Source organism: Musca autumnalis, unplaced genomic scaffold, assembly GCF_047663935.1.
Source record: "Musca autumnalis isolate F117 unplaced genomic scaffold, ASM4766393v1 scaffold_3, whole genome shotgun sequence".
Lineage (NCBI taxonomy): Eukaryota > Metazoa > Arthropoda > Insecta > Diptera > Muscidae > Musca > Musca autumnalis.
The window spans coordinates 162,482,625-162,554,713 of record NW_027411866.1 but is presented as its reverse complement, the minus strand read 5'-3'; positions in this window follow the sequence as shown (position 1 = coordinate 162,554,713).

The following is a 72,089-nucleotide window of genomic DNA, read 5'->3' as shown; positions in this document are numbered from 1 at the left end:
GATATACATTAAACGACGTAAAATCACGAGTTCTATAATCCTATAATGAGTTTTCAATATTATCTTGCTGCGCGTCGGGATTATTAAAAAAAAAAAATCAAAAAACTCCGAAATTTATTTTGTACATTTTTTGCTTATTTCGTTTTTTACGCCTAATCTTTTTTTCGTTAGGCATAATCGACAAGCACGCTACATATTTAGCAGTCGGCTGACCATTTGTCGGAGCGATATAGCCACAGAGTGTGTTTTTTATGACTAGGGTTGCCAACGCAGTAATAAAAAAGGTGTCATTTAATGTCAAAATTCCCCCATCATATGGTAGAACCTAAAGAATACTAATTATTATTGTTTAAAAATTAAAAAATATATTTTGAACGGCTTCACCAAAAATTTACATGTCCTTTGAACGAAAAAGTGGAATTAATTATATCGTGATTTTAAATGCATTACACTGGTAACCCTGATCTCAGAAACAATTGTTTGCTGAAAACATGGCTAAGCCGTTGAAACTTTGTTGCTTATTCTCTTTTCTGATATGTGTTGATCATGGGTGCTGCAAAATATGAGTATGCGTGTGCGACGCTTCTTTATTATAGAAACGATATCAAATAGCATCAGCATCGCTAGCAATATTTTTGTGAAATTTGTTGCTACATGTTGCCGTTGTTCATTGTTGCTGAACATATTTCGAAGAAATTTTAGCAGGCAAAGCTGCAAATATTCGGTGCTTTTGCTAATATGGCGTTAGCATTTTAAACCCTGCATTTTACCCATTTTCTACACTGATGCCAGCACAGTTTCCACGTTAATTAATTTTAATGGTCGACATTATGGGATCCCTACTAAAACACATAATTTTAAAGAATGTCAGTCATGCTAACATTTCGCGAATTATGAAAGGGTGAAACTCGGATTCATAGATTGTAAAACATTTTTGGTTGTTACCATATGTTTTTTGGCAAAAAAGGGTTTCAATTCACACATGCTGAGGGTATATCTCTGTCAAAAAGAATCGAATTTTGAGTTTGAAGGACCGTTCCTAGAATCTTGTTATGTCCTAGAAAGTTGTTTATTGAAATCTTAGTTACATTTTTGTAGTTGACTGTATCCTTAAATTTTGTGCGGTTCGGTATCTGTGGACCGGAATCGGAGAAAAAAGTATAAAGATCGAATATTTTCAAAAGTTTTTGGCTATTTTCACATTTAAGAACCGGTCATAGATATTTGGTATGTTCCAGAAAATCGTTTGCTGATATCTTTGACACATTATTGTGGTCCATTGTTTTCTTGAATTTTGAACGGTTTAGTATCTATGGAGCAGGAACCGAGAAAAGAGGATAAAAATCAAATTTGATTTGCTATTTTGACCATTACGAACCGTTTCTATAAAGTTCGAATGTTCTAGAAAGTTGTTTACTAAGATCTAAGGTACATTTTGCTAGTTGGTTGTTTGCTTCAATTTTAATTGGTTTGATATCTGCAGACTAAAATCCGAGAAAAAATTAAAAGGGAAATTTGACCTTGATGATTTTGACCTTGAAGGTGAGGTTGAATGGATTTTATGTGTTCACAATTATTATTCTTTAAGACGAAAACTTTTCCTCTACGAGTAAACTCAAATTCTTAGCGGTTTGGAAGATATGTGCTTGACAATATGATCCATTTTGACATGAAGGCCTTAGGTTGCCCATAACCGCGAAAGTTGAAGTGATAGGGAAAAACGTCGGAACACGTATCTTCTTATTTTTCATCTTCTATAACACTGCGGTGTCAGGGTTAATAATTTTCGTGTTGCACGGATATAAGATCTAAACATATTGAATCCTTTGCTAAGAGTTGAGTCATTCTCGATATACGAGTACATGTCCATTACAGTGGCTCTTTGTTTAGTTTTCAATAACATTCCCAATTTCTTATGTAATATCTTACATTGTAACTTGCCTATGAATATTCACTTCCTCCCCAACTAAAAATATGACAAAACGGAAAGATATGGCATTACATATGGCAGTGTAAATAATGATCGATAATGCATTTTATTGCTATTGAAAGACATCATTTTCTTTTATTGGAAAAGCCTAAGGGAGGAGACTGAAATTTCGTTTATTGGAATTCAACAGTTTTCAATTGTGTCAGCTGAGTATGTGCCACAGCAGCATCTTTTGATTTGTTGTCGATTGTAGGCCGTTTACAGCACAGTTAACAAAGTAAATGCATGTCTATTCATGGGCATGTTGCCAAGTTATTGTTTCGTTGTCTTTCATGACTTATCATGCATACAAGTTGCTTTTTCTTTTTATATGGCAAGACAAGTTACATTCTTTGCCAAATTCTTTTTTCTGCCTTAACACTTTTTGCCGTTTTGAAGACTTTTTTCTTTAAATCTTATAATCAAAATTGCTTTTATTGAATCCAGTAGTAGAGGCAACAGAAAAAGAAGAAGGCGGTAGGTTAGAAATCAAATTTATTCATATTGCTGTTTGTCATTGGAGAGAGTCAACGTTATGAGAGCTACTCATGGTCGTTTTACGAACTCAAGGGTAATGATGATTTCCTACAGATTATTGTTCATCTCATGGAAATATTATCGTAAGATTATTTTATGAATTGTAGCTGTTATTTAAATGATGTAATGGATTACGAGGTTGTTGTTCCATTATTATCTATATAAAGATAAATCAAATGTCGTTCGTTGGTAATGGCATCAGTTGAGAACGGCTGGACCGATTTGAATATCGGTTTGGAAATTAGTTTGCGAGACAATTGTGGTTTTGTCTCCGACCTTACCTACTTGTTTAGGACCCAAAGACTTGACCACGCCCACTTTTTATACCCTCTACCATAATATGGAGGGTATAATTAAATTTGTCATTCCGTTTGTAATCAAGATACAGCAATTTTTAAGATAGAGCTTTGTAATTTGGTATAGGAGTTTCTGTTACTCCTAGGCTGTTTGGTATTGCAAATAGAACGGTACCACTCTATTTTTGGTATTTTGAAGGTTTTGGCCTCATTATCACAATGAAATGGTACTTAGGCTTCATTTGGGATATTAAACTTTCCACACGAAATTTGTCGGTATATTCCACCGAAATGGCTGCAATTTGGTATTTGGTCTTCATTTAGGGTATTTATTCATCGTTCCACATGAAATATGTCGGTATAGGTCCATGCCTTAGCATAGCCCTCATAGAACGGTACACCTATTTCCGGTATTATGAATGTTGTGGCCTCAATATTCCACCGAAATTTCTGAAATTTTGTATTTAGTCTTCCATGGGGTTATCAAATGTTCCAGAAGAGAATTTTCGGTATTTTTAAGTTTTTACCGAAATATCGGAAATTTGGTACTTAGTCCTCATTGAGTCTAAAAACACGACGTTTTACTATAGTCCCAAGGAACGGTACCTCCCGAATTTTGGTATTTTGACGTTTTTCCACATTGTTTTACCGGACTTCCTAAAATTTGGTATTAAGTCTGCTTCATAAACGAAAGGAAACTAATTGTTCCCCTTTACTTCAATACAACTCGTGGTATAATTTGTTCCGCCTGGCCGAACTTAACGCCGTTCTTGCTTGTTTAAAATATGTTACATCTTCAAAACTACTGAACCGATTTTCCTGAAATTTTCAGAGAATGTCCTCCGGTGGAAATAGGATCCATATTTTCTTGAATTTCGAAGAGGGCGGGGTACTTTTCTTTGTCATATACAAACGCCATATCTTTATGAATAAAAATCAAATGCCCTCATAACACTATGCAACATTTTTAAGCCAATCGCGTGCAAACAACTTCTGTCCAGAATTTTATGAAAGTAGAGGACCATTGGGCGAAAACCATATTTGGGTTTTGTTTTCTTAGATCGGGTTCGGTTTTTATGGCCTCATCTAAAAATGGTTAAAGATCGAATTTTTAAAACAAATCGGGGCTGTATCTCTGAAACCAATAGGAATATTGTTTTGACATCTGCAGCAAACTTGTAGATAAGAGCAAGAAGAAAATATTTGGAGGAATAGTGAACTCGAAAAACTGCATTTATTGCCTCAAATTTTATAATACATCTAAAAATTCTATAATTTGTATATATTTCGCAGCGTATCTCCCAAAATGTTAAATTCATCTTAATGTTACCTTTTGGGAATATATTCTCTGAAATGTAATTTACAACTCTTCAGAACATTATTTTGTTGTAAAATGCCTCTATCGCCTTGTTTATAGCAAATTTTTGAATTTGGTAAGTATTTCAATAATTCATTGAAATCCCCAACATGAGAATAAACAGCCTGTGTGAACATTGTTTGAAATAAGTTTTGTAAAAGGTATATTATGAAATGCCCCATAAACAACGTGAAATAACAATTTTAGAGGTTCAGAATGTTCCGAAGAATTGATGGTCACATTATTTGGAAGATTTTTAGAATGGTAACTTGTTTCAACTTCCAACAGTTTAGTTGTTACTGACCCTAATTTCGGAAATTATGTAAACTTTTCTATATTTTAACGAGTTTGATGCGCTAGATGCAGCTTTTCCTAGTTCATCTGTTTGACACATAAATTCTACTACTTTAGGGCTACAATATTGATGAAGACTGCAAAGCAAAATTCTTATTAGTTTCGGAAATAAAGGTCCGATCACTGGAAAAAAGGCTCAATTTAGGTCGGCTTAGATGAGTCCATAAAATCTAAACCCGATATAAGAACACAAAACCCACTTAAGGTTTTTGTAGTCTCAATATGTACTTTCAGAAAATTCCCATTAGAAGTTGTTTGCATTTCCAGTGTTGCACAGTGTAACCCAACTGGGGTTTTTATGGAAAGAAAATTTAATTTTTTTTCAATTTAAATTTTAAAAATTTAGAGTTTTTCTGCAAAAACTACTGACCGATTTTCCTAAAATTGTCAGGGAATGTACAGGGATGACCCCCGAAAACTGGCTACATATTTTATTTAATTCCAGAGTAGAGGCGGTACCTCTCCTCTGCGATATTAAAAAACGCTATATTTGCGAAATTACGCAGTCATAGGTTTAAAAATTTACAGATTAATCTATAATCTAGGTACTTTTTTGGGGCCTAAAAGCCCGACCTCGTCTGTTTTTTAAATGTTATATCTCCAATGCTACTGAACCGCTTTCCATCAAATGAGCAAAAGCTCAATGTTTGACGTTGTTATGTATATTTTATAAATTTCGGAGGAGGTGGAGTACCTTCCCCACGCCTTTCTTTTAAACGCTATATGTATAAGCCAAACTTATGATTATATCGGTTACAGCATAAATTTTGGGAGGCAATGGCGTTGTGTGTACGCTAGGTACATATTTGGAGCCAAAATACCGGACCACGCCCACTTCTTTAAATATGTTATAAATTGAAAACTGATGACAACGCCCTTTCCTTTCAATACATTATTTTTCCAAAACTGGCGAGAATCGAAACTATAGTATTCCCTGCCTTACCCCTTGGCGAACAATGCCAAATCTTTTCCACTAATAAACTAGTTGTTTTAAAATATTAAAACAACAACAACGGGATTAAGCCACACTATTTTGAAAAAACAAAATTGCAAACGCTATCCCAAAAAAACGCCACAATATTTCTAATTGAAGACACTGGCACGACGCGTCGTGTGTTGTTTTTGCTATACTAGTGGAAAAGGTTTGAATTGTTTTCGCAGACACTTTCGTCGGAGTTGTGTGAGGTTGCCAAGGAAAAACTTCTCATTCAACTTTTTTCTTTGCTTACCTTTATACTTCGAGCTGACGATTGATGTTTGGGTATAACAAGTTTTTTGTTGAAGAAGTTATTGAAAAATAACTTCGGTGGAGAATACCACAAACAAAAAACAAGGGAACTGATAAGATTCTGTGGCGAGAATCGAAACTATAGTATTCCCTGCCTTACGCCTTGGCGAACAATGCCAAATATTTTCCACTAATAAACTAGTTGTTTTAAAATATTAAAACAACAACAATGGGATTAAGCCAGGCTATTTTGAAAAAAACAAAATTGCAAAACTACTGAACCTAATTTCATGCAATTTTCAGAAAATGTTCAGGAATATCCCGTGGTCCAAAATATGGCAAAAACCAAAAATGTTTTACAATCGATGAATCCGAGTTTTACCCTTACAGAATTCGCGAACTATTAATATATTCTATATATATAGGGATCCCATAATGTCATTTTCCGTGCAGCTGTGTTGGCATCAATGTAGAAAAATGGGTAAAAATGGGTTGAAACCAACAAGTTTTTTTATGCTCGATTTATGGCTTAACCTTACATTTCATAGATCTACAGTGCCGCTCAAAACATTTGCAACGGGAATGACTACTTCACTTTTTATATAGTTCTGAGGTAATTTATGGATTTGAAATGCAAATATTTTTGTAGGTTGATTGTTTATTGACCCCTTTTTAAAGATTTAAGAAAGAATTGTTAATAATTGCACTTATTTTATAAAAATACACAAAACAAAGCTCGGACTCACTTTTGGTCCTGCTCAAAACATTTGCAACTTAAAAATTTTGATTCAAAATCCGAAGATATGATTTGTGTTTTGATAATATATTGTGAGCTTAACCATTTATTTATTATCTGGACACATCATAAAGGTAACCAGGTAACTAAATAAATTAATATATCCTTTTGAATCCTGTCTCTAAGGATAATTATTAAATACAAAAGTTTTATTAGATATTTAATAGTGTAGAGTCCAATTTAGGGTCCCTGAGCCTTTTATATGAATTCAGATCACTTAAAAAATATTTGAAACAAATTGATAGTTTTACGTGGTTATACATACGTTTGGTGGCGGTATTATGCCAAAAACCCTCTTATAAGTCATCTGTGGTGTGTACGTGGCGCGATTTCGACATATTATATGTCTGGTTAGTTTTTAAATCCAATAAATATCTCGACCTCATGCCTCTAGTACCATCTCTGTCCATAAAAATACCTCCACGTCAATATAAAATACCATCTTCGTTTTGGGTCAACTTTTTTGTATAAGGGGACAAATTCGATTATCATTCGACTTGGTGAACAAGTACATTTTTTCAAGTCATATAACTCAAATATTGATTTAAGTCGACGAAAAATACTCGATTTTATAACTCTAAAATCAATTCCAAACATTTTTGGCAACATTTATATGAAAAATTGAACTTTTCCTGGAAATTACTGTTTTCCTAAAATTTGCCCATATTGGTACACCGGTATCTATGGTATGTATCAGAGGGTTTTGTATAGATTTATCGATGTAAAGCGTTTTTTTAACGTCTGTTGATGACCTCTAAGGGATCTGATTAATAATTCGCATCATTATTTGATTATCCCCTGCAGTGGATCTAGTTATACATTCACCTCCTCCCCATCTTATCGCAATTTTAGTACTTGTTACGCGGTATACAGCTCAATTTTAAATATTGTCATGTTCTTATATTTATTTCAGGACTGCTTTGGATCCACATATTTCAGAAATAAAAATTTTTCATATCTTTGATAAAAAATTTCGGACCATAACTTTCTTGTTTTTATTAAAAGATTAGAACTGTCTTGTTTTCGGCATACTTTCCTCTCAAAATTAAACATAGGCGGCATAAAATGTATTCCTCATGAACGATTTTTGCCCCCTTCTTCTGACTACAAACCATCTTATGCCAATCAATACAAAAAACTCAACAAAAATTAGCTAATAAATATTCGAACCACGGAGTTGCATATGTTTTGAGCAGGCTAAAACACGTAATCCTCCGACATTTCACACATTTCTGTAACATAAGTGTTAAGAACTGAATAATCATTTTAAAATCTTGAATATAGGGTCAATAAAGAATCAAATTGCAAAAATAAATATATTTCAAAACATAAAATGTCCTTAAAAATAGTCTAAATGTGATATAGACATCTGAGTTGCAAATGTTTTGAGCAGCACTGTATGTCCAAAGAAAGACTCGATGAATACTCCATGGGCAACATGATACTAGTACATGATTTTCCGATATATCCACTGCGTCCACCTAAAATTGATGCTGACATTTTGAAGCCGGAATTTCGGTGTTTTTTGATAATAGGATTATAGAACTCGTGATTTTAGATCGTTTGATGTATATCTCATGAGTGTACTCCATACAGCAATCCTAGTAATTGGAGTCTAAAGACAAACATTTTATGCGTGAATATTTTTAAAAAAACATATTTTTTGCGTTTAAGATTTACAAGTGTTATTCAATTTCCTTTGAACCCCCTCGTGCATTTAGTGTTTTACGCGCCGGATTTAATAAGCCCTTCCGCGATCGAATCCATCCACTAAAAGCGCAGATCAGCAAAAATATATTTGGACAAATCCGAGAACTAAACCGCGATTTTCTTGTCGACATCTACTTGGTACTGATTGAAAGCTTTGCTGGTCTTCTTGATTAGCATTTTACATGTCTTTAACACACCAAATAGCTTAGCGCCGTTTACAATAATTCTGATATTTTACCATAAATACCATAATTTGTATTAATTTAAAGCTCAAATGGTTTAGTTTCATTATCAAGCTCTCTCCTTGGAATATGTCCCACAGAAGCAGACATATCTGACATGGAAAAAAAATTCCATAAATTGGGATATCCCAGCGACTTTTTCAACATCACAAGCATTTCACCAATTTTGGTAACGCAACTGGGAACATTTGAAATATCGGAATGTCTTCATTGTTGAAACGCATCTATCCAAAGCTGAGATACTCGCCAGTAAATTCAAATAAAAAAATGGGAAAGTGGGATGTGCGCCAACTTATTTTGCATCATAATAAAGGCGATATTTTCGTCATCCATTGACGGGCTTTCCTTTTGGAATACAACTACTAAAAACGGAGATATTCGCATAAGAATAAAACTACTAACAACCAAACATTCGTGACGATTTTATTTTTTATTTTGGGACCATGGGATGCATTACAGACTTCCTTTTGGAATACGCCAATTAGAAGCGGAGATATTCACATACATATGAATAAAACTTTGATTGTTCTCCACATAAGTTTTTGCCCATTCCGAAATATTATCCAACCATCACCAAAATCAATAGGCTTCTTCCTCTATGGGGGTCCCATTAACCCTCAAAATTTCTTGACGATCCGATCAAATCGCGAACTGTAGCGTGTTTGAAAATATGGAAAAATGGGATGTAATACCGACTGTTTCGATATCTCCGTTTTATTCAACGCGCCGCATGTTAGCTCACTTCCTTTAACGGGTATTAAAGGCAGCTCCCCGGGTGATACCACGGCATGGTGAGTGTCCACTTGAGATGAAAGAGGGACGAAGATTAGTCTTGGGGTTTGTCACGATAAAGCTGGTGAGGACCGTTGTTTGGTTTCTTTCAAACCCTACGTCATATTTGAGAATAGTACTTTGAATACGAACCTACCGGTGGTTCACAGATGAGGAAAGTCAATGCTGCAATAAAAAACTTGAGTAGAGCACAGTATCACTAACTTCATGTAGGTTTCAACCAGGGTTTCGGAGTCAGAGCCGGAGTTTACGAGTCGGAGTCGAGCAATTTTGCTAGGGCAATTTTTTTCTACATTATAGAAATATAACACTAAATTCGGCACACCAATTTTTTTACAAAACATTATTTATTTGAAAAGAAGTCTATAAGAAAACATATAAGCGAACGCTAGTTAGAGGACGATTCACAGGATATTTACTATCCTTTGAAGCCTAGACTTTTACAACTCTATTTTGATTACAAAATTCATGTGGAAAATATTTTTTGGTCAAATTGATCCTTTATTTTTTTGGAAGCAAAAGTAAAGTTCTATAACAATCGAGTTACAATTGAACAATTTACGTCTTCTATATAAGTCATACAAGTCTTCTGTCAGAAGACCTACTGGTCTTCTTACAAAGGTATACTGGTTTTTTCATCTTGTCTTTTGTGAGAAATAATCCTTGTCTTCTATTAAAGGACCTATTGGACTCCGTGGAAAGACATTGTGGTCTCTTCGGATATCCTACTGATTACACTGTGATACCAGATGGAAGTCAAGGTCTAGGGGTGGAAATTCCCTTTGTTAATAAAGGCCAATATTACCTATGTATTATGGTTATGATTTTTTTACAAACTGGTATTCCTGTGTCATATTTTGTAGAGCTCTTACATATGATTAGATAAAATCTTTATAGTGGAACAATTGAATTACAACAAAATATGGACTAAAGCTGAAATAAACACAAAGATGTAAAATTCTGCAGTCCAACAATAAAAAACGCCAACAACAATAAAATCTTTATTATAAGATGATTCCATAAAAATCTAGTAAGGACATCAACGTCTAGAACCTCGTCGATCAAGCTTATTTTAAATTTTGCATTTTGCCCGCTTTATGATCAAAAACGTCAGCTTTTTAAACCAAAAAATCTAAAACTTGTTACAAGATAGATCGGCTTAAAGATTTTCGCACGGGGAAATTCCTTCCAGAATATAGTCGGGAAAAAAGTAAAACTGACAAAGGCTTTCTAAGTTGTATTTTGTTGCTATTTTTCAATATAAGATTCAGTAGAAATAATATATATATGACTGTTACTTCATATTTATGTTCTGTAGTTGAGTATTCATGACATTCTAAAGAATATGTTAGGAAAAACAAACAAACAAATATAGGAAAAAGTTAAACATTTGCCCACATTTTGTTCATTTTTAGTGGTATAGGTATTTACCCTCGAAGTCGACTCGGAGATGGTGTCGTGAAAAAAACTGGCCTGAAGTCGGAGTAGAGCCAAAAATACCTCGACTCCGAAACCCTGGTTTCAACAACAAATGTTCGGTTATAGCCACCTATGTTATTGTGTATTAAAAAGTATAATAGAAACATCCTAATAAAGAAAAAGATTTCTTAACTTCAACATGATTTTGTAATAAGTTCCACTCCGAATCAACTTCCTAATCAAACTCATTCACAACAGCATGGAGGTACTCCATGTTCCATGAAAACTCTGGTGACGATGATAATGTTTACATTGATGAGAACTTCATCATTATATTTGGTTTTTTTTTTTTTTTGAGTTGGTAGAGCCATTCAAGTATGTTTGTTTAGCATTTGCATTTTAACTCTCTTGACAATTTCACTTGCTGCGGATTTCTAAAACCAAACGAAAAGTATATTGTCACACAGTCTTCCTTTTACTCACATACTTACATATCGTCACCATAAATGTCCGAAGACGTAACCCACAAAACCAAAACTTTACAGGAAAAGCAAAAAACGTTATAAAACAAGTGAGAAAAGGCTATAGTCGGTACGGGTCCGACTATGTGATACCCTACACCACTACCTCAGTGCATAATCTTTTCACTCGAAAACATTTCTTTTATGGAGGTACGAAAGTTTTCACCTATCTAGTCAAATGACTTAAGGCGAATTGAACCAAAATAATTAATATTTAATTTTATATTTGACTACTATCGACATCACCAACATCAATAGGCTTCTATCTCTGTGAGAAAATTTCGTCATGATCCGATCAAAATTCCGACCTGTAGCATGATTTCCAAAAAAAAAAAAAGAAAATTGTTTGCATCATTGTAAAGATGGGATCTTCTACTTTCATAGTCAGGCTTTGCTTTTGGAAAGTCCCCAACCAAAGCTGTCATATTCGTCATTATAACTAAAATGGCAAAAATGAAAATTTGGGTTTTATTTTGCGACTATAGTGATATCGTTGTTGTTTGATCACCTACGAGAACCTACAGGTGATATTTTCTACTTTTATCGTCAGGTTTTGCGTATACCAAAAGCCTTATAGAAGCTGAGATACTCGCTTTGGAAAAAAACGTTGTCTTTTTATTCAAATAAGTTGTTTGCCCATTTCGACCCCTAAATATCACCAACATCAATATGCTTCTTCCTCATTGAGACCCCCATTAACCCTCAAAATTTCGTGAAAAAAAAAAATGGAAAAATGGGATGAATTGCCGACTATTGCGATATCTCCGCTATTTGGTCACCTACGCCGACCTAGTTTGCATCATTGTAAAGGTGGAATCTTCTACTTTCATAGTCAGGCTTTGCTTTTGGAAAGTCCCCAACCAAAGATGTGATATTCGTCATTATAATTAAAATCGCAAAAATTAAAATTTGGGGTATATTTGCGACTATTGTGATATCTTCGTGGTTTGATCACCTACGAGAGCCTACTTTACATCATTAGAAAGGTGATATTTTCTACTTTCATCGTCCGGTTTTGCTTTTGTAATACCCCATATAGAAGCTGAGATATTCGCTTTGGAAAAAAAACGTATTTTTATCCACATAAGTTTTTTGCCCATTCCGACCCCTAAGTATTATCCGACCATCACCAAAATCAATAGGCTTCTTCCCCTCCAAAATTTCATGACGATCCGATCAAAATTGCGACCTGTAGCGTGATTACAAGGTTTAGATGGACAGATGGACAGACGGACAGACGGACGGACGGACGGACACACATAGTCAGATCGACTCAGCTCGTCGAGACATTCATTTTGGTATATATAAGTATGGGTCTACGACCATTATTTCGATGCGTTACAAACTTTTTGGCCAAAACCAACTTATAATACCCTCCCCACATAGTAGTGTAGGGTATAATTAAAAATTGTTTTACGGAATATTAATCTTGTGCATGCGAGTATATGGGACATTATCGATCATACACGAAGGGGAATAAGTAGTGAAACCAAAATCGCTGAATTGCTTAGTTTTGAGATCCTCCATTACAACAAAATCTGCAATATTATCCCATTTTTCGAAATGCCATTTTTTGAATAGGATCGTTGTTTTTGAACTTAGAAGCTTGACAATTTGCCAGAGCATGTATTTTAGCTTTATGTATCAAAAAACGTCAAAAAACTAATTTCGATTTTCATGTCGGTTACGTCTTCTGGCATTTATGGTGACGATATGTATCTACTTCCCATTAGTACAAACATATCTTCTTAGATGGGAAATTTACTTAAAACGATGAGGCGAGCTACGGCATATCTTCTAAGGTATGCATGCAGCTTGCATTGAAGTTGTACAATGTATTTATGTACATTAGGGTGATCCAAAAACAAAATTTTTTTTTTTCGATTTCCTATCCTATCGGTTAACGTTAACCTGTGCCAACCTAGCGATCATTATATCAAAATCCGATCCGATTTTCAAATTTTTTGCAGAAATCGTTTTTTAATGCATCTTTGCACTATAGGTAATTTCCCTATTTTTGAGACAAAAATGAGTAACAGCGGAATTAACTTTTTAAATTATTATATTTATGTAAAAGTGAGATAAAACAAAGATTTCTACAGATAAATTCGGATATAACGAACAATGGTTTTAAGCAACTACGTATATAACGAACAAAGCTATTTCTTCCAATGCAATTTTCATTAGTTTTCTTATACACAACAAACTGTTGAAAACGATCGCGGTAGTAAGCAACAAAAATTTTGTCCCCGCGAGTAGATTTTCAAACGAATTGTTATTACAATTTTGTATATTTTTTGAACATACTTTAATAAAAACGAGTTTAGTACTCCTTTAAACCGTATTAATGATTAATATGTAAAAGAGAGATAAAAAAGCTTACTACTGCAGCACCGTTTATAAATTTTTCAATGCCAACTAAAAAAATATTTTTATTAAAAGTTGCAAAATCGACTTTTTGTCTCAAAAACCGGACAAATTACCTATAGTGTTTTGGCCCCATACATGTTACTATGGAAACAAAGATCGCCGGGTTGGCACGGATTAACGTTAACCAATCGCCACAAAATTTCAAATATAAGGTTTTTGGATCAAATGGATAAAATGTAGGTGGTAGGAAATCCAAAAAAAGATTGGGTCTCCCTAATGTACATAATGCTTTGCATATCACAACACGGAAATCATGATGATGATGATCGTTATTGGCGGTGACTCTAGAGATGAGCAATTTAACAATGTATGTATGCATGTAGATAAAGTCTCATACGAGTGGCCTAATGTTATTCAAGATTTTATCATGGGCGTATTTTCCTACGTTTATCTGTTAAATCGGAAGTTTTCTTATTCCATGTGCAGGTTTTCGAAATACTTATATCTCGGGATTCCTTATTGAAATCGGACACTTTTTTAAAAGAGGTTTTTGATTTCCATTATTATACCCTACACCAAACCGTGGTAATTGTCTTTGTGCATTTGTATGTAACATGCAAAAGGATGGGAGATAGACCCATTGTTCCTTTTAGGCATATACATGGAATCACTTTCTGAGTCGATTTATGCATGTCCATCCGTATGTCGGTGAGTCCATGTATTTTTGTAATCAAAGTACATTCAGGTCGCATTTATTGTCCTATATGAATAAAACTTGGCGAAAATCATTTTTTGGTCAAAGGACGCTTTTTATTTTGGAAAAAAATCGGTTCAGATTTGGATATAGCTCCCATATATATTTTCTGCTGATTTCACGTATTTAATGCACCAAAACGCTATATACATACCCTCCACATCAGTAAAATAGACCACCTAAATTTTTGTTAATGTTAGCTTATTTATTCCAAAACGTATGAATCATCGTTTTTCATCTTGTAGGGATTTAAAGTCTATGATGTTCCGAATCAAAAACGGAAAAATACGTTTCTAGCTTTTCGCGAAATGATTTGCGGATTATTTTTCCGATAGTACTATGAAAAACAGACATTTATGTTTGGTCATCAGCATAGAACAGTCACTTTATTTTCGCGAACTGTTGAGATATTAACACCGAATTTTCTTTTAGATGATAAAGCAGTGCTTTCTAATCATTTTTCAGAAAAAAATCTGAATATTTCCGCGGACACCGAAATAACAGCGTAAGAGGGCTTAAATTGACAGATAACACTGTACAACAAAATTGAACTTTTTTTAAAATTACAAGAACCCCGCACAGATTATGAAAGAGTACAGAAAAAAGACACATGTATCGGCGTTTTGAAAGTTTACGTCGGGAAGTACCCTAAAAAGGTGTGGCAAGTTCCGCCAATTTTTACAGGTTTTGAAATATTCCACATCAGATTCCTTGGAATCCTTGCATTTTAGGTATAAAATGTCTTTGGCAATATTACTGACAACAATGCGGGGTATCTTTTGTTAACCCTCATACGAGTCACTAAATGGGTCTTTTTGCTCCCTCTTTTTCAAAAACGTTTAAAAACTCCTTTAAAATGTTATCGTATCAGATCAATATATTCTACAAAATTATTTGGCATACAATTTTACTATAGGTTCCCGAATACACCAAAACTCTAAATCGTACCTAAAAGCCAGGAATATGCAAAAAGTAAAATTACGTTTTAAGGTTAATGTTGTACTTTATCTGAGTTTATTAACTCAGCAAAATAAATTGGAAGGAGTGCAATATGGACTAGTTCTTTCACGGCATGTTTTGATGCAGTTCAAACGGAGTCGTGAAAAAGGCACTCCTTTCTTTACATTTTAACTGCACTTGAATGCAATCCAAAGAATCACATCCACTTGTCACATTTTAACAACATCCGGATGCAGTTCAACAGAGTCGTGAAAAAGGCACTCCAATTCCTCACAATTTAACTGTATCCGCATGCAGTCCAACCGGAGTAGTGAAAAAGGAACTCCGTTCGCTACATTTTATTAGCAGTTATTAGAGATCCCTACAAGTACATAAATCAGTTTGTACATCTCTACAGGCAGCGGCATACATTTTCCAAAAAGAGAGTGTAGGAAACACGCATTGTGCAATTGAATTCAATGGAGAATTTTCATAATTTGTGTTAATGTAATAAAGTTCTTAATATTTTTGTTTTACACAAATAATAAATGCATTTTATTTGGTCTGGTCAATTTTATCAGAGCAGGAGTAGCTGCCATCATTAGAATATTTAGGACCATGCCAAAACCATGGATGTTAGGACTCGTATGTCACATATATATTCACTGGACAATAGCCGTAGACTATCCACGCATTTTCACATACAATATCAGGAACCTATGACTTATCCTGATGACGTTATTTTAGTTTATAGTACTAAAATACGTAATTTTTCAAAGTCCGATCTGGGTTATCAATATTTTCCCTTTATATATTCACCATAGATATTTCAAAAACAGTTTGGATCGGGCACACATAATCTTCTGAAAGAATTTATTATAAAAAAACTTCAATAAAATATATTTTGTTACCGCAGATAACGAAAATGTGAATAAAAACGGTAGAATATGGTCCTAAATCATATATAAAAAGCAAAAGCTTCTGGAGATGTTAAATATTATAGCTACAAATTTCTTTTGTTCAGAGACTCATTTGATTTGGAACATTTCTTCTTTTGACACAATGCCCAAAAAGTGAGGTAGTTTAGGAGATTTTGCCTCACTATGGAATAAATTTTAATTAAGAGTCTAAAAGTTTAACAAATATTTTGTACCTATAATATCTAATTTTGTAACGTCATTTTCTTAACAAAGTATTTTACTCAGATATCTAATTTGTTCTGGGACTTACAGTCAAATTTTGTGTAGAATATTTCTTTTTTTAACACCTTTCGTCTATATATATAAAAGAGTAGTGAGGTGAGTGACTGACTGACTGCCTGACTGACTGATTGACTGACTGATTCATCAGCGCCCAGACGAAACCGCTGAAGCTAGAAAGTTGAAATTTTGGGTGTAGGTTGCTGTTGGTGTGTAGGGGTAAGATAAGGCTGGGTTTTTGGAAATTTGACCTAGAAGTGTACGAAAAGTACTAAAAGGTACTAAATATGATACCCTTTGTATTAGGCAAACGGTAAGAGCTAGAATTCTGAAATTTGGAATGAGGATAACTGATGGAGAGCTAGAAAGATGTACCAAAAGGTTTTTGGAAATTCGAACTATAAGTGTACGAAAAGTACAAAAGGGTACTAAATTTAGTACAATTGAGATTTGGGTGAACAGATAGAGCAGGAATCCTGAAATTTGGAATGAAGGTCACTAATGAAGAGTAACAATGAAAGGTTTTTGGAAATTCGAACTATAAGGGTACGAAAAGTACTTAATGGTACTAAATTTAGTACAATTTGGATTTGGGTGAACGGATTGAGCTGGAACCATGTAATTTGCAATGAGGGTCACTGATGGAGAGTAACAAAGAAAGGTTTTTGAAAATTCGAACTATAAGTGCACGAAAAGTACTAAATGGTACTAAATTTAGTACAATTTGGATTTGGGTGAACGGGTAGAGCTGGAATCGTGAAATTTGGAATGAGGGTCACTGATGAAGAGTAACAATGAAAGGTTATTGGGATTCGAACTATAAGTGCACGAAAAGTACTAAATGGTACTAAATTTAGTACAATTTGGATTTGGGTGAACGCATTGAGCTGTAACCCTGTAGTTTGCAATGAGGGCCACTGATGGAGAGTAATAAAGACAAGTTTTTAGAAATTCGAACTATAAGTGCACGAAAAGTACTAAATGGTACGAAATTTAGTACAATTTGGATTTGGGTGAACGGATAGAGCTGGAATCCTGAAATTTGGAATGAGGGTCACTGATGAAGAATAACAATGAAAAGTTATGGGGATTCGAACTATAAGTGTACGAAAAGTAATAAATGGTACTAAATTTAGTACAATTTGGGTTTGGGTAAACGAATAGAATTTGAATCCTGAAATTTGGAATGAAGGTCACAGATGGAGAGTAACAAAGAAAGGTTTTTGGAAATTCGGACAATAAAAGTACGAAAAGTACTAAATGGTACTCAATTTTGTACAATTTGGATTTGGGTAAACGGATTGAGCTGGAATCGTGAAATTTGGAATGAGGGTCACTGATGAAGAGTAACAATGAAAGGTTATTGGGATTCGAACTATAAGTGCACGAAAAGTACTAAATGGTACTAAATTTAGTACAATTTGGAATTGGGTGAACCGATAGAGCTGGAATCCTGTAATTTGGAATGAGGGTCACTGATGAAGAGTAACAATGAAAAGTTATTGGGATTCGAACTATAAGTGCACGAAAAGTACTAAATGGTACTAAATTTAGTACAATTTGGATTTGGTTGAACGGATTGAGCTGGAATCGTGAAATTTGGAATGAGGGTCACTGATGAAGAGTAACAATGAAAGGTTATTGGGATTCGAACTATAAGTTCACGAAAAGTACTAAATGGTACTAAATTTAGTACAATTTGGATTTGGGTGAACGGATAGGACTGGAATCCTGAAATTTGGAATGAGTGTCATAATGAAGAGTAACAATAAGAGGTTATTGGGATGGATGGGAGTACTAAATGATACTAAATATAGTACAATTTGGATATGGGTCAACGAAGAGGGCCGGAATCCTGAAACTTGGAATGGGGGTCACTGATGAAGAGCAAGAAAGATGTACCAAAGGTCGAAAAGTCCTAAATGGTAGTGAGTTTAGTATGATTTGGATTTGAAGAACTGGAATCCTGAAATTTGGAATCAATATTACTGGTGGAATATGGAGGTAGCCATGGCACAATAATACAGGTACAGCGGCAAAAACAGCTGATCTTCATACCAGTTGTCAAAATACATTATTGTGAATAAAATCACATACAAAATGTAAACAAGCATTTCACAGTAATGCATTATTGTGAGCAAATTTGACGTTTTGTATGATTTGATGAAGTACTAAATGGTACTAAATTCGTTTTGGAAATTCGTACTTAAGGAAAAGTGCTAAATGGGACTATATTGGCTATAATTTGGATTTAGGTGAACGGATAGAGCTGAGATATGAAAGTAGTTTTTGAAAAGTTGTGTACGAAAAGTGCTAAATGGTAAAAAATTTGTACCTTTGGTATTTGCTATATGGTATAGAATTTTGTACAATTTGTGATTTTGTAAAGGAGTAGAACTGGAATTTTGAAATTCGGTATTAGATTATCAATTTGTGTTTAGAGTGGAGGTAGGGAAGAGGTTTTGAGAATTCGTACTTTTTTATACAACAAGTACTAAGTAGTACTATAAAAGTAGTACTGGAAAAGTGAATTGGGGTCGGGATAAATGTTGAATATAAAGAAGTGGAAATACGCTATTTGTACAAAAAATACGAAATGGAAAAATATTTGTTATGAAGATCGCTCTAAAATTTGAGATAAAGTTGTGAGGTTGAAAAATTGTACTGAATATTGTTCCATTGATTTTATGTTAACGCAAAGGCGTTTCAAAATGATGTACTGAAATTAAGTAGTCAAACGTTAAGTATCTTTTCAAAAAATGTTTTTTGTTCTGACCGCTTTGGTATGTTAATTTGAAAACGTGGTCCAATGCGGCAATTTTGTTAACTAGAAGGTATTTACCCCCTGATAAAAAATCCTAAATTGAAATGCCTCAAAAAAATTTACCGTTATATACGGTTGACATACCCATGCACATTAAGTACAATTTTTTGTTAAACATTTTTTCTAACCTTTCATGCCACAAATTCCGATTTTCGGTTGGAAAAACTTCAAAATACTCTAAATATTCAAAATATCTCTTCTAATAAACGTGGATTGAAGTCGAGGGATACAGTTATATGAGGATATACGAAAACGTGAATTTTTATGGCCATGTTGAATGCCGAAGATTTTACGGACCTATTCTGGGCGAAACTGCGAAAGCTAGAACCTTGAGTTGTGAATGTGCGTTATTGTTGTTGTGAAGGGGTGAGATAAAGTTTAGTGTTTGGAAATTCGTACAGGAAGGGAATGCTGTGTTAGTGAAGGGGTAAAATCAGAAGTCAAGTCTGAAATGTGCAATATGAGTCGCTGTTGGTGTATGTCTGTGATATGCGGTCGAAGTTTTGGAAATTCGAAATAAAGAATATGGTAGCTGCTTTGGGACTACAGTGTACAGCACTAAAAGGAATTAAATCGAAAACATATTGGTAATAGTGCTCACTATTTCCATATTAAATATTGTTTATATATATTTTGTTCCCTTTCCGCATACGAAGTAGCGGGCATTTGCTAGTCTATATCTAAATTTCAAGTTACTTTCATGCATCAACTCGAAAAAAGAACAAAACAAATTTATTCAAAAAATATTTGGGTGTTTTGTTGGCAAACTTGATATATATTGCAAATACATATTTCATTTATTCGGCGATTTATATTGAAATTTGATGGAGATTATTTTTGTCTTTGACGTCTTCTATCTAGAATTAAGTCTTGTGAGACAAAACTTAATAAACTCAGAGTCCTGGCGTTTAGGTACGATATAGATTTTTGGTGTATTCGGGGAACTATAGTAAAATTTTATGACAAATTTAGTAGAATATTTTGATCTGATACGATCACTTTTTAAAGAAGTTATTAAAAGTTTTTGAAAAAAGGGACCAAAAAGACACCTGTATTGACTCTCATGAGGGTTATTTTTTATAAAAAGATACCCCGCATTGTTGTCAGTAATATTTCGAAGTACACTTTATACCTAAAATGCAAGGATTCCAAGGATCGTAACGTATGCGATGTAAATGGATGAAGTCCTATTTGACTGATCTTACCACCATTTTCCACGCGAGGAATATGCAAATATCCGCCACTATGTCTACAGCAACTCTATTCACCACATGAACAACTGAGATGTTCCCAAGATCTTAGGGGTCTCAATTCTTAGAGGGCGAGGTTCGATGACACCTTGCAAAACATCTGTCCAGCATACGGCATAGGCCTGCATGACGCCAGTAGCATTGTGGCTACAATGCCATCAAAACAGACACATTTCTAGGATTGGAGATAGACCCGAGCCAGATTAAGCAGAAAGACGAACTTATAAAACAGTTTATTTATTATTATATATTGTTACAACAACAACAACTATTTTGCTTAAATTGTGTACAAAATGTCCAAGAGATTACATTTTGACCCTCACCATGTAGTTGTTTTTAGTGCGTTTATAATTCAGACAGATTTCTTATTAAGTAAAACAGAAAAATACCCAGATGTTCCGAGACTAAGCTAGATAACATGTTTTTGCCTAATTTCTACGTTAACTAAAAGCAAATATAAGATGGGAAACATGGCTATAACTCCATGGTAACATGGATAAATACAACCTAAGGTGAGATATTTGACAGACAAAACTTGTGACCTGTTTTTTTCTGAATTACAAAAAAGCTTAATAATGAAAAATATTTTTTCATTTTTCTTTATTTTTATCTGTCTACATGAAATCTACGCATCTGAGTTCTTCACAAATGAATGAATAAAACGACAGTCTAGGCAGTGGGATTTGTTTTGCAGAAGTATGCTCATGTACATAAGTTTAACAATTACGGAATATTGATGTGTTTGCTTTGTGCTGCCTGACTGGCTGATGTCACATTTATACGGTGACGTTTTTTATGCAAATGCCACTTTTGCTGTTCTTGAACAGACATTTCATCTGTTCACCATCCACGTTATCTTCTTCTGCTTCATTCGAATGCACATTGCATTGCGAGTGTTTTTTTGTTGTCGTATGTCCTTTTTACCGTGCAGACTGGCATGAGATTTGAAAAATTTCAAATGTAAATAATATGTTTAAAGTGTACTATTTTATCAGATTAATAATATGATTTAACAGCTTATGATGGAACTTTTTCAGATTATAACAACGTCTTCGTCATTTTTAAATGTTAATACTACTATAATATTTAAATATGTTATTCAATATTACGTTCTTAATATAATATTTAAATAAAAACAAATAATATTATATTTTAAAACATTTGGACATTTTGTACCCTCAGCCTGTAAGCAACGAGCTTATATAGTTAGCAAAATATTTTTGACTTTTTTAATATCACGTGAAAGTAACAATTGCACAAAAAGCAATTTCGCATCCTTCGATTTTACCCACTCCTTAAACTCTTCTGTTTTAAGTTCGTCACGTTCGGCTCACTTTCAACACCAAATTTATTTCATGAATAAAATACAAAATTAAGGAATTCGAACATAAAACTAAAATTAAATTGATTTACATTTGCAATCCCTGCATATATTAAATTAAATTTATTCATTCATTTGTTTAACTCTTGATTTGTAAACCACTTCAATTCACAAACAGAAATACATACATACATATGTATGTACATACATACCTACCAAAAAGGATCAATGAAACGTGTGCAAATTCTTTTATTCATAGTTTTCATCGTACAAATTCGCAATTTTGGGGCGTTAAGGTGTTTCTGTTTGTGAGTAAAACATAAGCACGCGGGGTAACTCATTCTACGCCAATTTCAACTCCATACATTACTTCGGCCTTTCTTCCAGTCCACCGGCAACACCCACTGCACTTGAGTGCCTTTTTCTTTGATTAATGCTTGCCTATAAATCAAAGTGTCGATGCTTCTTCATGGTAATAAAAATCGTATGAACTTCTTCGTCTTGTCCGTTTTAATGCTGATTTAGATTTACCTGAGATTTGTGTGTTTCTGGATTTGCTCTTGCTTAAATGGACTGATGTTTGTCTTAGATTACCAAAGCTAATGCTGTTGTAAAATTTTTATGGCCTGCCACGTCAGCCGCAGTCGAAATGGCAAAATCGAATCATTGGTCTCATTTAATATTTATGTCCTGAAAAATGTTTTATTTTCATGAGATGGATAAGAGAATAGAAGGATGACGAGTTTGTTTGCAGGTATATCTACATATAAATAATTTATGGTATGGTATTTTGTATACAATTGTATTTTTTTAAAATCATTGCAAATAGCCAATTTAAGACTTTGTCATATAAAATGAATGACTTGACTGTTATATCACAAGGAAAATGGTAGTTTAGATATAAAACAATCTTGTCTCTATTTATATCGCTCGACATTTGAATGGAAATTCATTTAAGGAAATAAATGTGTGGCATATCAACTCATGAAAGTTTATTGTAATCTGGATATGATTAAATTATTGATTCCATGGCTTACATATTATACAATATCTCTATAGTTTAGGAATCGTGATTTTAGATATACCTGCAGACATCAGTCTGTATAGACTTATGGTTTTTACTAAAATACTGTCCGTAAATGGAACGAAAAGGCAAAGGGTTACCATATGCTCACCACTCTCTCCGTCAAACTGACATTTGTCGCAAGGAAAAGTGCCTATTACACTGTGCAACATTTTTGAGCCAATCGCGTGCAAACAACTTCTGTCCAGAATTTTATGAAAGTAGAGGACCAATAGGCAAAAACCGTATTTGGGTTTTGTTTTCTTAAATCGGGTTCGGTTTTTATGGCCTCATCGAAACATGTTTAAAGGTCGAATTTTTAAAACAAAACGGTGCTGTATCTCTGAAATCCAATACGAATCTTGTTTTGACATCTGCAGCAAACTTGTAGATAAGAGCAAGAAGAAAATATTTGGGAGAATAGTGAACTCAAAAAACAGCATTTATTGCCTCAAATTTTATAATATATCTAAAAATTCTATAATTTGTGTATATTTCGAAGCGTATCTCCCAAAATGTTAAATACTTCTTAATGTTACCTTTTGGGAAATAATTCTCTGGAATGTAATACATAACTCTACAAGAACATTACCATACGACTATATTGTCGTAAAATGCCTCTATCGCCTTGTTTGGTATCAAATTTTTCAACAACAATTTTGTAAATATTTCAATAATTCATTGAAATCCCCAATATGAGAATAAACAGCCTGTGTGAACATTGTTTGAAAAAAGTTTTGTAAAAGGTATGTTATGAAATACCCACTAAACAACGTGAAATAACATTTAGAGTTTCAGAATGTTCTGAAGAATGATGTTCACATTATTTGGAAAATTTTTATACCCTCAGCCTTTAGGCTAAAGAGGGTATTTACACTTTGATACGACCAAAAATGTGCCTCATCGAAATAATGGTTTTAGACCCCAAGTATGTTTGTACGATATCCGTTTCAGACAATTTTGAGTAGATCTAGCAATGTCCGTCCGTCTGTCTGTCTGGCTGGCTAGTGCTCACGATAACTCTCGAACGGATCAATCGATTCGGTTCAAATTTTGGGTATCGAAATATTTTGTCCAGATTCGATTTAAGTTCGAAGATGGGCCATATAGTCCACTCCTTCAGGTACCTCCCCCACAAATGTTCAAAAATTGTCGCAAAACTTGTGCGCACGATAACTCTTGTAGGGAATAACCGATTTTGTCCATACTTTGCACATCGTGTAATTTCTACCAAACTTAGATTAGGTTCCAATATGGACTCAATCGGTCCACTCCTTCGGGTACCTCCCACACAAAATTTCGGAAAAGTTCAGTATTAGGACCTGGTCTCGAATAGCTTTGATTTTTTGTTTAGGCAAGTTGTATTCGCTGTCCTCTATACGACGCTGTAAGTTTCATTAGGGGCAAGTCCATACTTCCTGAGAAAATAGCCTGAAAGTTACAAAAAACCCTATGACACCGTGTGTAGTGGTTGCAGCGCAAGATAACTCTCGAACGGATTTGCCGATTCGGTCCAAAATTTGGCTTTCGTAATATTTTGTTCAAACTTAGTTCAAGTTCAAAGATGGATTATATCGGTCCACTCCTTCCGGTACCTCCCCCACAGAAGTTCGAAAATGTTCGGAAAATTTGTGCGTACGATAACTCTTGAAGGGAGTAACCGATTTGGTCCATACCTTGCACATTATGAAATTTCTACCAGACTTAGATGAGGTTCCAATATGGACTCAATCGGTAAGCTCCTTCGAGTACCTCCCACACAAAATTTCGGAAAAGTTCAGTTTAGGACCTGCTCTCGAATCGCCTTGGTTTTTGTTGTACCATCTTGTATTCACTGTGCCCTATACGAAGGTACAAGTTCCTCAGGGGCAAGTCCATACTTCCTGAAAAAATAGCCTGAAAGTAGAAAAACAAGCCCTATGACACCATGTTTATGGGTGGAAGCGCAAGATAATTCTCGAACGGAAATGCCGGTTCCGGTCAAAATTTGGCCTTCGTAATATTGTTTCCAAACTTAGTTTAAGTTCGTAGATAAGCCATATCGGTCCACTCCTTCAGGTACCTACGCCACAAAAGTTCAAAAATATTGGGAAAAATTGTGGGCACGATAACTCTTGATGGGAGTGACCGATTTGGTCCATACTTTACACATTCTTATAATATCTACCAGATATAGATCAGGTTCGAATATGGACTATATTTGTCAACTCCATCTCGTACCTCCCACACAAAATTTTGGATAAGTTCACTTTAAGACTGCTATTGAATCACTTTGATTTTACGATGGTAAAAAGTTGTTTCAGGGGCAAGTCCATAATTCTTGAGAAAACAGCCCCGAAGGGTGTAAAAACCCCCTATGGCACCCCATGGTCTATGTCGGTCCATTCCTTTAAGTACCTTTTCAGCAAAATTTTTGACTTTAATCCTAATCAACATTTTTGTCGGTTCATACGAGACCAAAATTTTGAAACCCCCTAAATACATAAGTTTATTGTGAAAAAAAGTGTTTCAATTTGCACAGGCTGAGTGTATATCTCTGTCGGCAAAGCCGACTGATACTTTTTTACTTGTTAGAATGGTTACTTGTTTCAACTCCCAGCAGTTTAGTTGTTACTGACCAGAATTTCAGAAATTGTGTAAACTTTTCTATATTTTAATAAGTTTGATGCGCAAGTTAAGCTTTTCCTAGTTCATCTGTTTGACACATAAGTTCTACTACTTTAGAGCTACAATATTGCTGAAGACTGCAAAGCAAAATTCTTATTAGTTTCGGAGATAAAGGTCTGATCACTGGAAAATGGCTCATTTTAGGTCGGTTTAGATGAGGCCATAAAATCTAAACCCGATCTAAGAACAAAACCCAATTAAGGTTTTTGTAGTCTCAATATGTACTTTCAGATAATGTCCATTAGAAGTTGTTTGCATTTCCAGTGTTGCACAGTGTTATAAATATGGACTTTCATAGAAACAAAATTGAGCCCCTGGAAACAATAAGTCAGTTTTTACAAAGCCGAAATGAGCTTTGCGGGGATACCAAATTCAGACATTGCTTGGAATACCTTTGGGCGTAGCGGGCTGTCGAAGGCTGCTTTATAATCGACAAAAAGGTGGTAGGTGTCGATCTGCATCTCTTGGGTCTTCTCCAGGAATTTGCTGCAAATATATCAACTGGAAAATATCTGGTCAATGGTGGACTTGCCAGGTCTAAAGCCGCGTTGGTATGGTCCAATTGTTTCGTTAACCATGGGCTTTAGTCGTTCGCATAATATCCCTGACACTATCTTGTAGGCGATAGAGAGAAGACTTATGCCCCTATAGTTGGAGCATAAAGTCTTATCTCCTTTCTTATGGACGGGACACTATGCTCCAGGCTCCAATCGTCGGGTACGCGTTCTTCCTGCCAGATGGAGCTAACTAGCTGATGCATACACCTTAACAGCGTGTCGCCTCCGGTTTTAAAAAGCTCGGCTGGTAGGCCATCGGCTCCTGCTGCCTTATTATTCTTCAGCCGGTTATTGCTGTCTTTACCTCATCTTGGCTGGGCGGTATACATTCAATACCATCTTCTGGGATTGGGACTGTGGTATCTTCGTCGTCTTCGCTGCTATTGGATACCAACAGTTTGAAAAATGTTCTTTCCATATCCTGAGTACACTATATGTATCAGTTACCAAATTACCTTGCTGGTCTCTACAGGAGGATGTGCCTGTACCAAAGCCATCAGTCTGATGCTTGACTCTTTGGTAGAATTTTCGGACTTCATCCTGTCTCCTGTACGTCTCGATTTGTTCACACTCCCGCTTTTCCCTCTCTCTCTCTTTTCCTGCGAAAAGGCGTTTCTCCTCTTTCCTTTTCTCCCGATACCTCTCTCGTGAGCTACGCGTTGCTACTGATTGCAATGTAGCCCTATATGCCGCATTTTCTCTTCGGTAGCAGCACGACACTCTTGGTCATACCACGGGTTTCCTTGGTGGAGGTCTCTTGTATACCAAGTACTGATTTTGTGGTTGTTTGCATGGAGTGGCAATGTTGCCATTGTCTGATATGTTATCGGACGAGGAGGGCTTTGATTAAGCAGTTGGGCCAGGTAAGTGGAATATTCTTGTGGCTATCTGTTGTGATTGCAGCTTACCGATGTCCAACTTCCGTGTTGTGTCTGTTCGCAATTTGTTTGCTACGTTTAATCTGGTACGTACCTTTGCTGCAACCAAGGTAGTGGTCCGAGTCTACGTTTGCACCTCGGAACGATCGTTCATCCAACACGCTTGATCGTTGTCTTCCATCTATCACAACGTGATCAATTTGATTTCATGTTCTTTGATCTGACGACAACCAGATGCCCTTATGAATATTGAGATGCTTAACTCTGGTACTGCTAACTACCATGTTTCTTGCAGCTGCAAAATCTATCAGCCTCATACCATTGTTAGATGTTTCACTGTGGAGACTGAATTTCCCGACTGTTGGGCCAAAGCTATTCTCCTTCCTAATTTTGGCATTAAAATCGCCTAGAATAATTTTATTGTCATGGGCACGGCAACGGTCATACGTTTCTTCGAAGCGCTCGTAAAATAATATCTTTGGTCTGTTCGTCCTTGTCTTCAGTGGGAGCATGAGCGCAAATAAAGCTGATGTTGAAGAATTACGTTCTTAATCGAATTGCAGCGAAGTCTGTCATTCACTGGGGTGAAGCTGGATACCAGATGTTTTAACCTCCGAAAAACTACAAATCCACAACCAAACTCATGCTTTACGTCATGGCAGCTATAAACTGTGCGTCACCTTTGGGTGTTGTTGGGACGCCTTTCCAGTTCCATCGTATTTCCTGTATGGCAGTAATGTCGGCCTTGTACTTTTCAAGTACATCTGCCAATGCGTAAACTGCACCTTCTCTATAAAGAGTGAGAACATTCCAGGTGCAGATTCGCAGATCATATTCCTTAAAACGTTTGCGGGGTTCGTAAACTTTAGATGGGTTTGTTTTCTTTTCTTTCGTTTTTTCATAGTAGGCTGTTTTTTCTAGGGGAGGGGTTACTAACCCGACGCCAAAACCAAGTTTTTAACGTTCTTATGGGTGAAGGCGCGGCACATGTTAGATCACTACCTTTAACAGGTGTTAAAGGAAGTTCACCAGGTGACACCACGGGGAGGTCAGTGTCCACTTGAGATAAAGAGGGACCAAGATAATCCTGGGATTTGCCATATTAAAGCCGGTCAGAGCCGTTCCTTGGTATCTTCCATCCCCTACGTCACCCGATTATAATTTTCAGCAATGCATTAATGCACACGATTTTTGTGGAGAGAGAGAGAAACCTACGTGCTTGGTGTCGTATGCATGAGACCGCACACAATTCATTGCAGCTGTGCCAATACATGGTTTAGTTTCACCTATCAAGCTCTCCCCTTGGAATGTGTCCAACAGAAGCTGAGATGTCAGCATTGGAAATAATATTCCACAAATTGGGATATCTGAACGTCTTTTTCTAAATCTCAAATATATGTCCACTTTCGGTAATTGGGGACTAGACTGTAATAGGTTACTTTTACGCCAACCAAAGCTGGGATATACTTTGCATCAACGTAAAGTTAAACTTTTCTTCTGCATTTGACAGGCTTTGCTTTGGAATACCCGTACTAGAAGCCGAGATATATATTTCCATAAGGATAATAATATAAGTGTTCCACAAACATACCAGATGGGACAAGGGAGACTTCTCTCATATCAATGAGTGCACCCCGATTCATATTAGCTCAATGATATGGGACCTACTGTTTATTGCCGAGTCCGAACGGCGTGTCCTAAGACACCACTTATAGAAAAGTTTTACATGGCAGAAAGACTCAGGAAATGTGGCCAACATTACTGAGGGGTAATTTTGTTACCGTTGAAAAATTAATGTTGCCTGGCCTGGGAATCGAACCCACGACCTTTAGCGTGCAAGGCGGGTGTGCATACCATTGCACCACGGTGGCACCATAAGGATACTATGTTCAATTTTTCTCGACATTAGTTTTTTTACCCACTCCGACCCTTGAATCCACCAAAAAGCAATAGCTTTCTTCTTCTCTGAGACTCTCATCAGACCCCAAAATTTCGTGACGATCCGATCAAAATTGCGTGATTAAAATAAATTGGGATGCATTAGCGGCTTGTTGCGATATCTCCGTTGTTTGACCACCTGCCTATGATTGTAAAGGTGAGATTTTTTACTTTCATTGTCAGGCTTTGCTTTTAAAATTGAAATTTCAAAAATAAAAACATGGGTTGGATTATACTATTGCCATATCTTCGACGTTTAACCACCTACACCAACCTGCTTCAAACTGTTGCAAATGTGAAGTATTCTACTTTCATTACCAGGCTTTTCTTTCGGAATAATTTCAACAGAAGCGGAGATTTTCGCATAAGAATAAAACCCTATTTTTTCCTCAGAAGTTTTTTGCTTAATCCGACTCTGAATATGATCCTACTATCACAAAAAAAGGCTTCTCTCCCTCTAGGACCCCCCTAAACCACCAAAATTTCGTGAAGATCAGTAGTGGAATTCTGTAACTCATTTTCAATTACCGACAAATATCGGTAAATTAAAGTGCTTATTATTTCGGTAATTAACGAAAATGTTCGTTAAGTTAACAACCAAAATTAAGTTGTTGCTAAATCCTACCGATAGCAACAGTACTGTCAACTTTTATTGATACTTTTCATTCGTAATTACACTGTGAAGCACTGAAATGCTAGCAACTTCTAGTGGACATTTGTTGAAAGTACATATTGATGCTACAAAACTCCTAGGTGGGTTTTGTGTTTTTAGATCGGGTTTTGGATTTTATGGTCTCATCTACACTCCGTTTCATGTCAATAGCACATTTCAAATTACTTTTTGTTACTCCATTTTAGTCGATAACCTCGGGAATGTTTATATATCTTGGTATGTAATCTTATGAAGTATCTTTCAACAAAAGTTTGGATTCGTACCGTTATAATTTTTTTTTTTGTTTTAAATTTTCTTACAAAAAGCCCAAAATTTGTACGGTTAAAGTGGTTTCATCGGTAATAGCACATTCTTTAATAACTTGAGTAAAAATACAAATTTTGAATGCTTCTGTTACGATTCTTTAAAATTGGAACAAATGAAAGCTAATTTGAGTTTAAAACGCTAAAATTGGTCGAACTATGACTTAATACCGGGGAAATAAGACCTTATTAGGTTATTCATGTTAATTATTTTTTCAAATACTTTCTTCTTGTTCTTATCTACAAGTTTGCTACGGATATCATGGAAAGATTCGCTTTGGCTTCAAAGATATAGCCCCGATTTGCTTTAAAAAGTCAATATTTAACCATGTTTAGATAGGGCCATAAAATCCGAATCCGATCTAACAAAACAAAACCCAAAGACAGTTTTTATCTATTGGATCTGTACTTACATAAAAGCGCATTAGAAGTTGTTTGCACAAAATTACCTTGAAAATGTTGCTGACCATCATTTTGATTGCTGTCTTAAAATAAATGTTACGTCGACCACCAAAACAAGTCATATGGGTTATCCCCGTCATGAATTATTTATAACATAATTGCTTCTGTGTCCGATATAAATAAAGCTTTACGACAGTGATCAAAACGATAGTCTGACTGTCGATAGTTTGCCAGCTCTAGTAATTATGCGTTTTAATGTTTTCGTCGGTAACTCAAAAAATTAGTTACAGAATTCCAATACAGATCAAATTTGCGAACAATTTCGTGATTACAAAAAAAAATTGACAAATTATATATTATCGAAAATTGCGATGTCTCCGTTGTTTGGCCGCCTACGCCAACCTACTTTGCATCATTGCAAAGGTGGGATATTCTACTTTCAATCCAAGGCTTTGCTTTTGTAAGGTCCCTAGAGAAAGCTGCGATATTCATACTTTCAATTAAAATCCCAAAAATATTAGCGACTATTGCGACATCTCCTTTGTCACAACCTCAAGTACACATGGCTAATTTTCTATGACACAAAAAAATTACACACTGTGTATTAATATCATGTAATTAAAAATGATTCATTTGGCTTTTCCGACAGCCAAATAACTCAGCAGACGACTTTACTAAAAATCAATAATATCGGTGTCTTATAAAGAGGTCGCTAATTTAAAAAAAATATAATTCTCGTAGATCCGACAAGAAGTTATAAGAGTTTCTGTTTTTTTTTTGCTCTTTTTCGGTAGGTATCATACACAGATTACCATTCCTAGGGGCTGTATGAAAACCTCGATGTATACCTAAAAATTTCTGGCGGAAAGTTTTTAGACTCAAAGAAGACTAAATACCAAGTTTTCGATATTCCAGCAAAACCATCAAAATACCGAAAATCAAGAGGTACGCTTCTATGGAGGATATAGGAACCCGCGGACCTATACTGATAATTATCTTCTGGAATATTTGATAACCCAATGGAAGACTAAATAATATTTCGGGGGGTTGCTGCGGCCACAACCTTCAAGATACCGAAAATCGGAGGTACCGTTCTATGGGGGCTATACTAAGGCGTAGATCTATACCGACAATTTTAATAGTACAGAACGTTTAATACCCCAAATGAAGACAAAATTCCAAATTTCAGCTCCTGTTTACACCCCCAACGAAGACTAAGTACCAAATTTCAGCCATGATAATCAGGCTAACACCTTCAAAATATCGAAAATAGGGTGGTACCATTCTATGGAGGCTATACTAGGGCGTGAAACTATATCGTCGAATTTCATATGGAACCTTTAATACCCTAAATGAAGACTAAGTACCAAATTTTAGCAATTTCGGTGAAATATTGAGGTCATAACCGGAAATAGGGATGTGCCGTTCTATGGGGGCTGTGCAAAGGCGTGGGCCTACCGACAAGTTTCTGGGGAGGGGGGAGTTTTATACCCCCAACGAAGACTAAATACCAAATTTCTGAGGAATATTGAGGCCACAACCTTGAAAACACCGAAAATCGGGAGGTACGTTCTATGAGGGGCTATATGAAGGCGTAGACCTATACCGACAAATTTTATATGGAAAGTTTAGTACCCCAAATGAAGACCAGATAGCAAATTTCAGCCATTTCGGTGAATTAATGTGGCCAAAACCTTCAAAATACCGAAAATCGGGAGGTTCCGTTCTAAGGGGGCTGTACCAAAACGTGGACCGATATGGCCCATTTGCAATACCAAACATCTTAGGAGTAATAGAAACTTCGATCGGGATGTACCGTTCTATGGGGGCTATATGAAGGCGTGCACCTATACCGACAAATTTCGGGGGGAAAGTATTATACCCAACGAAGACTAAGTACCAAATTACAGCAATTTCGGTGTGATAATGTGGCTAAAATCTTTAAAATGCCGAAAATCGGGAGGTACCTTGGGGGCTATATCAAAACGTGGACCGATATTGCCCATTTGCAATACCAAACATCCTAGGTGTAATAGAAATTTCTATGCCAAATTACAAAGCTCTATCTCAAAAATTGCGAGCTATATCTTGATTTCAACAGACGGACAGACAGACGGACGTTGTTACATCGACTTTGAATTTCACCCTGATCAAGAATATATACCGTATAGGGTCTCTGATGAATATTTCGATGTGGTGCAACGGAATGACAAATTTAATTATACCCTCCATAATATAGTGAGGGTATAATTATAATGTTGTAATACGGACCCTTGTCCCTTCAGGGATGTTGTGGGAAAATATGTATGTATGTATGTAATACTGACCATAACGACTTAATGCAGTTAAAACCTCGAAATGCAGTTAAATCCTGAAATTAGCTGGGGGTCCCCATCCATATATTGAAACATTTCGGGTCCATATTAGAAATATTAGCTTTATGCTCTTGCAACCGTAATCGATCAAGGACCATAATGCGTACTTTTGAGCATTTTCGTGAAAATTGACGTTTGGTTCCATACAAATTACTATGAAAACAAAGCTCCCTCTGTGGGCACGGGTTAACGTTGGCCGATCGCCATAGAATTTCATATATAAGATTTTTGGATCAAATGGAAAAAAATTAGGGGGTGGGGGTTTCAAAAAAAACAATTTTGTCATTTTTGGACCGCCCTAATATATATTTGTACAGTGGTCCACATTCGTTTACTTAATAATACTTAATAGACCTATTAGAATCCTAAAGGATATACAAAGCGAATTGCAATAGTTGTTGTATGACTTTTGACTGGTTTGGAAGTAAAAAATTTGGACCATCGCATCTTACCGGCCTATTTTTGACCATTAAATTTGCAAATTGCCTCTCAGCTGTGTGAGTGTCTCATAATATTAAACGTCAATATCGAACAGGACTTTAAATTACCACGAAAATAAATGGTGTTTTAAAACAGATCATAAATTAATTTTGCACAAAATCACATCTTTTGTGCTATTACATGAACTTTTGGAAAGGTTTTAAGGATAATTATATTATATTGTCAACATTTCAATATAACACATGTGTATAAACTAAAAAAAACTTGAAGGAATGGAATTATCATAATGCATAGAACTTGGACAAATAAATGTAAAGATTTTAACATTATATTGAATTAAGTTGGTTTAGAACCTTAAAAGTAATACTTCCGCGATTTAAATAAATACAATTTGATTACATCCTAGCATTATTTTGTTGATAAAAGCCCTACAGTCCCGGGTGTATTCTCCTTATAGAACTCAATACAAGAAATTAATTTCTATAAGAATTCTTTAGGACTATTCTAATTCCATGATATCCTTCAACAGTCCTCTACATACTAACATGTGTAAGATGTGAGGAATTCCGATAAAGTCTCACACATATTAGTAAAATATAAAGAATACGTCCAAGTGTATAGCAATGAATAAGAATATGCCACTTGTTTCTTTTTGTTATCAAACATTTTTAACAGAGATCCTGCTCACAGGTGGAAGCCACTTCAAGAATTCCAAGAAAGTAAACTAAATTAAATTACAAATTTTAAAGAAGAAATTCCTTAACTAATCATCAGTCTGATGTTGCAAACATCCCCGTAACAAGATTCTTTAATAATGGCTACAAATGTTGCCAAAGAAACTGACGCCATGAAATGTCACTTATTTAGTAGCAAAAGATATACCACTCTATTACTATTATCATCTGGCAAATAGATAAAACAAAAAAACGTTTTCTCACAACTGCCTTAAGCTGTAATTACCAAGGCTTAAAGCAGCACATAACATAGAAAGAAACGAAATTGACAACAACTGCTACATCTATATAGCTGCAGGAATAGCATTAGCATCACAAGCAGGAGCATAACATTTCATTTCAGTTGTTTTTGTTTTCTTTCGTTTGTTGAGAATACGTTTCAAAGGACAGCTGACGCACATACCACTCCGTCAGTCATTCGTATGCTTATAGCCTTGTTTAACGGGTATTGAATCTGTTATTATTTACCCATATTGCCACTTAATATGCTCGTTCTAACAAGAAAATTGCCAAAAATAGTCTAACCAATGTTCATAATTATGCATACTCTCTCTCATAGGCTTAGAGTTGTTGCGAATGAAGTTCATATACAGCAATGTTTGGGGTTTGATTGTTATGGAGATAGAGATGTTGCATTCTGGGAGAATCGAGTTTTTTGGCTTATACATATAGCGTTTAAAAGAAAGGCATAGGGAAGGTACCCCACCTCCTCCGAAAATAATAAAATATACACAACAACGGCAAACATGGAGCAACTTAAGACACGCCGCACGTTGGGGCAATATTGAAAAAAAACGGGTCTTAATTGAAAAATTGAAACACAAATTTTTGGTAATCTGTCTTAACAGGGTTAACGAGTACAAAACTCTACCTCACTAGCCAAAATAGCAACGTCGTATGTTGTTTACTTTTCTTGTAGCACAGTGTTAAAGTTGAACATATTTTTTTGCTGCTTTTAAATCGCCATAACGTAGTTTTTGCTACATAAACTTGGCATTTTCAAAATGGATATTTCAAGCAGAGGTAATTCTTAATATTTTAGGAAAAAAATTGTACTGAAAAAGAACTGTAGAAATGTGTTTAAAAAATTCCTCAAATTATGTCCAGATTTTGCATAATTTTAAAATGTATTGGGGTATAACAAAAAAGAGTGTCGAGAAGGTCGTGAGAATTTTTTTTGTATTTTTCTCTTGATTGTTGTCTTTGATATTGAGCAAACAAAACTTGCGTCTTGTTTGCGCATTTTGAGTTATGTCAAAAATGGTGGAAATATCCTTGGGTCACATTTTTGCATTTTGGGGTTTTTGTCTTCATTTTCTTTGTTATTGTAGTACAGTATGTCGTGTTTTGGTTTAATGTCTGTGTTCACCCCATACAAGACAATGTGTGCAGGTCCACCATTATGTTATAGTTACTATATATAATGATTTATATGAAATGATGGCGATGCACAAGGGCTGAAATCGCAAGAAAATGGAGATTAATTAAAGCAAATTAAATTCGGTTTTTGGTATAACTGTCGTTACATGGTAATATGGTACAAAATTCGAAGTCTTTAACCAAAATGTCAAGATCATATATTGTTTACTTCTACAGTTACACTGTGTCAAAGCTAAAGAATTTTTAGTAATTTGAAGAGCACCATAAAAAATTAATTTTTTTGGTGTATAAAGAGTAATATTTTTTTACGCATCAAAAGTGGCAATATTAGAATTGAACCGTCAACTTCAGGTAGATATCTGAATCTTAGAAACATATATTTATGGCAAAAGAAGTTTAGGAACATATTAAAAATTAATTTAAAATGTATCCATTTTCCCTATTTTTGAAAAGTATTTAGAGTTAAAAAAGTAGCGGAATATTTTGTATGGGGTTTATTCCAAAACGAGAATATATAGAGATGATGTTTGATAGAAAGATTTTCAATCCCTTCAAAGTGCACAATTCACAATTTGAGCCAGTTTAGTTGCAATATATCCATAAAATATTCGGAAACCTCCAAATCTGACTGTACCTCTATATGGTGGCTATACAAAAATATTGACAAATTTTCACACTATGAAATCGTAGGCGTTCAGAACTATAAATCCTAATTTACAGATAAATGTACCAAAAAATGTGGTCAAGACCCTCGAAACACATAAAATCGGGAGATACCCTTTTAACTTAATAATTTTTTGCCAAATTTTAGCTTAACCAATAATTTATCATATTAGAAGATTTTAGATTCATCAAATAAGAAATGTAGGCAAAACCGTAAAAACACCATTTATGAGGACTTCGAATATGCCTCACCAATGCCTCAATTTGCACCAAAACTGTGTTCCATTATACTTATTGAACTGTAAACATTCGAAAAATATTAACATTAGATCACTCAAATGCTTCCCTGAATTAATACCCGTTTTTTGGAATCTTGCCCCAATGTGCGCCGTTCGGACTCGGCGATAAAAACTAGGCCACATATTAATAACTTAATATTTATCCATTGATATAAGAGAAGCCTCCCTTGTCTTTACTGGGATGTTTGTGGAAAAATATATAAATTATACATTTCTAACAAATAATCGAAAATTGGAAAATTCACATATATTACTCCTCCTGCTACATCTTCAAATTGTCTTTGAATATCAGGTTCCTTTTTGGAATACACCTAAAATAAGTAATAAGTAAAAAAGTGTCAGTCGGCTTTGCCGACAGATATATACCCTCAGCCAATGTGAAGTGAAACTTTCACCTACACGCAGAGAAAAAATATGGTTGGAACAATCATATTCTAAGAGCAAAATAGTGTATTTTAAAATTTAAAAATTCTTAAAATATGTATTGTTGGCGCAACAATATATTTTGTGTCATCATGTTTCCTAATAAAAAATATATGGTTGAAACAACAATATATATTTTCAGATTTTTAAAATACACTATTTTGCTCTTAGAATATGATTGTTCCAACAATATCTCTTCTCTGTGTGTACGGACAGATCGAATGTATTTAAGGTCTCTTCTGAATTTTGTGGCCCTTTTTGGTCATTTGAACTTGCCGACAAAAATGTGGATTAGGAATTAACTGAACTAAGACACAAATGTTGAACTCTTGTTGGGGAGGTACCCTTAGGGAGGACCGATATGGGACATTTTAGAAGTTAAACTAAATTTTGACAAAATATTAGGAGATCCAAAGTTTGGACCAAATTGGTTGCCCCATTGAAGTGATATCGTCCTAGCATGGACTTGCCCCTGAAACAACTTTTACCGTCGTAATGGAGGTAGCGAATGCAAATCGCTTCAACAAAAATCAAAGTGATTCGAGAGCAGGCCTTAAAGTGAACTTATCCGAAATTTTGTGTGAGAGGTGCCAGAAGGAGTAGACAAATATAGTACATATTCGAAACTGAACTATATCTGGTAGATATATTAAGATGTGCAAAGTATGGATTACATCGGTCCCTCCTTTCAAGTGTTATCGTACGCACAATTTTTCCGAACCTTATTGAACTTCGAATTTAAACTATGTTTGGACAAAATATTATGAAGGCCAAATTTTGGACCGAATCGGAAGATCCGTTCGAGAGTTATCTTGCGCTCCAACCATTACGCATGGTGTCATAGGGGCTCTTTGCAACTTTTAAGCTATTTTCTCAGGAAGTATGGACTTGCCCCTGATGAAACTTGTAGCGTCGTATGGGGGGCAGTAAATACAAGTTGTTGCAACAAAAATCAAAGCGATTCGAGAGTAGGCCCTAAACTGAACTTTTCCGAAATTTTGTGTGGGAGGTACCCGAAGGCGTGGACCGATTGAGTCCATATTCGAACCTCATCTAAGTTTGGTAGAAATATTACGATGTGCAAGGTATGGACCAAGTCGGTTATTCCCTTCAAGAGTTACCGTGCGCACAAATTTTCCGAATATTTTCGAACTTTTGTGGGGGAGGTACCGGAAGGAATGGATCGATATAACCCATCATCGAACTTAAACTAAGTTTGGACAAAATATTGCGATAGCCAACTTTTGGACCAAATCGGTTCATCCGTTCGAGAGTTATCGTGCGCACCAGCCAGACGGACAGACGGACATTGCTAAGTCGACTCCAAATTGTCTGAAACACATTTCGTCCAAACATACTTTGGGTCTAAAACCATTATTTCAATGGGGCACATTTTGCCCGTATGAAAGTGTATATATGGTAAATTTCAAATTTCCTTTACAATTACATAGAAAAAAAAAATAAAAACTTTTTTGGCGAGCACATCCGCCATTTTTGGTACATGGGTTACGAAAATAAATCGTGGTTTCAAATCTGTTCGCGTTCACAAAATTAGATGCTGCACTCAAAAGTTATATGCGGTTTTACTCTCTTGTAAAGAAAAAATATTTAACAAGTAAAAAAATGTCAGTCGGCTTTGCCGACAGATATATGGTAATATTCAAAAATGTTTTACAATCGTTGAAGTTGAGGTTCACCATTTAATAAGTGGCGAACTGTCAATATATTTTATATTATATGAATATATTTATACTAGCAAATACCCGCTACTTCGTATGCGGAAAGGGAATAAAATATAAATAAATAATATTTTATATGAAAAAAATATTTCAAAATGGAAATTTTAACTTGTTTACTGTGACCAATTGAATATAACGATTGTTTATTTATTTTTAATGGGCTTTTTTGGTCAGATTAAAACTAATGTAAATTCATTGTTTTTCCCAACGTTTCGTCAGTTTGTTTCCGACTTCTTCAGGGGATATTTATTGGAATTTTCTGTAAAAACATAGCAGCATTTGTTGAATATACTTTTTTCTTGTGTACTTTTTTGATTATACTTAACCTTTCACAACAATAGCGTACATTCAAAGTTCAAGGTTCTACTTTCAGCGGTTTCGAACGCGAATAGGCCCGTTAAATTTTCGGTATTCAAAATGGCCATAGAAATCAACGTTTTCTATATCTACATATCGACTTTGGGAATTTTAGAAATATAACATACCTATAGTGTCCCATTTTTAAGGTAGAATTAGACGTGACATAACCATAACGCCATAACCATAGAAAACCAAAACCCAATTGGTTTCTTATGGTTATGTCTATGACAATGTTACTACTAATCGAATACATTGATTTCCATAGGATGGTTGAATAAGCTGATTGATATGGCCTTATGGCTTTATGGTTATGTCACGTCTAATTCTACCTTTATGTTTTAAATTTTGACCTTGAATTCTCTCACATTTATTAGGACGGACATTTTGATGATTTAGAGCATTTTGAAGATTTTATGCATATTTTGCATGCGAAGTATTTTAGGAATTTGCACAATGAAAGTTTTGAAAACTTGTTTAAAAAATTTTGCTTAATGTGCATGCCTTGACATATACCTAAATGACTGTAATTTTTATGCATTTTTTGACCACTTTGTTCCCCCTGACAACATAAAATTGTCGCATAGACGTGGTCCTTGAATTAACTTCCTAAAACGTTCAAAACAAAAAAAAAATATTTGTTGAAAAGATACTTCACGTTTGATTACTTGATTTCAGTACATTATTTAGAAACCGCCTTCGGTGAACATAAAATCAATGGAACAATATTCACTTTTCAGACTCAGGACTTTATCTCAGCGACGTCCTTACATAATTTCAGATTTTGTACGCATTTAAAAACTCCTTACTTAAACAAAAACATTGACCCTTATACAAAAATTTGGAATTCAAACCCAATCCGTTTATACAATACCAAAGTGGTACCAAATGTAATACTTTTCCAAACATAGGTTCAAGACTCAAAAAAGAACATATTTATATCCCAGCTACGAGTACATCCCAATCGCACTTTACTATTCGAGCTTTATCTGTTCCCCTAAAACAAATTATTGAACTATTTAGAACTTCTCGTATAAATAAAAATCATAGTTAGTAGTTAACTAACAACTCCATCCGTTCTCTCAAACTCAAATTGTACTAAATTTTGTACCATATAATACACTTCGTAAACTTATGATTCGAATTGCCAAAAATCCTTTGGAACATCTTTCTTACTCTTCATTAGTAACCCTCCTTCCAAACTTCAGGATTCCAGCTCAAATTCAATATGTCCTAAATTTAGTACTTTTCGTAACCTTATGGTTTGAATGTACAAAAACATATTTGTTGCTCTTCATCAGAGACCCACTTTCCAAATGACAGGATTCCAGCTTTATCCGTTAACCCAAATCCAAATTGTACTAAATTTAGTACTATTTAGTAATTTTCGACTTTGGTCCATCTTTGTTAATCTTCAGCAGTGACCCTCATTCCAAATTTCAGGATTCTAGCTCTATTCTGTCACCCAAATCCAAATTGTACTAAATTTAGTACTTTTCGACCTTTGGCCCATCTTTGTTACTTTTCATCACTGAGCGCATTCCAAATTTCAGGATTCCACCTCTATCCGATCACCCAAATCCAAATTGTACAACATTTAGTACCATTTAGTACTTTCGACTTTTGGTCTATCGTAGTTTCTCTCCATCAGAGGCCTTCATTTAAAATTCAGGACTCCAGCTCTACCCGTTCACCCAAATCCAAATTGTACTAAATTTAGTACTTTTCGACCTTTGGTCCATCCTTGTTACTCTTCAGGAATGATCCTTATTACAAATTTCACGGTTCCAGCTATTCGTCCACCCAAATCCAAATTGTACTAAATTTGGTACCTTTCGTACACTTATAGTTCGAATTTCCAAAAACCATACCGTAATTCTTTGTTATTCTTCATCAATGACCCTAACACCAAATTTCAGAATTCCAGCTCTATCCGTTCGCCCAAATCCACTTTTTACTAAATTTTGTAGCATTTAGTACACATTAGTATGAGTTCCCAAACCACCATATTTTAATCCTACACTCCAACAGTAACCTGATCCCAAATTTCAGGGATCCTACTCTATCCTTTCACTCAAATCCAAGTTGTTCTAAATTTAGTACCATTTAGTATTTTTAGTACCCGTAAGTACAATTATCCTAAACATCCTCTATCCTACAATCCAACAGTAATCTTAATTCCAAATTTCTGCATTCCATGTGTCTCCGTTCACCCAAATCCAAATTGTACCAAATTTAGTACCATTTCGTACTTTCCCTACCCATAAGTACGAATATACAAAATTTCCTCTATCCTACAATCCAACAGTAATCTTAATTCTAAATTTCTGCATTCCACGTGTCTCCGTTCACCCAAATATAAATTGTGCCAAATTTAGTACCATTTAGTACTTTTCGTACCCATAAGTACTAATGTCTAAAACTTAATTTATCCTACAATCCAACAATAATCTTAATTCCAAATTTCAGTATTCCACCTGTCTCTGTCCACCCAAATCAAATTGTACCCAGCTTAGTACCATTTAGTACTTTTCGTGCTCATAAGTACGATTTTCCGAAATTACCTTAATGCTACAATCTAAGAGTAATCTTAATTCCAAATTTCAGGTTTCCAGCTATATCCATGTTGTACTAAATTTAGTACCATTTAGTACCTTTCGTACACATAAGTACGAATTTCCTAAACCATTTCCTTATATCAACACCACCACCCAACCTTGATTCCCATACCAAATTTCAAGATTCTAGCTGTATCCATTCAAAATATACAATTGGTACTAAATTTAGTAAATTTTAGTACCTTTCGTACACTTGTAGTTCGAATTTCCAAAAACCCTTTGGTACACCTTTCTAGGTCTCCATCTGTTACCCTCATTCCAAATTTCAGAATTCTAGCTCTTACCGTTTGCCTGATACAAAGGGTACCATATTTAGTACCATTTAGTACTTTTCGTACACATAAGTACGATTTTCCAAAACTAACCACATTTTTTTTCAACAGTAGTCTGAATTCCAAATTTCAGGTTTCCAGCTCTATCCATTCACCCAAATACAAATTGTACTAAATTTAGTACCATTTAGTACTTTTAGTACGAGTGCGTATTTCCCAAACCATTTCCGTTTTTAAACAACACTTTCCAACCTTGTTTTCCATACCAAATTTCAAGATTCTAGCTATATCCGATCAAAATATACAATTGGTACTAAATTTGGTAACTTTTAGTACACTTAGACGTCGAATTTCCAAAAACCCTTTGGTACATCTTTCTAACTTTCCATCAGTGACCCACATGCAAAATTTCAGAATTCTAGCTCTTCCCGTTCGCTTAATACAAAGGGTACCATATTTAGTACCTTTTAGTACTTTTCGTACACTTGTAGGTCGAATTTCCAAAACCCCAGCCTTATCTCACCCCTACACACCAACAGCAACCTACACCCAAAATTTCAACTTTCTAGCTTCAGCGGTTTCGTCTGGGCGCTGATGAATCAGTCAGTCAGTCAGTCAGTGAATACCTCACCTCACTGCTCTTTTATATATATAGATTAATTGAAGTGTTTTAGCCGGGGTCGCATAAAATGAACCATAACAAATAATTTATGTGGAAGCTGTGTTGGTGGTAATATTAAAAAATGGGTAAAAATGTGTTGAAGTTTACAAGTTTTTTTGTGTTCTTTCTTGATTTCTGGTCAAACAGCGGAAAATTTAGACCTGAGCTCAAAGAAAGAATTGAAGAATATCCCTTGGGCAACATGGTTCTAATGCATGACTTTTCGATATATGCACTGCATCCCCCTAAAATCGATGCTGACATTTTGAAGTTTTGAAATCTGGGTTTTTTTAATTTTTCTTATAATTAGAGGGCGCAACCAGATAATTCCCCAAAAAATTTATTGGATTGTAGAACTCGTGATTCCACGTCGTTTGATGTATATCTCATGAGTGTGCTTCATACAGCTCCCTAGTAATAAGAGTCCAAAGTCGAAATTTTGGTGCGTAAATTTTCTTTAAAAACCTATTTTTTGGCTTTAAAATTTACAACTGTGACTCAGGTACCCTTGAACCCCGCGTGATTTTAGTTTTTTTACACGCCGGATCTAATGAACCCTTCCGCGTTCAAATCCATCCACTAAAACGGCGGTTATAGATACCTTGAAAGTATTAAATTCTGCAAAATTATATTTTGATTATTCCGCGCATTGAACCGCGATTTTCTTTCGTTATTTTTACATAAATGGAATCCTTCATACGCGATAATATTATTTTCCAAAACCATGTGGCATAAATTACCGAGATGCTGGAGTAATATTCGTATTTCGTATAAAATAGAATTTGGTAGCACATCCGCGGTTCTTGACGAATGTGTTTAAAATTTGTTATAATGACGTATTTTTCATCCATAACTTTGGAGCGCAGCATCCAATTTTGTGAACGCGAACAGATTTGAAACCACCACTTTTTTCTTAATCTATGTTCCAAAAATTGCGGATGAGCTCGCAAAAATTTTTTTAAAATTTCTTCCAATGGAATTGCAAAAGAAATTTGAAATTTACCATATACCCTCAGCCCTGGCCCTTTTTCGACATTTGAACTTGCCGACAATAATGTGGAATAGGAATTAACTGCGCTAAGACACAAATGTTGAACTTTTGTAGGGCAGGTACTCGCCGACAGATATATACCCTCAGCCAAAGTGGAGCGAAACTTTTACCTCCGGACAGATCGAATGTATTTCAGGTCTCTTCAGAATTTGGCCCTTTTTCGACATTTGAACTTGCCGACAATAATGTGGAATAGGAATTAACTGCGCTAAGACACAAATGTTGAACTTTTGTAGGGCAGGTACTCTTAGGGAGGACCTATATTGGCCATTTTAGAAGTTTAACTAAATTTTGATAAAATATTAGGAGATCCAAAGTGATATATTTTAAATATTGGGGAGAAGTACCGAAAGTTGTGGACCGGTATTGCCCATGTGACTAAGTTTGGATATAATATGACGAAGACCAAATGTTGGACCAAAACTGAACCTAAACTGAACTTTTCCGAAATTTTGTGTGGGAGGTACTCGACGGAGTTTACCGATTGAGTTCATATTGGAACCTCATCTAAATCTGGTAGAAATTTGATAATGTGCAAAGGATGGACCAAATCGGTTGCTCCCTTCAAGAGTTATCGTACGCACAAATTTTCCGAACAATTTCGAACTTTTGTGGGGGAGGTACCCGAAGGAGTGGACCGATATAGCCCATCTTCGAATTTAAACTATGTTTTGGTAAAATATTACGAAGGCCAAATTTTGGACCGAATCGACAGATCCGTTCGAGAGTTATCTTGCGCTCCAACCACTACACACAGTGTCATAGGGTTTTTTGTAACTTTCAGGCTATTTTCTCAGGAAGTATGGACTTGCCCCTAATGAGACTTACAGTGTCGTATAGAGGACAGCGAATACAACTTGCGTAAACAAAAATCACAGCGATTCGAGACCAGGTCCTAGACTGAACTTTTCCGAAATTTTGTGTGGGAGGCACTCAAAGGAGTTGACCGATTGAGTCCACATTGGAACCTCATCTAAGTTTGGTAGAAATTACACAATGTGCAAAGTATGGACGAAATCGGTTGTTCCCTACAAGAGTTATCGTGCGCACAAATTTTGCGACAATTTTTGAACATTTGTGGGGGAGGTACCTGAAGGAGTGGACCTATATGGCCCATCTTCGAACTTAGATCGAATCTGGACAAAATATTTCGATACCCAAAATTTGAACCGAATCGATTGATCCGTTCGAGAGTTATCGTGCGCACCAGCCAGCCAGACAGACGGACAGACAGACAGACGGACGGACATTGCTAGATCTACTCAAAATTGTCTGAAACGGATATCGTACAAACATACTTGGGGTCTAAAACCATTATTTCGATGAGGCACATTTTTGGTCGTATCAAAGTGTAAATACCCTCTTTAGCCTAAAGGCTGAGGGTATAAAAATTCCTATTGTGTTGTAATAAGAACATGTGTATATGAATCGTTAGCAGCATTTGATATCTATCCGTAGATGCTAAAATAGTTGCTAAATTTATTTTTATTTTCGCGGAAAATCAAAAAATTTTGAAGAAATCATGGAATAAATTTTATTTATTCTAAATCAGAGTCCAAGAAATCTCTAAAAAAAATTATTTAAAAATACGTACAGAATCTAGACAACGCGTAGAAAAATGTGAGACCAAAATTATAAAGATCGCGTTTATAACTTGCATATTACAGCAACAACAAAGAACGGAAACTTATTGTTGGAAATTATTTCAAAAATATATTTTTGGTTAAATACGAAAAATTTGAAAAATAAATGCTCGGAGTTATTCTATTATTTCGCTAAATTTGATCCAAATCCTGAAGTATCTTGCTGAAACTTCTACGAGAAAAGTAATTAGTCATCGTGAAAATATATTTACTTTCTGTGATAAGCCATAGATATAAGAAGTAGAGAGTAATATTGAAATTACAATCAAAGAAAAAACATATTAGTTAAAAACTGTATAATTCGCGAATTGGTTTAAATCGGTTGAGGTGCATATGCTCTTCGGATACAGGGAGTCCATGTCTATCAATATGCATGGATTTTCCCATGTTTCATTCAGCGGCCAAAGTGTGCCATCAGTTGCATCTTACTATTCAAAAAACCTTCAAGTGGCCTAAAATTACGCGATGTGCATATGATTATAAGGTGCATCCGATTTCAATGGCCGCCTATTAAAAATACGTCAATATAAATTATTTTAGACAGATTCGTCAAGAACTGCGGATGTGCCACCACATTCTATTTTGGGATAAATAGGGATATTGCTCCCGAATCTTTGTAATTTGTGACACACCTTTTTGGCAAATATAATATGTAAAAATAAAAATAATATGTAAACATAATCAAAGAAAATCGCGGTTCAATTCGGAATTGTCAAAATATATTTTTGCAGATTTTCCTACTTTCAAGGTATCTATATCCGGCGTTTTAGTGGATGGATTCGAACGCGGAAGGGCTTATTAGATCCGGCACGTAAAAAAAAACTAAAATCACGCGGGGTTCAGGGGTACCTGTACGACAGTTGTCAATTTTAAAGCCAAAAAATAGGTTTTTTCAGAAAATTTACGCACCAAATTTTCGCCTTTGGACTCCTATTACTAGGAAGCTGTACGGAGCACACTCATGAGATATACATCGAACGACGTGGAATCGCGACAATCCTATATACTAGTTTCGATTATTATCTAGTTGCACCCTATAATTATAAGAAAAACACTGAAATCAAAACTTCAAAAAGTCAGCATCGATTTTAGGGGGATGCAGTGTATATATCCAAAAGTCATACACTAGAACCATGTTGCCCAAGGGGTATTCTTTAGTTCTCTTTTTGAGCACAGGTTTGAGTTTTGCGTGGTTTGGCCAGAAATCAAGAAAGAACACAAAAAAAACTTGTTTACTTCAACACATTTTTCCCATTTTTTTTATATTACCACCAACGCAGCTTCCACGAAAATTATTTGTTATGGTCCATATTATGAGATCGTGGCTAAAACACTTCAATTAATGTAAATATATTCATATTTTAAAAAATATATTAACAGTTCGCGACTTATTAAATGGTGAACCTCAACTTCAACGATTGACAAACTGTTTTGAATATTACCATATACCCTCGTTAGCATAAATGCTGAAGGTATAAAAAACAGGTGTGGTTGGGTCTTTAGGCCCCAAAGAAGTACCAAGATTGTAGATTAATCCGACAATTCTTAAACCGATACATGTGCAATTTTTGCAAATATTCAATAAAATATGTAGCCTGTTTTCGGGGGCCATCCCTGTACATTCACTGTCAATTTTAGGAAAATAGGTTCAGTGAAAATTTAAATTGAAATGAAAATTGAAAAATTTTAGCGCGAAAAAATTTTCTTTTCCGTAGAAATCTAAGTTAAGCATTTGATTTTTTTTTCTTCATAACTAGCTGAACCCGGTACGCTTTGCTACCCCGACTAAGATTAAATATAATGGAATGCTATAACTATATAATTTTTTTTTAAATATATATATGGGAGCTATATTCAAATCTGAACCGATTTTGATATAATTTGTCCCATTTATATCTAGAACGAATTCCGTCACGCTCCGTTGGTGCATAAAATACAGGAAATCGGCCGAAAATATATACAGGAGCTATATCCAAATCTGAACCGATTTCGATATAATTTGGCACTTATATTTCTAGACCAAGTTCTGTAACACATTCCAAATTTCAGCGGAATTGGACATATATAGCGCGCTTGGTGCATAAAATACAGGAAATCGGCCGAAAATATATATGGGAGCTATATTCATATCTGAACCGATCTCGATATAATTTAGCACATTTATTTCTAGAACGAATTCCGTCAGACCTATGCAGATTAGAATCCAGATTGGAACAAATTGACCGCAAAACAAGATGTTCAAATATTATCGTTAACGGACTAAAAAGTACAAAATTAAATGATGCAAAAGCTGAACTGGCAAAATTTACATCTAATGCTCTCAACGTTGACATAAACATTGTAGGTGCACGAAAAATACCGAGTAAAAAGGAAACATTTTTGTTTAACCTTGAGAACCCTTTGCAAGTTTTAAATGTCTTAGCAGCCAAAAAACGCATAAATAATCACAACCTCTATATACAAAAAGACTATACCAAAGACGAACAACACAGCCGTTACAAATTACGAGAAATAAGGAAAACCCTATCAAAGTTGAATAGCAATCTAATAATAAAGCTGGGAGAGTTCTGTATATATGTGAATGATAAAAGATATTCATGGTCTTCTGGAAAGCTTGTTGCCCACAACCCATCTGATGCTGAGTTTTTAAATAATATACTTCGGGATTCAAATATTACCACATCAGTTACTTACCGTCATGCTAATGAGATTTTCCCTGAAACACAAACAACTACTTTAACTCAATAGCAACCCAATCAATGTCGTATACTCTCGTACAACGTAGCAAATTTCGGTAACTCGCTCATTTTTGGAAATTTTATTTCATACATAAACAATTTCGACATATTCTTCCTATTTGAAACTCACATTACTCAAGATAAACGTCATCATTTCTCTTATATGTTTAAAAATTATTTACTTCATTGGATTGATGCCGTGAAAACACACAACGCTGGCCGTGCTAAAGGTGGATGTCTCTATGGTTACAGGAGAAATCTGGAAAAAGTATATAATTTAAAATTCACAACTATTTCAAATAATAATGTCGCACTTTCTGCCAAATTTAATCACGATTTGATTTATTTTATTCCACGTTATTTAAATTGCACAAATTGGGAGGATGACTTCTGCTCTTTCGATGACTTCTTAAACCAACTTTCGCCTGCCAACTTTTGTATTGTTGGGGACCTCAACGCCAGAATAGGTCCAGAACAAGACCTTGACAAACAGCTTCTTCAAGAATTTTCACATATAAATGCCACTCGTAACTCAAAAGACAACGTTCTAAACACCTGTGGTAGACGTCTTTTAGAGACCCTTGATGAGATAGGCGGAATTGTGCTGAATGGTAGGATAAGCGGGGATTTAGACGGTGAAACAAGTTTTTGTGGCGGTGTTGGTTGCTCAGTAATCGATTACTGTATATGCTCTATTGGTTTATTAGCATACACACGTAACTTAAAAATTGAAAACAAACCCTTTTCTGATCACATGCCATTGGAAATAGAATTTCAGATTCCAAACACACATACTATTGTAAGAAATAATGAACCAGTAAAACTTCTTTGGAATAAACAAGCTGCTATGACATATTCGCAAAATCTTACTAACTTAACCGGCACTACAAATAACTGCAGGAATGAGTCTGTAGACGTTATGGTCGAATCAATCAAAAGTAAAATCCGAAGTGCTCATGTCAATCACAAAAAACCACACTGTTTTCAGCCCAAACAAAAATGGTTCAATTGGAAATGTGCGCGTCTGCGTAAAAGAATGATGAGCCATCTTAACATATATAGAAGAGACAACACACTTAACAATAGAGAGAGATACCTAAGTGCTAGGAAAGAATACCAACGCTGTTGCTACACTACGAAACTGGATTTTTATAATGATAACCTATCCAAGTTGAACTTTGTGTCCACTTCCAAAGACTGGTGGAAAGTATCAAACAGCCTGAAAAGGAAAAACTTCAAGCAGATAGGGGAACTTACAGCGGATGATTTTCGACAATATTTTGGCAATCTATTAAATTCAACCCAACAAAATTGTTTCTATTGGTGCTTACCAGAAAACTCAGACCATGATCTTGATTGCCCCATACGGTTGTGTGAATTAAATATAGTGATATCTAGTTTAAAAGAAAACAAAGCCCCTGGTCCTGATGGCATATGTTATGAATTTTATAAAAATACCCCCCCTTGCTTTGTGAAAGAGATTCTAACCATTCTTAATGTAATATTTGTTGAAGAAAAATTCCCAGTTAGCTTTCATAACTCGATCTTATTGCCACTCCATAAAAAAGGTGATCCCAATTGCGCAAATAACTACCGTGGCCTATCACTGATGGATACTCTTTGCAAAATATTCAACAATGTTATTTTGAACCGGCTTACACAATGGATAGAGCATAACAACATACTCAATGAATATCAGGCTGGCTTCAGAAAACACTATTCTACCACAGACAATATTTTCAATTTGGTAAATATAATTCACTTAAATAAGTTGGCAGGGAAAAACACGTATGCGTTTTTTGTAGATTTTTCGTGTGCTTTTGATATGATTCCCAGAAACTCTCTCTTTTACAAACTGTCGGCTACTGGGTTGTCTTCTAAATTTATCCGCATACTGCAACTTTATTATACAAACAATACTAGCCAAGTTCGTGTCGGTGACTCACTTTCAGATCCGTTTTCCGTTGACCAAGGTGTCCGTCAAGGTTGTGTATTAAGCCCAGTTTTGTTTGCTCTCTATCTAAACGACCTGGCCGATACACTGCCCCACGGTGTAGACGTAACAGGCTCGCCAATTAAAATTCTGCTTTACGCAGATGATATAGTAATATTATCTGATTCTATTGATAAATTACAGCAAATGATTGACTCATTGTACGAGTACTGTAATTTGTGGTGCTTAAAAGTAAATTTAGAAAAATCGAAAGTTGTAATATTTCGTAACGGGCCAAGAATATCCAAAACGCTATGCTGGAAATACGGGGAAAATAACATAGAAATCGTTAACAGTTACAAATACTTAGGTATCGAATTAACATACAATCTCTCTTTCAAGAAGCACCTATCATCTAAACTAAAAGCGGCTAAAATGTCAATTGCATCTACATGGTCAACTTATATTAATAACCCTAAAATTAACAATCATAATAAATTGAAAATTTTTTCTGCAGCATCCAGGTCAATCCTTTTCTATGGAGCGCCGATTTGGGGATATGTAAAACACGAGGAAGTAGAAAAACTCATAAGGTTTTTTATTAAAAAAATGCTACGACTTCCAAAAAATACACCAAATTACATGTTATTCCTTGAAACAGGTCTAACAAGTCTGTATCTAGATACTTTAAAAATACATTTCAGTTACATAAACAGAGCGCTTAGTCTACCTAATCACAGATTGCCTAAAATACTAGCAAATGTTGTTATCAGTGAAGGTTCATATTGGGCTGCAGAATGGTGTAACATAAGCCAGAAAATTCAATACGTTCCTCCTAATGCTCATAATCCACTGTGTATGTACTCGAAACATATCCTTAAATCTCTTTATAACAAAGAATTGTTGGATAACATTTCTTTGGCAAGAAGATCGCAATTTCACGATCTATATCCACAATTAACGTATTTCGGTGAATCACAATCTTTAATACAACTACCTTCATACATGGTTGGTGTTCTTATCAAAGCTAGGGGTGGAATGTTAGACTTGAACGCTCGATGTTTTAAATCCTCTTCCGTGGGCCTCTGCACACTATGCAATTTAGATGAAGTAGAGAATACTTCTCATTTTATTGGAAAATGTCCTGTTTTGAAACAATACAGACAACGCTATTTCTTAAAGACCTGTCTTACAAATAATGAAGTTCTAGACATTTTAAATGATACAAGAGGATTTAAAGCATTGTATGAATACATAGTATGCTGTTTGCAATATAGAAGATTAATTTTAGATGAATTTAACTAAAATTTTTTAAACATGTTTTTGTTTTTTTCTTATACACACTACACAAAAATATTAATTTTAATGCCATTCCGTCTCACAACACAAAAATGTTAAGACGAATATAGATTTACATACACATACATATATAAGTACAACATATTACCGGAAAATTTATTGTAATTGAATGTTTGTAATCTATTATAAAATAAAAATAAAAAATTCCGTCAGACCCTCCAAATTTCAGCGAAATTGGACACATATAGCGTGTTTGGTTCATCAAATGCGGAAAATCGGTCGAAAATATATATGGGAGCTATATCCAAATCTGAACCGATTTCGATATAATTTGGCACATTTATTTCTATACCAAGTTCTGTAACACATTCCAAATTTCAGCGAATTTGGACATATATAGCGTGTTTGGTGCATAAAATACAGGAAATCGACCGAAAATATATACAGGAGCTGTATCCAAATCTGAACCGATTTCGATAGAATTTGTCACATTTATCGGCCGAAAATATATATGGGAGCAGCATCCAAATCTGAACCGATTTCGATATAATTTGGCGCATGAATTTTAAGACCAAGTTCAGTCACACGTTCCAAATTTTATTAAAATTGGATATAAATAGCGTGTTTGGTGCCTCAAATACATGAAATCGGCAGAATATATATATATATAGGAGCTATATCCAAATCTGAACCGATTTCGATATAAATTGGCACATATATTTCTAGGCCAATATCCATCACACATTCTAAATTTCAGCGAAATTTGACATATATAGCGTGTTTGGTGCATAAAATAAGGAAATTGGCCGAAAATGTATGTATATGCGAGCTATATCCAAATCTGAGCCAATCTCGATATAATTTGGCACATTTATTTCTAGAGCAAATTCCGTCAGACATTCAAAATTTCAGCGAAATTGGACATATATAGCGTGGTTGGTGCATAAAATAAGGAAGTAGGCCGAAAATATATGTGTATGGGGGCTATATCCAAATCTGAACCGATTTTGATATAATATGGCACGTTTATTTCCTGACCAAGTTCCGTCACACATTCCAAATTTCATTGAAATTGGACATAAATAGAATGTTTGGTGCATAAAATAAGGAAATCGGCCGAAAATATATGTATGTGGAAGCTATATCCAAATCTGAACCGATTTGAATATAATTTGGTAAATTTATTTCTACATCAAATTCCGTCACACATACAAAATTTGGAGATTGTATCTGTAATAGTTCTAAAGATATTTGCATACAAAATCTAAATTTTTTGGAGGTACCTCCGGTTTTGATGCTATATCTCCAGATCAACGCGAAATTTAAAAAAATCATATAGCCTATTTTCATTCCAGGCCATGTAGCCAATGTACCCTAAAAATTTCAGTAAGATCTGTTCAGCGGTTTTCGAGTCTATAAGGCACAAACAAACAAACAAATTTCAATAATAAATAATATCAAAAAAAAATTTTTTCAAAGTTTTCCTCCTTTATGGCTATTCATGTTTTCCACCACAACCGCATCAAATTATTGATTCCGTAAACCGATTACCAAATTTTCTACTAATTTTGCGGTTTCATTGTAACAACACTAATTACCAGATGCCACATTCCCTCATCCTGTCATTTGCCTCCTTTAGAAAATGGCAACATCTACTTTGTATGGAAATTTGAAATGTGTATTCATAGCTTGAAGTACATACTTGTTCTCGTATTTTCTCACTAGTCAATTCAAAAAGAGATCAGACAGATTGTAGATTGTTCCTTTCCAAAATGGAAGGAAGAACTTTTTGAAATTAAAAGTGTTTATTTGTGCGAGTGTGTGTGCGTAAATATTTGTTAATGCAACATTGGTACGTACATAATTACACTTTGCTATCCTCACAATAATAGAAGACAAGGGTGTTTGTTTGAAGAGGCAATCTTTGAGAGGAAATGTTTTATGCCGAGGTGTCTTTAAGATAAGCAAATTAACGTGTCATAAGTATTTGTTTATTTCCTTTAGAGATTTAATCGTAACAATTTATCATTGCTCACAGCAGTGTATCATATTTTTGCTTTAAATATTTCACTAGATATTTTCTAATGAGAAATCATTTAAAATGCAAATAAACAAGTGGTAAGAGATTGTATACAAAAGTTTATATTTTAATATATACATTATGTATATATATTATTTTAATATATAATATATTTTTCTTTGTGTATAATTTCAGTTATCTGGTTCTAGTTCCCTGGTGAGGAAATTTAAAAATTCGGCAATCTGTACCGGCTAGATAAAAATCACTAGCGTTTGCCATTGATGCTAGCGTCTGCGATTTCCGTCGATCTTGCTGGTAAGTAATTTATAATTTTATCATAGATGCTTTTGTTTTGTTCGTAAGTTTAATTTGAAAGTCAAGCGATTGTTTCATACACATATAATATATTTATTTGAGGTGCTATCCAACTTTAAGACATTTTAGCAACTATGCAGCTGCTGCAAGTAACTACATTTATCATTAATTCAGATGAAATTTGCAACACGTTTAATACTTCTTTTTTATTATTAGTGATTTTGTCGTACATATGCAGTTCAGTGTTATGTGTACAAATTATCAATTTTATCCACGAAATTAAACAAAAATTTTTGTTAATTTGCAACATGATTAACAGCAAATCATGTAAATTTTTTCCTCCGTCTCTGCCTGAGTTTCTTTTCACATGACAATTTAAAGACATGCCTACGCTACATACAATCTACCCATGCAGGGGTGCAACACATTTTGGAAGTTATTTCCTTTGGCAGACGGCATTGTCTTTGAGCTGCCGTTTAAGACTATACACACACACATATAAGATTGCATTGAGCAGCAACTCATTCGCTTGTTATGAACAGCTTTGAGCCATAAATTGTATGTAGCAGTCTATTGTAATGAGTCTATACATTGTGGTTTTGAAAGACGCCGTATAAGAATCCTTGTCAAGGATGAATATAAAGAAATATTGTATTCGTAGATGTTCTTCCTATGTTGTGTGTAGCAAATGTCTTCCTATGGAAGTGAAAAGTTTAAGTTTAACAACAGTTTTCTTGTCTCGTTAAAATGTTTTATTACAATAATTTTACATGTATTATTTTGGATGAAGTTACATATGTACAAGAATATTTTGTGTTAAATTTCAAAAGGAATTATTGTTAAATACTAATACGAACGTAAAGACACAAGGAAATGAAGAAAGTTATGCTATTTCTCGGAAATCCTCCACGAAATTTGCTTAGACAATAATATATTCGATTGAACACTGTATCGCACGAAGCAGTGAAATCTAAACAAATATTTAAAAAGACTTTAAAACGGTTCTGGCTACTCGAAACGCTTCCAAATAAGCCTGACATAAGACCCTTCATTTGATATAATATTACTTCCATTATTTGATGTCTAATATCAATTAAATAAAAACAAATAAGAAAAGACAATAGTCGGTTTTGCTATCAGAAACGTTAAGACATCATGTATCTACAAAGTAATAAATTCAACGTTGTGACTTTGGAATATCCCGGAAAGAATTTTTAATAGACATATTTCGTTGGATTCTTTTTATTCCCTTGGCTGGGACAATATATATCTCCTTAAAAATGATATACAAAAAAATGCAAGTTTGTTTTGCCAAAAATAAAATGCAACTCCTCGAAATATTGGTCCCAGACACCCGTTTTAGCATAGCCATTTTCATATCTTGGCGAGATAAAATGATCTAGCTATGTGTGTCTATTTTAGATTGTAATCAAGAGGCCCAGTGAGGCCCTGCTAATTTGCAATAATGTCCGTATAAATAGAAGTTTTCAAACTCCACCTTTCTGTTATAAGCATTGACATGTTATATGTCTGTTGAGCTGAATAACCTAACCACCAGACTTTCATAAATAACACCTTCACCCTAATAACAAAACAACAAATTACAACTTATATTATTCTGAAGTTTCTGTACTGAAAATGTGCAAACATTTTTGTTCGAATATTCTTTTTGAGAGAAACTTCCAGTAAAATCCAAATTACTTATTTTATGATGAAATGTCAATCTATATAAATAAAATCAAATGTCGTTCGATGGTAATGGCACGGCAGAACCGATTTACATAATTCTCGTCATAAACCAAATCAGGTTTTTAAGCAAAGAAAATTTGACCACGCCCACTTTTACTCCACCATTTTTAAATTTTAATTTTTTCTACAAAAACTACTGAATCGATTTTCATGAAATTGTCAGAGAATGCAAAGGTATGGCCGCCGGTGAAAATAGGCTACATATATTGTTCAATTTCGGAAGAGACGGGGTACTTCCCCTATACCCTATTGTTTTAAAAATGCTATATTTACAATAATTACGAATATATCGGTTTGGAAATTAATTTGCGGGACAATTGTGGTTGTGTCTTCGAGCTTACCTACTTTTTATATCCTCCACCATATGGAGGGTATAATTAAATTTGTCATTCCGTTTGTAATACATCGAAATATTATAAAGTATATATTATTGATCAGCATAAAATTCTATGTCGATTTGACCATGTCCGTCTGTCCGTCCGTCTGTCTGTCTGTTGAAATCAAGATACAGCTCGCAATTTTAAAGATAGAGAGTCAAAATTTGGTACAGAAGGTTTTATTACTTGCAGTATGGTTGGTATTGCAAATGGGATATATCGGTCCACGTTTTGATATAGCCCCCATAGAACGGTACCTCCCGATTTTCGGTATTTTTAAGGTTTTAGCTTCATTATCCTACCAAAATGGCTGAAATTTGGTACGTAGTCTTCTTTAGGGGTATAAAACGTTTCCCCAGAATTTTGTCGGTATCGGTCCACACCTTCATATAGCCGCCATAGAACGGTTCCTCCCGATTTTCGGTATTTTGAAGGTTTTAGCTTCATTATCCTACCAAAATGGCTGAAATTTGGTACGTAGTCTTCTTTAGGGGTATAAAACTTTCCCCCAGAATTTTGTCGGTATCGGTCCACACCTTCATATAGCCCCTATAAAACAGTACGTCCCGATTTTCGGTATTTTGAAGGTTTTAGCTTGGCTGAAAATTGGTACTTAGTCTACGTTAATGGTATAAAACTTCCCCCAGAACTTTGTCGGTATTGGTCCATGCCTTCATATAGGCCCCATAGAACGGTACCTCCCGATTCACGGTATTTTGAACGTTGTGGCCCCAATATTCCACCGAAATGGCTGAAATTTGGTATTTAGACTTCGTTGGGGGTACTCAAACTTCCCCTTTAAATTTGTCTGTATAGGTTCACGCCTTCATATAGCCCCCATGGAAAGGTACCTCCCAATTTTTCGTATTTTGAAGGTTGTGTCTTCAATATTCCACCAAAATGGCTGAAATTTGGTATTTAGGTTTCAATGTGGTATAAAACTGTTCACCAGAAATATAGGTCCACGTTGCGATATAGCCCCCATAGAACGGTACCTCCCGATTTTCGTAATACTGAAGATTGTGACGCCAATATCCAACCGAAATGGCTGAAATTCGTTATTTCGTCTCCCAAGAGTTATAAAATATTCCAAAAGAGTATTATCAGTATAGGTCCACGTCTTCCTATATCCTCATAGAAGCGTACTTCTTGATTTTCGGTATTTTTTTAAGTTTTAGACACATTCTCTTACCGAAATATAGGAAATTTGTTATTTAGTCTTCTTTGAGCCTAAAAACTTTCCGTCAGAAATTTGTCGGTATAGATCGACGTTTTGAAATAGCCCCCATACAATGGTGCCTCACATTTTTTTACCGAAATTGCTGAAATTTAGTATTAAGTCTTCTTCATACACGAAAAGAAACTAATTATTCCATTTTACTTCAATACAACTTGTGGTGGAGGGTAAAACATGTTCGGCCCGGCCGAACTTAACGTCGTTCTTAGTTGTTTTTGTTTTATTTTTACCTCCGGGGATTCTTAGCACTCTCGTTTTGCCGGTGACTGAGGGCTGTAAGTTATTTATTGTATTCATTGGATTTGTATGATTTTCTAGGGATGTTACACAGAATAAAAAAGCCACCCAGAAAATTTTGATTAAAAGCTTTATCACCATATTTTTGTCAATGGCGATAAAATATTACTAATATATAGGGAAAATGTTCATCAAACATGAAAATGTTACTAAAAAAATGTCAATAAACGATTTCAAACAAATAATTTATTGAAATTTGTTTATGGTTATTAATAAATTTCTGTAGTTAAAATGGTTTTCAACGTTTGTCGCATGTTCTCGCTCTCAAGAGCGAGAGAAACAACATTTTTAGGGCATAAAGAGAGCGCTACAACAATGTGCTGTGTTTTCTTCTTGAGATGTGAGTGTCGTTGCTATGAATATTTCAAAGCATGGTCATGGAATTTTTGCGGCATGAAGGGATGGAGCGTTTGTGTGGCATTTGGCTTATTTATTTATTTGTGCTCGGGTGAAGGCTTGTATGTAAGTTTGTTACTGTTTTTTGTTGCTGATTTTTATGGACCTAACAAATGAAGAGGGAAAGAAAAAAACGGTACGAGTTCTCATGTTTTTTTCTGCTTGGTGGTTTAGGAAGGCAGATAACATTTTTTAACAATCAGTTTGGTTTATTTGGCAGTTCCTTTAAAGCAGTCGTTGTATGTGGCGGTAGTGCATAAATCTGTATTTGTGTGTTTTCTTAAAGTAAAGGTGTATTTCAAGTAAATTAAATGGCCAATATATTTTATAATTGAATTCACGAATATGAAAACCGATAAAAATAAATTTTTGGTTGAATCTTTGAATTTCTTTATCAAATGGCTACCATTTTTTTCTGTGTACTCTAGTGGTTTCCCATTGCCTTCTAAATGGTTTATAGGTTTCCTTCTTTCGTTCAGCCGCTCCTATGAAGTACAGCCGCTGTTCGCATCCGCCAATTCTTTGTCAGACGCTGCACTTTTTTTTTTGTTCGCCCTGAATGTTTTATTTCGCTACCCAACATATTTGATGAACGTTCTCCTGTCCACCACTTTTACAGGTGTCCGATGGGAGAAAGAAAAGAAGTTGGAAAAACATCTTTGCAAGGAGTTGCTTTTGTCCAAAATATGTGTAACACATCGAAATAATGGTCATAGACTTATATTTATGTATACCAAAATGAATATCTCGACTATCTGAGTCATTCTGACTATGTGTGCGTCCGCCTGCCCATCCTTGTAATCACGCCACAGGATCGTTACGAAATTTTGGGTGTTGGTGGAGGTCGCAGGAGGAAGAAGCCTATTTCTTTTGATTCAGAGGTCGGATTGTGCAAAAAACTTCTGTGGAGAAAAATCAAGGTTTTATTCTAACGCGAATATCTCCGCTTCCATTAAGAGTATTCCAAAGCCTGGTCGGTTAATATTCAGGACTCAAAACAAGCAAAAAACTTACATATGTGCAGGAAAATTCAATGTTTTGTTCTTATGCAAATACCTCCACTTTTAGTTGCGGTATATCAAAAGCAAAGTGGAAGAAGAAAAGGCCACCCTTACAAAGATGCAAAGTACCATGATTAACTTGAATTTTGATGACAAATATCCCATCTTTGGTTGAGTTCGTCTCCACAAAAGTGATATATAATAATTATGACATTCTGAGCTTTACAGTGATCCCAATTGCATATTCCAATTTCCAATTTGTGGAATTTTATTTTCAATGCGGATATCTCTACTTCTATTGGACCTATTACAAGGGGAGAGTTTGGTAGTGAAACTAGTCCATCAGAGATTTGACATAGATAGTAAAATATCAGAGTTATTGCAAAATGCTCTAAGTTATTTTAATATTTTGAAGTGGTTATTTTAATGACAAATACCTTTTATAAGTTAGATACTTTGTCCCTCAACTTCCTCTGCTCGATCAATCACGGATGCTGATTGGCGCACTGGCATCTCCTCTACAACGGTTTGCTCACTTTGTTACACTCTTACTCTCACTGGAATAATTGTAATTGTATTAGTATATGACATGGGATCCTCTGCGATCACTCAGAACCTCTGCGTTCACTTGTCATTAGTCACTTGTCGATCAACCTTTGTATAGTTCACTTGTCGAGAAATAACGTCTACGCGTTATTGCTGATAGGCCTCTGTCGCCACTACCCCCGATTATAAAAGGTAATTTATTTTGTTGTATGATAAGAGTCGCAAATAAACTTCCAGCGTATTATTGCATTTAAGTTGATACTGCTTGTGTTTTTATTTTTTGATTCTTTTCTCCATCCAATGCTCCTCAAACGGTAACTAAGCTATTGAAGAATCCTATGGATTTCCCCTCCCTCACCTAAACATACCTTTTCATTTACTTCTTCTCTTCTGCAAAGCTTTCAGTCAGTACCAAGTAGATTGTCGACAGTAGTTAAATATGAAATTATCAATTATTTTTGGTCAGCTCTAAGACATTTTGTATAAAATCCACGCTGGGTGAAAACCAGTGAAAATAGTGATGTAGGGTATAACATAGTCGGCTCCTTCCTGACTATAGCCTTTGCTCACTTGTTTTTAACTTGTTATAATATTTTTGATCCCACTGTGCGTTACCATGCTAACCATTAAACAACGGTTACCCGTACACTGACAGTTGAAAAAAATCTACATAAAATGTACGTTCCACCTGAAATTTGTCAGTATAGGTCGAAGGGTACCTCCCGACTTTCGGTTTTTTGAAAGTAATGGTCCAATATCCATCCGAAATGACTAAAATTTTGTATTAAGTCTTCGTTGGGGGTATAAAATTTTCCGCATGAAATTTGTCAATATAGGTCCACGTTTTCATATAGCCCCCATAGAACGGTTCCTCCCGATTTTCGGTATTTTGAAAGTTGTACCCTCAATATCCCACCGAAATGACTGAAATTTTTTATTAGGTCTTTGTTGCGGGTATAAAACTTTCCACCTTAAATTTGTCAGTACAGGTCAACGTCTTCATATAGCCCCAATGGAACAGTACCTCCCGATATTCCATATTTTGAAGGTTGCGGCATCAGTGTCCCACCAAAATGTCTACAATTTGGCATTTAGTCTTCGTTGGGGGTATAACACTTTTTACCTGAAATTTCTCGGTATAGGTCCACGTTTTCATATAGCCCCCATAGAACGGTACCTCCCGATTTTCGGTATTTTGAAAGTTGTACCCTCAATATCCCACCGAAATGACTGAAATTTTTTATTAGGTCTTTGTTGGGGGTATAAAACTTTCCACCTTAAATTTGTCAGTACAGGTCAACGTCTTCATATAGTCCCAATGGAACAGTACATCCCGATATTTCATATTTTGAAGGTTGCGGCATCAGTGTCCCACCAAAATGTCTACAATTTGGCATTTAGTCTTCGTTGGGGGTATAACACTTTTTACCTGAAATTTCTCGGTATAGGTCCACGTCTTCATATAGCCCCCATAGAACGGTACCTCCCGATATTCCGTATTTTGAAGGTTGCGGCATCAATATCCCACCGAAATGTCTACAATTTGGCATTTAGTCTTCGTTGGGGGTATAACACTTTTTACCTGAAATTTTTCGGTATAGGTCCACGTCTTCATATAGCCCCCATAGAACGGTACCTCCGGATTTCCGGTATTTTGAAGGTTTTGGCCTCAATATCTCTCCGAAATGGTTGAAATTTGGTATAATTCTTCCTTGGGGGTATAAAATTTTCCACCTGAAATTTGTCGGTATATGTCCACGTCTTCATATAGCCCCCATATAACGGTACCTCCCGATTTTCGGTATTTTGAAGGTTGAGGCTGTGGTTATACATTTCTCTATTTTATTGACTTGTCTGAAGAGAATTTTATGATGAAAAATTGTACACACAAATATTTTTGTGCCTATTATTGAAATATTCGTTGCATAAGAAAATATGTAAAATGCATAAATTTTGCATATGCACATATTATTGTTTGCATATTCAAAATTTTTGCATTTTGCATAAAGCCAAAAATATGCCCAGTCCCAAATTTTGACATGAATCGGGCCAAAAAATAAAATTTCGCTGTCTATTCATCAGGTATAAAAGAAGGTGGAGCGACACAGTCGGCCCTTAAGTTGTCACTGAACATTCATTTTATTAAAGAGCACACATGCAATATCAAATAGCAGTTGCCATCTGGAACGAATATACGATGGCACATAAAAATTCCCGGGAAGCTTTAGATTGATTCTTTAAGGATGTAAGAAACAATTCACGTTTAGATTTCAGACAAACACTCCAAGTTATACTATTCCATTTATACGTTGGTATGTTAAAATTGCATATCGATACCGACATTTCTGAAGATTTTTGATTTATAGCAATGCAAGAAAAATATAATTAACTTAAGAAAAAGTAACATAAAACTCTTTCAAGGACCAGCAACGGGGACCGGGTAGTCTAGTATTATATATTTTTTGACAAGTTCAACAAGCCAAGAAAAATAATTCCTGGAAACCCCAAGGGTATTGGTGTAGGGTATCATATAGACGACTCTGTCTGAATACAGTCCTTTCTTTATTGTTACTAAATACATTTGTCTACATGGTATTTGATTTATTTTTCCAAATTAAAGCCAATTAGGTATAAAAATATTCTAAATTTTTTGTTATTTCATAGTTCGTGTTCTTAGGCGATGACAAACATTTGAACTGAGCAAATATGACATGAGAAATTAGTTTGACCAACTCTCGTATTTTTGTTTGTTGTTGTATACGAGTATAATTATATTCTAAAAAATTACATATTTTTATGCTAATACAATTATTCTCTTTGATTCCATTATTGTGCGAAAAGGTCAAACGCGCTGATCTATTTTAAAAATAAAGGCTAGTCTTACTTAACATGTAAATAATGGAAAACAAAAGTTTATATCGTTGATATATCTGACATACACCACCCATATTTCCATGTGGATATAATCAATGTAATCCTTTATCGCACACATATTTCTCTAGACTTGACAGGGAAAATAACAAGGCTAGCCCAAGTTTATCATTTCTTTAAAATATTGCGTGTTGTGTTTTGTTTTCAAGTGTATAGGGTACATAAAAAAACAACGAGTAACCGTCATAAAATTTGATAAATTATTTGACTGGAAGGAAAACAATGATGAGGAAGAAAGTACAAGGTGAAAGGCAAATGTTGCAAAAAGACATGTGTCATGTAACATGTTGTTCTTCAAAAGGAAACATACATGCCCCGGTGTATTGTTATCCATTAATAATTCTAAAATGTTTCTTCGCACATTTTTTTCTAGCAATGCGTTCTTTTTTTTCCTTCGTCGTCTATCAAATATGAAATATGTTGATATGATTTATATGCTGCAGGGCTTTGAGTTAACGATAGCTGCAATTCAAAAGAAATTGTGATTCTTGTGGAAGGTTCACATGACACTGGTTGTGGTTCAAGATAATGGATGACATTATGTTTGAGAAATAGAAAGTGCATTGTAGTAGAACTGCTTGTACTTTATTCGCGTAAAAAATATATTTTAATCGATGGATATAAGAAACTAATTAATCGGAATTGATTTAAATGTAATTTTTTATTGTTTTTTTAATGTTATTACATTGCCTTACCATTCATCACAGGACATTATCATAAGCATTTGTCCCGCCGAAGTTCTTCGGATGTATTGATATAGATATTCCTTTATTTTAGAAGCTATTTGTAGGCAACATGTAGAGTATCTCAATCCTTAAACTAAGTTATTCCCACACCCTTTTTTCATTCTTCCATGTGTTTTTAAACAAACGCTTGTAAGCTGTCGAGAAAAGCAATTATTTGACACAATATTTTATCATCTGCCCACACACATAACGACAGATTAAAAAATAAAATTTTAGAGGCTTTTTGAAGAAAACAAATAAAAAGGAATCAGTAAAAATTAAAAACAAAAAATGAAATATGAATTCCCCTTTAAGACATTCTTATTGCTTTGTTTATTTGACATCTTATTTTCTTTTGTGGCAGTTCTTTTTCACTTGATTCACTTCTGCTAACACACAAAGGACTTAATTTATTATTTTCAGTTGATTTTCTTCACATGCCGTTTCCTTTTCAAATTGCCATATAAATAGTTATGTGCTTATGTGTATGTTAGCTCTTCCTTAATATTTCTGGCTAACAACTACAACAATAAAATAAAATATAATTCCCATTAATGTGGAAAAATCATAGTGTCGTAAGTAGTTTGAGACCACTCCCACTGGTCTCAATGTCGATTGGAAACGAAAAACAATTAAATTCGACTTATGGCCTACTACTTCAAAGGACGTTTCGTTTTTTTTTTTTCTTGTGACATTTGTGGCAGCTGTTGTTCCAAGGTTTTCTTTCAATTTTGCCAAAAGCAAATAAATATAATAAATTATTTATAATTTATAGACATATTTATTATGTACGTATGTATATAACACACGAAGAAAGAAACATTATGGCGATAGGTCTCCAAGACATATGTGTCGGGGTGAAAAGTAAAAGTGTCAAATTGTATAAATTTAACCCAATTTTAATGTAGACTGTGTCACATCTCATCTGCTGCCATGCTGTCATTTGATAAATGACAAAAGACATTTATCGAATCTACAGAAGGTCACATACATCAATTATATGAACATTAATAATAATAATCTATAACAAAAGTTAAGTTCTATGGCAACTATTGTCACTCAATAATGGGAAGAGAACACAATTATATTGTACACATCTGGGCATTTGATGCGCTTTAAACAAGAATGTAATTGGTAGAACTTGGCTTTTAGTTGGTTAAATAATATTACCGATTAAACGGATCAATGGTATCTAAAAGAATGTGAAATGCTAAAATATTGTGAAACCTCTTTATCTCTTAGCAACTGTCTTCATTTCGTAAACAAGCAGGAAAGATCTAAATTTGACACCCTACGTCACAAGGATATAATGATCTCAGAAGTTGAATTATAATTATTTGTACACGCAGAAAAATATATGTTCGAAATATGTTTGGATCCAAACAAATATTTGTTTGGGACTGATTACAAACAAATATATGTTTGGATCCAAACATAATTTGTTTGGGACCAATCTAATATATGTTTGTAACATTTTGTAACATATCTCAATTGTATATGTTTTTATGTTAGAACATATTTTTATGGGTGGAGAGGATTTTTGTCAAAGAGAGTAACAACAGGGCTCTCGCACCTGCGGAATGCTTGTTTATAATAAAGAGCTGTGTGCATGGTGTAATACTCGAGGAGACGCAGAAGTTTTGTGATGTGTATGCGTAAACCACGTGTGTTTCGTGCTTTGTTGTTGTTAACCAACGTAACAAGCGAAGAGGAAAAGCAAAAAATCGTATTAATTATGTTCGTCTTTTTCCTTCAGTGTTCTAGAGACAATCGTTGAGTAAAGACCGTAAAGTGAGTCAATAAATCAGTGTTTTTTCATTTCTTAAAGAAATTGTGCTTTTTAGTAACTTAAATGTCCAATACATTTTATAATTAAATCAAAAAGGTGAATGGAAATATTTTATTGGACATGGAAGAAATCGCATTTAATATTGGTAATTACATCAATACATTTTTCATATACATACATTGAATACATTGAAATATGGATGTACCTATTTATCACATTATATAATCATTTGTCGATTTCCCGCTCATGAATTTTACTTTGTGTTTTATTTCACAACTAAGAAGAAGCGTTCAACGATGTTTCTATATATTTTTTTCAAATTTTTTCTATGCCTTTCAATAAAACACCACCATTTATAAATGTTTATATATGTTAGAGATAGCCAGTGAGAGCTTGCTGAGAACAAGTGAGCATACATTTCAATGTGTTTCACATTGCCATTTACGCTCCCTTGCTCTCAGAAAGCGCCCACTGGTGCATGTGTTTTTTTTGTGGCTTTTGGGCTTGTATTTGTTTGCACCCAAACATATAATTTGTTTGCAGGACCCCAACATTTATTTGTTTGCTGGACCCAAACATATGTTTTGTTTGGGACTGCTTGTAAACAAATATATGTTTGCTGCAAAATATGTATGTTTGTGACATATGTTAGAGAGGCCGTTTTTTCTGTGTGTATATACCCTACATACGCAAAATTATCTGTTTCAGACAACTGGCAGTAAATTTAGCCATACCCGTTCTTCTGTCTCGCTGTCTTTTGCAAATGTAAATAAAGTTTGAAGATGGGCTAAACCCCCACAAAAATATTGTAAGATCGGTCCATTTGTTTTCGAGTTATCGTAGGCACCGCAAAATGCCTTTGAAGGTATTCTTTTACCACAAAACTATGCAATATTTTTCAACACAAAAAATTCCAAAAGTAGCTTAAAAGAAACATCTATTTAAAAAATTGGTAGTTTCGTTGAAAAAATTCATGAAAATCGAGTTTTTTGGTCTGCACAACTAAAAAAGGTCAAACTCCAATAAATAAACCATATAAATAAAAAGTATTAAATTGGAAAATTGTACTTCCCATGCAAATATTGCGCAATTTTTTGCTTTAGTTTAGTAAAATAAACATTCTGATAAATCCTACAACAAGTTTGAGCCGCTTTATTAGGAACGTGGGTTCAATTCTCAACCTGGAAAAGTTACCAAGAACTTTCAGATAAAATCAAGAAATATTTCAACAAAAACGTTTTATAAATTTGTTTTAAATGACTTGTTGATTTCGTTAGATCTCTTCTGAGATTCGAAAATTGTCAGGAAGCAAATACACTTGGTATTTAGTTATTTAGTTAGCCATATTACTAGGATCGATAAATAAGAAATATCATTGAAAATAGTTGGTATTTGAGCTCAAGTTTCATTTTTAACTATACTTCCAGTACAAATTTAAGATCATGCTCACAAATCTACCATAATTGTCCGCATGTATCAGAAATGTTCAAAAATTGGTCTGGAAGAATGTCTCTTCGACGACATTAACGTAGAAAATTGGTCATATTTGTGTTTATTTCAGCTTGAGTCCATATTTTGTTGTATTCAAGTATTTGAATAACAACAAAATGTTTTACAGTGGATATGAAATTTATTAGTTGCGGGCGGAGGGTAGGGGGTACTATAGTTTCAGTTGTCACCAAACAAATTCATCAGTTCCCTTTTCCGCCGACTCTGTATCGATAAACAGGTCAATAAGCCCATCCAACAAATTAAACAAAATGAGAAATTTGCGTTATGGCCCTAAAGCTGATTACCCTAAATTTGAGTCGAACTAAAGAATTTCATATCAACCACTGTTTTTATGTCGTCTTTGCTTTGCAAAGAATACGAACATAGGAATGTTGCTTCAATTGTAATTAAAATTTAACACACCTTTGTGTGATACCCCGAATTGTATATTGCTGTATAACCTCAGTAGTCCATTCTTTTATACTTATTTGTGTTGGTTTGTGAACAGAAAAAACTTTTTGACCTGGCAATATAGGTACTACATCACTATAAAAGTCGGCGATATACAAAAAATAGTCTTTTTCTGAACAAAAACAGGGCAAATGCACAAAACGATCACGAAAACGCGACAAAATCGATTAGTTGTCAATAAGAGTCGTACCTAAAATTTTCTGAGCGACATTTTTGCAGAACATTTTGAAGCTGAAAAACGTCATCTTTTGGAACTTTTATAGCGGCTCTTAAAATAAAAGACGAAAAGGACATTGAAGGAAGCGAGTTAGAAGGTCGAAATGCTCTACGAAAATAATCCTCATTCGATTCGACTGAAAACATGTCATCTCAGAAATGAGCTAAAGCAATATTGAACAAAGATGTCAAAGATTGTCAATTTAAGCCCTTTACGCCGTTATTTCGGGGTCCGTGGAAATATTTATAGGTTTTCTTTGGTAGTTTAGAAAGCCCTGCTTTATCGACTGAAAGAAAATTCGTCGTTAATATCTCATAAATAAGCCAAAATAAAATGATTGTTATATCCTGATAACCACAAATTAAAATCCTATTTATACCCTACATCACTACGTGGGGAGGGTATTATAAGTTGGTTTTGGCCAAACAGTTTGTAACGCATCGAAATAATGGTCCTAGTCCCATACATATATTTACCAATTTTGATCGGATCGTCACCAAATTTTAGGTGTTGACGAGGATACCGGAGGAGAAGAAGCCTATTTTGGTGATGGTCGGATAATATTCATAGGCCGGAATAGGCAAAAAAGTTATTTGCAGAAAAAGTCAACGTTTTATTTCAAAGCAAATATCATCGCATCTATAAGGGGTACATCAAAAGCAAAACCTGCCAATGAAAGTAGAAATATCACTTTTATAACGATGTATAGTAGGTTGTCGTAGGTCGTCAAACAAAGAAGATATCGCAATAGTCGCTAATACAACAACAAACAACAAACATTTCATTTTTGCGATTTAATTAATATAATGACGAATATCACAGCTTTGGTTGGGGAGCTTTCAAAAGAAAAGCCTGGCTATGAAAGTAGAATATCCCACCTTTACAATGATAGAAAATATCACCTTTAAAACGATGTAAAGTAGGCTGTTGTAGGTCATCAAACAACAGTGATATCGCAATAGTCGGTAATGCATCCCATTTTCCGATTTTTTTTGTAATCACGCTACATGCCGCAATTTAGATCCGATTGTCACGGTTTTTTTTTTGGAGTTGATGCGGGTGCCACAGAGGAAGAAGCTTATCAAGTTTGGTGATGGCCGGATAATATTCAGGAGTCGGAATAAGCAAAAAGCTTATGTGGAGAAAAGTCAACATTTGTTTCTCATGCGAATATCTCCGCTTCTGGTAGGTGTATTCCAAAAGGAAAGTCCTTCAATGCACGATGGGACCAATGACAGGTTTTCGAGGCAACAAATCACTGGGGCAAGCTAGACCTTCCAAATTTTGTGCAGATGTTTATAATGGGCTTAGAAACTAATATGCCAAATTTGGTTCATATCGGTTCATATATACATATAGCTGCCGTATATATGTTCGCCCGATTTCAAGCAATTGATGGACCAAACACGCAAATTCTGCCCAATTTTTATGCGATTTGGAAAATACCGCGGAATTAGGACTACAAATAAGTTTGCCAAGTTATATTGAAATCGGTTCAGATTTTGATATTGCTCCCATATATATTTTCGCCCGATTTTAGGTATTTGGTGCACCAATCCCTCTATGTATGTCCAATCTTGATGAAATTTGAAATGTGTGACGGATTTTGGTCTAGAAACATTTTTGGCAAATCATATTGAAATCGGTTCAGAATTGGATATAGCTCCCATATATATGTTCGCCCGATTTCAGGAAAATGATTGACCAAGCATGCAAATTCCATCAAATTACAATAAAATTTGGAAAATGTTACGGGATTCGGACTACAAATAAGTTTGTCAAGTTATATTGAAATCGGTTCAGATGTAGAAATAGCTCCCCTATATACATATGTTCAAATTTCATGGTTTTGTCTGTGCTTTGTTATAAGTTAATAAAAAAAGTTCCAAATTTAGTAAAAATCGGCTAAGATTCCGCCACAAAAGCCAAAGTTTGCGATATCTTTGAAATTATATATTATTCTTATATATGTCTATTAAATTTTTCCGAAATCCAATTGGTAACATTAATGGGTTTCCGATTATTCGCCAACCAAAACATAAAAATGTCCATATTTTTAAGTAATACGACATCTGAAATCAGATTTTTATGAAAAGGCGCAGATAGGCGCAGCTAATTTTTTCACAAAAATGATAGTACACATTAATACCTTTCACCACATATATATAATATCCTAGATCTACCTAGATCTCAAAAGTTATACTCCAGAGAACACATGGATAACAAAGTAAAATACTCCAAAAAATACATAACATCTTAAATCAAAAATACATTTACCACACATAACATTTTTATTATTTGTTAACACTATCTTATTTTACATACCCATTGAAGAGCTTTCCATGTTTAAAAAATATAAAAATGTTGAAATGTTCTTTTTGGCGCCTAAAATGCTTTCACTACTTATTTATAATTAATGTCGGAAAATGATGCATAAGAAAATATGTCACCATTGCCAGATCAGTATGTCGCTATGTGATGTTACCAGATTGATTTATTTTTTTATTTTTAGTGATTCAGAGTGTTGGTAATCGAAATCCGTTATTATTTTTTTCAAATTGTTCACTTCAAAAATTGACTTTTTGCCTCGAAAACCTGCTATTGGCCCCATCGTGCAATGGAAGAAAAAAATATCTCCTTTATATTGATGCAAAGTATGTTGGCGTAAGTGGGAGATATCGCAAAAGTCAGTCCACAGTGGAAGAAGCCTATTGATTTTCGTGATAGACGGATAATATTTAGGGGTCGGAATGGGAAAAAACTCATGTGGAGAAAAATTCAAAGTTTTATCCTTTGTGAATATATCGGCTTCTAGTAGGGGTATTCCAACGGCAAGGCCTGTCAATGGAAGAAGAAAATATTTGCTCTGTTCCAGAACCTGCAAGAAGCTACTATTTTTTACTACGATAACATTTGTTCCTTTATGTTATCGAAAAAAATGGTAAAAATTAGTAGATTCTTGCAGTACTGGAATAGACCAATTACCTTTACATTGGTGTAAAGTAGGTTGGCGATTCTGATCGGATGGTCACGAAATTTTGGTTGCTTATGGGCGTCCCAGAGAGAAAGAGGCATATTATACATATTTGGTGGTAGTCGGATTATATTCCCTAAAAAAATGTTTACCAGCTTATGCACAGGGGTTGTGGTGTAGGGTATCACATGGTCGGCCCCGTCCCAACTACAGCCTTTGCTAACTTGTTTTTTATTATTTTGTTTTTAAGTCATTCATATGTATGTATATAGATGAAAAGGTAATAAAACAATTATAGCTTCCAATTTTGTTTGGTCCCTTGACCGACGTTATAAACGATTATCTTTGATATAACCTCCCCCCATATAGTAGTGTAGTATAACCCCCATATAACATTACATCCCAAGTCCTCAGCCGATATTGTTTGGATGGTGAAAAAAATCCAAATGCAGGTAATGATAGAAAAAACCCCAAAAAGTTCTTGAAACTAAAATAAAATTTTTCAGTATTATATTAATACTTACTTCTGACGCTGTTTAGCAAACCATTTCGTCAGTACTTAAACAAAATGTGTTTTAAGCACTCATTTTGTACAAATAAACACATTAATTTTTGTTCAATACAAATTCTCATTTTAATGATAACTATTTCATATATGTCTCGCCTTGTTAATTTCCATTTGTTCAGAGTCATACTGTTTAAACTAATTCAAAATGATAATTAAATGCAATGACAATAAATGTATTAAGTGCACCAAAATATAGATATACAAATATTCCATTATACATTATACATACATAGCATACACATGATTTCAATACAACAATATATTTCGACATGTGTTTAATTTAATTAACAAGAATCATAGAGTAATGTTCATGCGACACTGTTTATAATTTCTCTCTTAGGAATTTTATTGATAGAAGATGATTTTATGATACAAACTCTCAGGAGAAATATCTTAATGACAATAGAATTATCCAAACATCGGATGACCAACGAAATTTCATAAATAATAGACTTGTCAGCAAACAAATAAAATTCTAATTGAATGTCAAATGCAATTTTGGTCAATTGAATATCATTTGTTCGTACATATGTACATACATACATCCATACATATTTATGCATGCATTTATAAATAATTGACTTGCATGCCTGTGGTGAGTGTTTGGTTATGTATTTTGTGATTTAGTTTGTAATTGTTATTTCTAATGGAATATTGATTATTATGAAATACCCATAATTATGGTAAGTGGTTAAGGCATTTTTGCATAAATCCACTAATTTGAATAATTTTCCAAAGAATTAATTTTGAATATGTATTTTCAATTTATGTCATCAAAAAATTGAATTTTACAAGCTTCACAAAAATTAATTACATTTTTGGAAAATAGGTTTATCAATTCAATATTTTATACTATAATTGGAAGAATATAATAACAAGTAATTGTATTTGGTATGGTCAAGTGCCGCTCGCTTGAATATTACAATAAACTCACAGGAATTTGCTTGGTTCCCTTGTGTGGAATAAGTCAGAAAACAAGTAAAAAAGAATCAGTCTGCTTTGCCAATGGCAAAGTATTCCCTACAAATCCGTAGATTGGTGCATGGGCCTCCACCAAGTAAAGTATGGTACTACCGGGAGTGTCTTCTCTGCAAACAATACCAACATTACTTACTTATATAATATAATTGTTCCACAAACATCCCAGATGGGACAAGGGAGACTTCTATCATATCAATGAGTGCACCCCGATTCACATTAGCTCAATGATATGGGACATACTGTTTATCGACGAGTCCGAACGGCGTGTCCTAAGACACAACTTGTAGAGAAGTTTTACATGGCTGAAATACTCAGGACATGTCGCCAACACCACTGAGGGGTATTTTACCACCATTGAAAATTTGATTTTACCTGACCGGGGAATCAAACCCACGACCTTTAGCGTGCAAGGCGGGTATACATACCATTGCATCAGGGTGGCACCCAACTTACTCTTCAAAAATCCTTACTAAATAATGGGTTTTTATAGTACTATTTGGTTGTTGTTGTAGCAGCATATTATGCTGGGTTGGCAGCCGCTGGCCGAAACACTTTTGGTTTCGGGTCAATCCGGTACGTAAGACCCCGCTGCCGTGGGATTGCTGTTGCTATTTGGTAGTCGTAAGTACTTACAAAACTCCCATTATTTTAACAAGAACATGACGCACTGAATTACTACATGGTTATTCTATGACCACTACAGTAGCTAGTTATTCTGTGGCACTAGAACTTGAAAAATAAGCTAACAAACCAAAATTCTTCAACATCAGCTTCATTTGCGCTCATGCTCTCACTGAAGACAAGGACGAACAGACCAAATATATATTTTACGACATTAAAATTATACTAGGCGATTTTAATGCCAAAATTGGAAAGGAGAATATCTTTGGCCCAACAGTCGGTAAATTCAGTCTCCACAGTGAAACATCTGAAAATGGTATGAGACTGATAGACCTTGCAGCTGCAAGAAACATGGTAGTTAGCAGTACCAGACTTAAGCATCTCGATATTCATAAGGGC